The 72,089-nt window shown below is 46.9% G+C and overlaps 1 long non-coding RNA gene across 1 annotated transcript; it reads right to left on the bottom strand.

The window, feature by feature from the left end:
* Window positions 1-23,856: 23,856 nt before the first annotated feature.
* Window positions 23,857-50,212, bottom strand: LOC135973838 (uncharacterized). Its single transcript, XR_010590877.1, has 3 exons — window positions 50,079-50,212; window positions 27,523-27,638; window positions 23,857-24,241 (listed from the first exon to the last, which is right to left on the bottom strand). It is a non-coding gene; the product is annotated as an uncharacterized LOC135973838 (long non-coding RNA).
* Window positions 50,213-72,089: the final 21,877 nt, after the last annotated feature.

Below are 72,089 nucleotides of genomic sequence, written 5' to 3'. Positions count from 1 at the left end.
GCAGGCATGCCGCCGAAGGCAGCCTGCCTGCCGTGTTTGGGGCGGCAAAAAAGCTAGAGCCACTCCTGAATCCAAGGAGCAGCTTACATGCCAGAGGCTGTGTGTGAACAGCCCAGGAGTGGGGGTTCTCACAGCAGAGCAGGGTAAGGCTGGCTCCCAGAGTCAAGGATTGGCGTGACTGAGCAGATCACTGGTCCAGACAACACCAGGGGAACGTCACACCGTCTCAGCTCTCTGGGACTGCTGGCCTCGTGTGTCAGAAGGAAGGCAACTGCCAGTTCATTCACAGGTTTTGCAATCATACTCTAGTTCTCATTAACTCCCAATATGATTTCTTGCTGTATGAAATCTGCTTCATCATGCTGGGATTGGGGAAAGCTCAATGCTTGTCAAAAGCACAGGGCCCAAGCCAGCAAGGGAGAGAACGTTATTTCTAAGGAGACCGTTACACACAGAGCAGAGCGAGGCAAAATTATTGGAGACGATATGAAATGCATCGACAACCTGCCTGCGAAACACTGCAACTCTCTCAGCAACATGCAACAGTTTCTCAGGGGATGGGAGCAGTCAGATCAATGAAATATGCAGTCAGGTCAGCACATTCGTCATCTCATTCACTCAATTGCATAAATCCATTTACCAGCAAAGCATACGCTATGCCTCCATTGACAGGAGGGGAGAAGTTACTGAGCTAGTGAAGTATGTGCCTCGGGTGACTTTTTGTCTTAAATGGAAGACATTTCCATTACAGGAAACAATGCTTACCAGTGATTCTCAATTATATGGGAACAAGGAAGAACAATGCCTGATTTTAATTAGCTGCCGCAGGTCGATTCCACAGCACTGAGAAGCCAGTGCCTCCCACCCCAAAAAGGCAAACCTAATTCGTAGGAGCAGGGAGACCCCAGATGAACAATCCCATGTGCCTGTGGAGTGCATGAGTGCTGTCTGTGCATACTTGTCTGACTCGTATCCAGTTTGGCAGGTTTCGTGGGTGTCAGGAGAACTGAGGTGTACAGACCATATAAATTGACTTCAGAAATTCTTTCAAACACATCTAGTGAGTCTGGTTTCCTGTTTTGAAGGAAAAATCAGGGACACCCCACCAAATTCTGACCTAGGGTATGGATGCACTGCAGCCACGGAAGAGAAGAAGAATTGCATGAATGTATCTGAGGCCCATGGCAGGTTGTTCTGATTGATCTTTAATCCCAGAATCATCTGGTGGAAGGGATCTGCAAGAGGACATATAGTTCATAATGATTCATATAGTCATGTGTTTAGGAGCCATTAATCCACTGGGTGTCCTCTGGGGAACTGTTTGTCTTTTAATTCATTTATTTAATTTTAGGTGAATTTAGAACTCACGAAAGCAATGCAGGAAAGTGATTGATTCTGCACACAGTGGACAGGTGCTACGCAAATTCTCCTGCCTCAGCAATGCCAATGCAGTTTAATCACATCCTGCAGAATCCTCCAAATCACTATCCCGGACCTGGGCTCCTCGTACAGCTCTGCCAATGCCCCTCAGTCCGGATCTGCAGCCCTCCGCTGCTATCCCCATCTTGGGTCAAACACATAGCTCTGCTGATGCATCTCGTATCTGAAGTACAGAACCCCTTGCTCCTCCAGGGCTGGGCTCTGCCTCAGCAGAGACTGGGAACCACTGCTCTAACTGTCAAACTTGGGATGCCGCTTGTGTAGGGAAAGCTCCTGGCGGGCTGGGCCGGTTTGTTTACCTGCCGCGTCCGCAGGTCCGGACATCCGCGGCTCCCACTGGCCGTGGTTTGCTGCTCCAGGCCAATGGGAGCTGCAGGAAGCGGTGGCCAGTACGTCCCTCGGCCCGCGCCGCTTCCAGCAGCTCCCATTGGCCTGGAGCAGTGAACCGAGGCCAGTGGGAGCCGCGATCGGCCGGACCTGCGGACGCGGCAGGTAAACAAACCGGCCCGGCCCGGCCCACCAGGGGCTTTCCCTACACAAGCGGCATCCCAAGTTTGGGAAACACTGAGTTAGAGGATGAATAATTTGTGACAAATTTTGCCTATTTTTCACTACACAATTTGTCCCCAACTAGCTAGTGATTTTTTCAAATGAATTCATTATTCAGCTTAATCATGACCCCCTTTGTTCTTGTTCCATAGCTTGTTTGCAGGTAGTTTGTTGTAAGTCCTCGATTTTCAGAATTTGAGCTTTTATTACTGGACTTTTTAGATCAGGTGGGATGTCAGCGTCCCTGATTATATGAATGAAACTCTTTAGAATCAGGTTTCTGGTGCAACGATCTTTGCTTGTGAATTTGAAATTTGCATTTTTCAAACTATATGCCACATCCACTTAATTATTTCAGCGACATCCCTGACTGAAGGCCAACAACGTAAAATCATGAAGAATTGTGCCAAATGGACTAGTCGTAGATTTTTGTGAAGCAGACAGCTTTCACTCTAGACTGACATGGGACTCAACAACCTCATTTCACCTGTGAAGCAAATTTGGTCTGGACCTGACACTCCAGAAGTAAAACTGCATGAGCCCACTGCATCAGTCAGGCCCTTGGCTTGTCTCCTTGCAGCTGATGTGTCCATGTCTTCCCTTACATAACACAGATATCACTTCTGCAAAGACTTTTAGGTTAGAAACATTAATGGATGGATTTGAGGTAAACTCAGGCCCCACACATCCATCTAATATTGCTGAACTGCTGCAGGTTACTTCTTCTGAAACCTGTAATTGACTAGTCCTGTCAAAGCATATAACATCTCAGGCTTTGACTAACAACACCGCGCACTCTGAATCCGCTTTCTATCCACCGGATAGAGCAGCACATTTGTAAAATTGCTGTCGCACGTGTCTCTCTCCTATGCTAACACACGCGCGCACACAAAACACAGATTAATACTTAAACATCAGCCTACAATCTTGTTCTAACTAGTTTGGGTCAGAAAACCCTGCCATGGAAAATGCAGTGGTGCAAAGGCACAGAAATCTCTTTTTGAACGGGAAGGTATTTTTCTTGCCCACTCCCTTTGAGATAGCCCTAGGCTTAGCTGCTGTTCATTGGGGTCCTCAGCTGTTTTTCCATGATCGATCCCCAGAGAACAAAGCTTAGGAAGTTAAATGAATTTGGGAATCTCATCTTCACTTTAATTAATCTGAAACCAAGGCAGGCTAAGGATGGAATGACGGGAGGATTGGCAGAGCCTCCCCACACTGTGGACGGAAGTGGGAGCTGCAGGGAGCTTAGCCCCTTTTACTCTCTCTGGCTGCTGCTACAGCAGATAATTTGTGGTGGCTCCAGCTCAGGAGGGTTTGCTGTTTCAGTTTGGAACAGCACTGAAAGCTGGGATGCTCTGAACTTCATCTGGCCCATCCCTATCTCTTTGGCCCAGAGTCTGTTTCCCTTACGCACTCTCAGGAGCATTGCACTCCTCCAGTAGCCCCTTTGAAATCAGTGTGATGCCTGGAGGAGCAGGGTGCTTGCCAACAGGACTAAAGGTATCATACTTCGGACCCTGCAGTGTGCAAACTCAGATGGAGATTCGTTCTGGTTCAGCCTCTCAAATGGGATTTTGATGCTTTGGCTTCCCACCCAGATGTGCAGGGGCCGGAGCGAAAGAGGAACACAACAAAGCAAGCCAGTCGTTCGATCTCAGCTGGGCGGCAGGGATCAGGCTGAGTTTCTAACGAAGGTTGGTGTTTTGACCGGAATGGTCGCACCCTTCTCTAGTGAGAGTTTGGCTGAGAGAGCACAGTGCTTTGGTTCCCCGGAAGAGCATCTGAAGATTTGAACAGGGCACTAGATCTTTCTCTCTGGCCTGGCGAGCAAGCAGTCGGGTGTGAAAATACTACCTGACATGTACGTCGTGCCTTTCATCCCAAAGGGCTGCAAAGTGCTATGCGAACCTAGGGCACCTGTCAGCCACCACAGATCCTGGAGGCCTCAAATTCCTCTTGCTGACTGCACACCAGCTCAAACCCTTAGAGTGCTGCCTGCCCCCCCCCCCCCCCCCCCCCCCCCGCAAGAGAACACCACCGCCGGGCTGGCCCAACAGGAACGGGCATTTTGGGGCTCACACAATGCAGGGGTTGCCTGCTGGCTCCCCTCTAGCAGAACAAGGCATTTAGTACCAAGGAAAGGGAATGTTTCATGTGATTTTAAGGCCACATAGGACCATGAGATCAGGGAGTCTCACTTCCTGTGTAATACAGGCCGGAGAATTTCACCCAGTTATCCCTGTACTAAGCCCAGTTGCTTGTGTCTGGCTAAAGCAAACCTTCCAGAGAAGCAGCTCAACTTGATCTGAAGACATCCAGAGATAGAGAATCAACCACTTCCCTCGGTAGCTGATTCCAGTGGTTTGTCAGCCTCACTGTGTGACATAATTGTGTTTCTTAACCGTCATGCAGCCTAGAGTCACAGCCTATGGGCTCCATGGTGGCAACAGGACAGAGAGAGAAACTCCAAGGGCTGGAAAGTGTTGCTGTTCAGAAACTAGGGGCCACCCTTCGCTTGGGGGCAGGTGCAGGCAGCCTTTGCAGTGGGGTGCCTGATCCATGAGCACAAGGCGGCGTATTAGTGGTAAGACACTCCCTTAAAGGAGCTGGAGAAAGTCAAAGGGCATGACCTTAAGCCTCTTGCCTCCCTGTTAGCACAGGGGGAAAGGCATTATACAGTGTTGCCAAACCTGAGCGTTCAAATACACTGAGCCAAGCCTCTCAAAATCATGAGGTTGGCCTAGAAATCATGAGATTTGTTTAAAAAATAACTACTGTGTGTTTTTATTTGCTTTCTTTCAGCCTGGAGAGGATCATAGTTCCCCAACTTTTCTCTGCCACCACCATGGCTAGAACGTTCCTTGTTTTTAAAAGGAGAGCTGACATTCTCAGGGACTCTCATGACCTCAGGACCTGGGGTTATCAAGGAAAACACCAAATATTGCATGAGTTGCAATCCAACTGTGAGCGTTGGCAACACTGGCCCACATGGCACCCCTTTATCGGGCTCAATAGTTGCAACCTCAGGCTGTGCTTCCCACCTCAGTCCAGGGTGGTATCCCGCACAGAGAGATCTCCTCTGTAGGAGCAATAGAAAGGATGAGCCAATCAGTTTTTGGATTGGGTCAATCGAAACGGTTCATTTAAATGTCAACCTCTTAAAGTTTTTTTTTATTATATATTAACTAACGTTTCAAAATGAAAAGTCATTTTGAATTAGAAAACAAACAAACAAACAAACAAGTGCCAAAATGTGAGGTTTTGAGACTATCAAACCTTTTTTTCAAATGTGTTTCAAATCAGATGTGTCGACAACGATCCATTCCCAAGAACAGTTTAAATTTTGAGTCAGCATTTTCCAATGAGAAACATTTTGTCACCAAATTTCCCGCGCTATTTGTGTCCTTATCTAGCCAGAGGGCTATATTGTGGGATAAAAATGCACCATCCCAGAGGCAGTAGCTGGAGGTGTAAGGTCTCACTGTCTCTCAAATTTGGATTTGAGGAAAGAACTAGGTGAGATATATTTTATTGGACCAACTTCTATTGTGGAAAGGACCAGCTTTCAAGCTTCACAGAGCTCTTCTTCAGGTCTGGGGAAGGACACCAGTGTGTCTGAGCTCAATACAAGTTGGGACAGATTGTTAAGCATAAGGGGTTCAAACATACATTGCAGGGGACCACTTAAAATGAAGTGGACAATTAAGCACTAGCAGGTCATGAGGTGTGTTATAAATTATTGTACTGAGCCATAAAACCGGTGTCCATGGTTTTTAGTGTCTAGTACTGTTGTGATAGGTTGGTTTTGTCTTTTATCATTTTTCTGTGGGAGTTCATTTGAGACCATAGTGACTGTCTGGTTTCACCCATATAGTTGTTGGGTTGGGGCATTTGATGCACTGGACGAGGTACAGAACATGTTGAGATAGGCATGTGTAGGGCCCATGGATCTTGAACGGCATGTAGAGGGGTATATTGATCATCGTAGCAGGGAAGATACTTCTGCAGGTTTTGCATCTGTCGTTCTGCCAGGGTCTGGTGCTGCTTTGAATTGGAGTGTCCTCGTCTGTAGGGAGCTTGCTTCTGATGATGAAGGGGGTCAGAGTTTGGAGGTTGCCAGGCTGGAGGTTGTTTGAAGGTCAGAAGAGAGAATTTGGGAAAGATTTGTGGTCCACATTGAGTATGGGTTGTAATTGTCTGATGATGCCATTTAAAATTCAAATTAGAGGCAGTCTTAAAGGAACTTTTCAGACAGCTGCCTCATTCAGTAAAGGCCTATTTCACTATTGTTCTTTCAGGATAAAGGACGTAAGGGAGTAAACCAAGTTCTGTTTTATTGCTACCACCTGAACAGTAAAAGGCTGAACATAACCCATTGAGCTATTGTGCCATGGTTAAAATCCAGCTCCGCACAGTACTCTGCATTTCAGCCTCAGCCTTTTTCAGTAAAACATCTCACAAACAACTCAAGCCCAGTGTAGATATGCTGGAGTACAGTCGCTAAGAGAAACCATTACGTGGGGGCATCTTAGTTTAATTTAAATTAAGCAGTCACCTGCCGCATTCGTAAAAGTGCTTTAATGTTAACCTCAGAGCACAGGCCGGTTACCCGCACAAACAGAAATCAAGTTACAGATGCTTTGGTGTTAACACCTTTGGTCTTAGTCACAAAATCAGAATGCCAAACTTTACCGGCTACATAAGCACACGCTGTACCTATAAGCATTTAAACAAACATGGCCAGCAGAAGCATTTGTTCTACTAACAGATTCCAGGGTAGCTGGTGATGGAAATCAGCGGGGCTGCTACGCCCGGCTTCTCCCTTGTGCCTCAGTGACTGTGATCAGCCTTACTCTCTCTCTCCTAGTTGTTTCAGCAATCAACTCCCCTCCCTACCTTTCTCTATTTCTCGGGGTTTAAGAGGAAGCTAGGCAGGCCAGGTGGCAGGGGAAGATTCCAGGCAGAACCTCTGCAGGGAAAGCAAGCGGCCAGGAGAGCGAGTTTAGGGCTAATATTGTTTTCCTTACTCTAATAAAGGTTCTTGTTCAGCGTTAGAAGAAATCAGCTCTTCCCCATTGTCACGTGGCAGAGTCTCATTATTTTATTATTAATATTTATTATTTGTATTATCATAGGACATGGGAGCCCTAGTTCTGGACCAGGACTCCATGGTGCTAGGTGCTGTACAAAAACAGAACAAAAAGACAGTCCCTGACACATTAAAAACACCCCCCAAAGGCACTGTCAGAGCTGCAGGACTCCATCAGCCACTGGGCAGGCTAATGGTAGGGAAATAATAACCCAAGTCTGTTTGTTTTAGTCTCCGGTGAGTGATACTCACTGTAAGTATGTTAATACTTTTTGTCATTCATGGAAAACGCAAAGGAAGAGTTAAAAAAAAACCAAAACCATGGCACACAGAGAGGCAGCAGCCCTGGACCTCACACTCTGAACCGGGGCAGCAATGCTTCTGTCTCTTATTCAGCTCCCACAAGGGTCGTGAGAGCATTTGGGAAATTGCCTGGTATTATCGATTCATGAACATTTTGCGTTTTGGACCTTTTGTCCAAATTTAGGAGAAGAAATTTTTCTTGAAATCTCAAAAAAGCTCTTGCGGGATGGGAAAACTCTCTGCCCACCCCCAGCTCTAGATATCAGCACCAGTTCAAGAGGGACAGAACAAATCACTTGTGTCAGAGTATCACCTGACCACATGTAAGATGAGGACAGCATTTCATTCCCCACCCATAATTATCCAGGTGCATTCTGGGAGTTGTTCACTTAGGGTGACCAGATGTCCCGATTTTATTGGGACTGTCCCGATTTTGGGGGCTTTTTCTTATATAGGCTCCTATTACTCCCCACCCCATGTCCCGATTTTTCACACTTGCCCTCTGGTCAGCCTATTTCACTGCCATCCTCTGAAACACCAGATGCCGACATTGGCAGAAGCAAGATTCCAAAGGGTAAAGTTCACTTCTAATTGTAGATCATGTGTAAGTAGTCTTTTGGTCTATCCAAGGCCGTGATCAAGTGTCTTGATGTTTTTCGTCTTTTGGCCTCGAGATGAAAACCTTGCCTGGGTGTCTTGGACCTTGAAGTAAAAATATTATCTAAGTTATATCTGTTAGGACAGAGAAGAGACAGGATCCCGTTATAATGAAGGTAAAGGGGATTCTTTATAAGATTGCTGGGCACAGACAGGTCCTTTGGTTCTCTCTGGCTCTCTGGTTCCCAGATTTGGATTAGTATCAAACACTAACACAGGGGGGGCTCCTTAAATCCTGGTCTGGAATGGTCTGTTAACTACACTGAACTAACCCAGAAAGACCTTTGGAGGAAAAAAAATGTTACATAGAGGAAATTATGTTAATATCCAGGGTATTAGATTATTGGTTTCCCTTCAATAAAAAACACGTGGCAATAAAGAAATAAGTGAAACATACAATGAGATCATCTGGGGCAGAGCAATAGGACATCCTAGTGAGAGCAGATTTGCTCTTGGCCTTTTGCCTTTCTAATGCTAACATACTATTATTTTGCATTTCCTCCTCAGTGTCTGTTCAGTAACAGTAGAGTTGTCTGGGAGACAGAGTTATTCCCCTCCCCACACGCTGGGTCATCCCAAGCCATGTCCCTCTGACCTGTCTGAGGAGTGATAACTAGCTTGTTAGGGGAAGTAAATACCCACTGCAGTCAGGTTGGAATTTAAAGGATGTCCTTGTCTTGGTGTCTTTCAAGGTGATGCTTTCAGCTTCGTTAACGGATCACATACAGTTTTGCTTCTTTAAAGCCAGGCTCTTTAGTTCCATCAAGGGCCTTAGATTTAAAATCTTTGATAAGTAAAAAAAAAAAAAAAAATCACATCTCAGTGGCTTTGCTTTGTAGGCTCCTTTTTGTCTTGCTGTCTTTCCCCCCCAAAAGCTCTGTGGCTTAAATTCCTGCAGCGGGAAGAAATACACTGGAAATAGAAATATGATGTACGAGATGGGAGCAAGCGTGCTGGGAGCTATGGAGAAAGCTGTGCTGTCCTGCCCCAGCGTTCGGTGCATCTGCATAAATCCGCAGCTACAGCAGCTGCTGAGGCAACCAGAGTTTTGGGCTGGGTCTCTTAAGGGAGAAGAGCGGAGAGGATCACAGACTAGAGCGATGGAAGAGGGCTGGTAAGCCCCATCTGTGCTTCCTCCTGGCCAGGCAGTGAAGGATCGTTCTCTTAGGCTTTGTCCAGTTAAAATGTGAATGATCTGAGCAACTGGGACTTCCAGTGCTTCCCTTGAGGAACTAGTCCGCACCTAAGGAATCTCACTGGGAGGAATTCTTCCCATCTTTTCAGCCTAAATGTTTCCTTTCCTCAGTTTCCCTGTTGCACCTGTGAAGTGGAAGGGGGGGAGGCAATACGAGGCCTTTGGAATATTCAGGACATGCTCCTATCTGTGGGCCATTGCCTTCTAAAACAGAGCCTCTAGTCTATCTCCTTAATGTGAATCTCATCAGAGAGCTCAATGTTTGAACTCCCTTCTCACCCCTGGGATCAGAGACCCTTGCCATTCAAGGCTGAGACAGTGGCAGGCTGTGTGGGGAAAGCGGGCCCTGCTGCTCACCACGCCATTTCGTGTCTCTGGGGCTGTCAATCCAGCCCCTTTCACTGGCTCTTTTACTGTATGGGGCTGGTGTCACATTTCAGAGAATGGATGGACACAGTGACCTGCGTATGTTACAGAAGACTTAGCCTTTCTCTGGGGAACAGGGTGGGGGCGGGGGGGAGATATGTCCCAGCCTGGGTCGGATACTGATTGTTGTACTATATACCTCATCTCCAGTGGAAGCTGTGATTTGTTTCTTGGTTCTTGCTTTCCTTTGTACACAGTCATGCCTCCCTTTAAAGTCATCTTTTCCTAGGAGCTCTGGCCTCAAAGGATTCCTTTCCTTTGTGTGGGAATTGCAGATGTCACAAACACCTCTGACACGGTGCATGATTCTTGATTCAAATTCAGCTAAGCAGAGGAGAAAACAGGTCTTTAGATCTAATGCATCTCCTGGGGATAGCAGCATGGCACACACACACACACGCACGCATGCTCCCGTGATAAGACAAACCGGGCACTGGGTGTCACCAGAACTCCACCAGAATCACAGTAGAGGGAGCAGGTATCTGGCAGTAAAAACCTCCACTTCTTAAGGAAGGCAGCCCAGTTAGCAAGTAAGGATAATTGCTCGCAGTGCAAGAACTAATGGAGATCATCTATCCCTTTCTATCGCTGGAGTTATTCCAGCAGGCCAAGGAGACTCAGCTGAAGGGACGGGGGTGAGTTTTCAGTGCAGTGACAAAATAAGCATTGAGAAACAATCCCTAACAGGGGAAATGAGAACGTTTTGGCTAATTTTGGTGAAGCGAGGGGACATGGAGAAATAGCGTGAAGATGTCTCAGCTTGTCAAATTTCTCCTCCAGATCCCTCCAGCTGGCTAACAATATTGATAAAAGGGAATTGGGGAGGAGGGGGGGGCGGGGAAGGAAAAGATCTAGGTTCTTAATCTGCCACTGCCTTAAGGCTCCATATTTCCCTGAAGCCCGACAAGCCCTTCCAAGCCTGGCGCTCAACCCTTCTCAAGATTATGTAGTGTTTTGCGATCCTTGGCTGAGAAGTGCAAGCCTTGGTATTATTATTTCTGTATACTCTTTATTCACTCTTTTTCTTTCCCCTCACCCCACATATGCTTCTCCTTGCCCTGTGACTCCCCAGTTGCTCTTCTCCATGTGCCAGTGGGAAAGGAAAGTATAATTGACAAGTTCTGCACCTTCCCGGGGCTTGTCAGTTTCACTGTGGCACTCTGCTCTTGGTACAGAGCAGGAGACAATGACAAAGCTCTAGCCCATACATTGTGCCAGTCCATACCTGCCCACATGCGCCCCAGGGGTCAGGGTCAAGAGAGTACTGGGAACACTTGGAGCAAGGCACGCAAACCATGGAATGATGGATCCTGTACACAACAGAGTCTAGCTGAATTGTATGTTAATAGAGGAGCAGGAAACAGGGTCTGAATCGTCTTCTGGGTATGGAGTCTGAATGCCTCTGATTCAGGATGCTTGAGATGTTAAATATCCTAAAATGCTGTTTAAAATCACAATGAACTGTGTGTGTGTGTCACTGCTCGCTACTGGATGGAATGAGAGCTGTGTGTCATAGGCCCTGTACTGCCAACAGCCAAAGAGATTCTTCTTTAGCTTGACAGGGGCATGTGTTTTTGCAACAGGAGGAGATCTGTCCTACCCCCACTTTTGCTGTGGCGATATATGTGGCGACTAAGTGGAGCATAAGAAGACATGATGTTCCTAGTTGGCTATGGATTTGTTACAAGCCAAGGGTGTCTGCATTGCCTTCGCATTATTTCCAGCATTAAGAGCCTGTGTCGGGCAGCTACTGGCCTTACCTGACTGTGTAACTCTGTTACTATTTTAAACGTCTGTTTGTTTGTTTTAAATGCTCCAAAGCTGAATACACTGCCCTGCTGGCATGCCCAGGGAAATCGCCATTTGCACTGCCTGTGCCATCCTGCATTCTCCCTCCCATGCATTCATTTGTACAGAGCTTCACTGACCTTCTAAATATAGAGGCCTCAAATTAAATTATAACATTGCTGATAATCAGCAGACCGGGGGATTAAACTGATTGGGACCCTGCCAGACTAGATTTAGCTTTCATTAAGTTCTGTCTACAGAGCCGCCCTTCCCAAGGAGGAAAGTCCTTATTCTCTATATTACAATATAATGCAATACACATAGCAAAAGCAAAGTACTTCACCATTTAAAATTCTAATCCTTTCAAGATCCGGAAATACCTAGGGTCTAAGTACAGCACTGTCTATCCAACATCTGCTGTTAGAAGTCAAAAGCTGAAAGCAAGTCATTTACATGAGGGTTTAGAGAACTGTGAAGGAGCTACAAGACCAGGGACATAATCGGCAGCACAGAGAACGTCTGAAAGGAGCTTGTGTATCCCTGTGAAATGCAGCAAGAGGCTTATTTAATTTTGTGTGTGTGTGTGTGTGTGTGTAAATTTCCTAAACAGTTGACCTAAATGAGTTCTTACCACGATCAGATAGCCTAGGACAACAGAGTAATCCTTCTAATAGGATTATAGGCTGTGCTAAAGGAGACTTCGGGCTTTTATGCTCTGCATCGTAATATGTATGCACACACAAACGGATATCTTGCTTGGCTGGTGGCACCTGGGAAACTGGCCCTTATTCATGGACCCATAGACTTTAAGGTCAGACGGGACCATCATGATCATCTAGTCTGACCTCCTGCACATTGCAGGCCACAGAACCTTGCTCACCCACCCCTCTATTAGGCCCCTAACCTCTGGCTGAGTTGCTGAAGTCCTCTAATCTTGAAGTAAAGACTTCAAGTTACAGAGAATCCACCATTTACACTAGTTTAAACCTGCAAGTGACCCATGCCCCATGCTGAAGAGGAAGGTGAAAAATGCTCAGGGTCTCTGCCAATCTGACCTGGGGGAAAATTCCTTCCCAACCCCAAATCTGGTGATCAGTTAGACCAGGGATCAGTAACCTTTGGCACGCAGCCCATCAGGGAAAGCTGCTGGCGGGCCGGGACAGTTTGTTTACCTGCAGCGTCCGCAGGTTCGGCCGTTTGCGGCTCCTACTGGTCATGGTTCACCGTTCCAGGCCAATAGGGGCTGCGGGAAGCGGCATGGGCCAAGGGATGTGCTGGCCGCCTTCCTGCAGCCCCCATTGGCCTGGAACGGAGAACTGCGGCCAATGGGAACTGCGATCGGCCGAACCTGCAGATGCTGCAGGTAAACAAACCGGCCCAGCCTGCCAGCAGCTTTCCCAGATGGGCCGCGTGCCAAAGGTTGCCGATCCCTGAGTTAGACCCTGAGCATATTGGCAAGACCTAACAATCAGACACCTGGGAAAGAATTATCTGTAGTAACTCTGAGCCCTCCCCATCTAGTGTCCCATCACCAGCCATTGGAAATATTTGCTGCTAGCAGTCGCCGATGGTCCACAAGCCATTGTAGGCACTCTTATCATACCATCTTCTCCATAAACCTATCAAGCTCACTCTTGAAGCCAGTTAGGTTTTTTGCCCCCTGTTCTCCTTGGAAGACTGTTGCAGAACTTCACTCCTCTGATAGTTAGAAATCTTCACCTAATTTGAAGCCTAAACTTGTCGATGGCCAGTTTATAGCCATTTGTTCTTGTGTCCACACTGGTGCTTAACTTAAATACCACCTTGTGCCTGGGATAGACCACACTGATAATGCCACACTCACTGCAAGAAATAGAGCAGACTATCCCCAGAGCTGGTGGTTTACTCTATAATTAGATTCACCAAACCAGTAACAAAAAACCATGTGCAGCACCACATGGTTAACCAGAAGTCAAACACAATCCCCCTTAGGCATTCCAGCCTTTGGCTCCCATCCAGGCAACCCAATCTAATATAGTGAGAGATTATTGGAAACCTATTTCACCAGCTGTGAGATTCTTTCTAATACCAAAGGATCAGACACATATTCCCAGGTCAATATGAATCTCAGAGCTTACCCAAATATCACACTGCCAGTCAATCCTTAGTAACTAACTAAAGATTTATTAATAAAAGAAAAGAAGAGAGTTATAAATGGTTAATAGATCAAATACCTACAAATGATTGCAAAGTCCTTAGATCAGGTTTGTAGCCATGATGGAATAGACTGCTGGCTTGTAAAGTCTCTCTTGGATTGTCCTCAGTGCATAGTTCAAGATGCTCCTTTTAGTTGTAAACCCACAGTCCAGATAATCAAAGTAGGAAAGAGGCAACATGGAGATGTCTTGGGTATCTTTTTATATCCTCTGCCATGTGCATGGAAATGTACTGTCCCAAACAAAGCCCACAGCCCCTGTCTGTGGAAAGTTACTGGCCAAGATGGAGTCCAGGGTCACATGAGCATATCACATGCCCTTATATGTTTTGCAGAACCACAGAGGGTGGCTATTGGCTCCTTGCTGTCTGAGGCATCTGCCAGAAGCCCTCCTGGGTGGGATGAGTTTCTTCAATGGCCCATTGTGAGAGCAGAGTGGTCTTCATGGGCCACCGATACCTAGCTGTCTAGCCCTAACGTAAGTCCTATCTGGTAGGTGTCACCCTGGAATACAACAGAGCTTTAAGATACAAGTCCATAGCCAATATTCATAACTTCAGAGAAAAAGAGGATACATGGATTTAACAAGGATAATCATATTTGATAGATCGTAACTTTTCCATTGACACTTTACATGATACACTTTGTACAAGCTTTATGGGAATTGTATAACAGTGCTAATATCAATTATATAAATGGTCATCTTTAATCATACAGCAGCACACCCCTCCTTGCTCAATTCCTCTCCCCTCCGTCCCTGCTTTCTCCACCACAGCAATAAAGTAGCCACCGCTGTTTGTACTGGAAATAGGAGAAAACATACATCAAAGTTGGAAACAAAATTGGACAGAACTTGGGGAATTATCATCAAATGGGGGAGTTTCTAGTGAGGTTCCACAGGGATCAGAACTAGGCTGGAGGCTATGCAACATTTTCATCAGTAATCTGGAAGTAAATATAAAATCGCTGCTGATAAAATTTGCAGATGACACAAAGATGGGTGGAGTGGTCGATAAAAATGAGGACAGGGCAGAGTGATCTGGAGCACTTGGTAAGCTGGGCCTATTCCAACACAGTGCATTTCAATACAGCCAAATGCAAGGTTATACATCTAGGAATCAGGAATGTACGTCGTATGTACAGAATCTGATGCTGCTGAAAAAAAGCAAAGGCAATTTAGGTTGCATTAACAGAGGCATAACATGCAAGTCAAGGGAGGTGATAGTACCGCTCTACTCAGCGCTGGTTACTCTTCAGCTGGGGTACTGTGTCCAATACCGGTCACCAATGTATAGCAACGATGGAGAGAAACAGAAAAGGATCCAGAGGTGAGCAACAAAGATGATCAAAGGGATGGACTGCAAGCTAGCTAAGCAAAGGCTGAAGGGACTGGGTATGTTTAGTTTGGAAAAGAGAAGATTAAGAAGGGACATGATAGCGGTCTTCAGATACTTGAAATGCTGCCATAAAAAGATGGAGAAAAGTTGTTCTCTTTTGCCACAGAGGGCAGGACAAGAGGCAATGGGTATGAACTACAGCACAGCAGATTTAGAATAAATCTCAGGAAAAACTTCCTAACTGTAAGAACAGTAGGACAATGGAACCAGACGCCTAGGGAAGTGGTGGAAGCCCCTTTGCTGGAGGTTTTCAAAAGGAGGCTGGAGCCATCTGTCTTGGATGGCTTAGACACAACAAATCCTGCGTCTTGGCAGGGGGTTGGACTAGATGACGCTTGTGGTCCCTTCTAATTCTATGGATTCTATGAAGGGGGGACTGTATCTTGGAAAGGAGTAACTCCGAAAAGGATATAGGGGACAAGCAACTGAATCTGAGCTCCCAGCGAAATGCTGTAGCAAAAATGGCTGAAACAACCTCAGATTTATAAATGAGAATTGTGAATAGACTGTAGGGGAGGGAGATAGCTCAGTGGTGTGAGCATTGGCCTGCTAAACCCAGGGTTGTGAGTTCAATCCTTGAGGGGGCCATTTGGGGATTTAGTTGGGAATTGGTCCTGCTTTGAGCAGGGGGTTGGACTAGATGACCTCCCAAGGTCCCTTCCAACCCTGATATTCTATGATTCGGAAGGTGATTTTGCCTCTGCATATGGCATTGATGAGACTGATACTGGACTATTGCACACAGTTCTGGTGTCAACATGTTAACTAGGACGTTGAAAAATTGGCGAGGGTGCTGAATCAAACACAACACATTTGTAAGTTTCACGCTCTAGGTGCGTATGTAGGAAAGTTTGGTTCGGAAGCTGCCACAGGCATGGAGAAGGGGGAATTGGGAAAAGGGCACTGTTGGGAAATCCATCCTCCTCCACCAGTTGGCAAGAGCCCAAAGAACTGGCATGGGGAGCGAGAGGGGGCACATCCTGCCATCACGTGCTTCCCTATGGGGAGAATTGGGGCTGGGATCTGAACCCTGCTCTCTTGCACTTTGCCACACTGTAAAGCACCATATAGCTCCAAGAGGCCACCTTGCCATTGCTCTACCTAGATCCCCCTCTCCCCTTAATGGTGGAGTCTCTTTAGCATTCCTGGGACTTGCCCAGCAAATGAGGCATTTTCACACTTGACAGCAGCAGCAGCTGCTTGGCAATACAAACCATGCGTCTCTCCGGGGCTCAGTGCTAGATAGGAAATGAGACTTTTAAAAAATGGAATTTCATCCCCCCTAATCTCTCCTACCAGGGGCAGGATTGTGATTGCTGGGTGCCTTGCACTGCATATGCAGGTCAGGAGCATCATGTGAGACAGGCGAGATGCAGAAAGCTCCACTGGTATGTTTCAGCCCAGGCAAGATAGCATCTTTCTGTTAGCTTGCTGCTTAAAGAGTCCTTTCTCGGCCTTCAAATATTTACCACGCCAGCTGATTTCCTGTCAGTGAACTTCACAGCTCTGGTGGCTGGTGTTATTTGTTTTCTGATACAGAGGAGAGAGGGCGGAGGTACAAAGAGAGGCCGTCCAGTACTTCCACTAGGCCAAGCCAGGCCTGGAATGCACATGAGCTGCTGCTGGTTCCCCTCAGGAGATGCGTTTGTCACAGGGGGCATGGGAAGCAGAGGTCCAGCAGTGGGCTGGCGGGTGAGAGGATGGAGAGACGGGCTGAAGAGGGGAAGAGCCGGGTGCTGTGACAGATGGCAGGGAGAGGGATGAGTGGTCGCAGTAAGGAATGCAAACCTCTTCCCAGTCAGAGTGTTGTCTGCATGTAGAGATTTGTTGAGTGTTTCCTCTTCTGGCCATGCTCTGTATGGTGAGGAGGAGGCTGGGTGGGAAGAGGAGGTGGCGTATGGAATTAGCACACCCATGCTCTGGAGGAACCAGTTTATATCCCTCTGGTTCTGCTGTGCTGATGTAACCCACCACGCCCATTATCCCATCAGCTGGGGCAATTGCAGCTGTCTGGGGGAAGAGGGGACAGAGGGAGATTTAACCTGTGCTTGTTAAAAGGCAGGTACCTAGTCTATATGGGCCTGGTCAATAAACAGCAACATGTAGGATTTAGTGCTGGAGAGGCCTTGACTGAACAGAAGCCCACTAACCCCCCAAAACATTTCATTTGTGGGACTTACACCTGGATGGGTAGGAGGGCTAGTGGGTAATACACTCAGCACCCCACATTATTAGCACTAACACATTCAGAATCCATATCTGCATTTTCACCTTCCTCTCTGCCTGCCCCTGACACCAACTACGCTGAGGTATCAGTTCCAATCTGCAGCGGGCAGCCAGTCACTGGTACCAAGAGCCAAAACCATCTGGTCTAGTTCCAGACACAAGTCCCCGGGCCCTGGCTGGCAGCTCAAGGCTGCAGCAGGTCAATTTCAAGGGGGTTATAATGAAAATGCATCTTGTTCTCCATTGGCCTTTGATCTACTGCAGCTCTGAGAATTTCAGCAAAGAAGTGAATTGCTAGAATTCCAGCACTAGGGAAAAAATCTCTCCCAGTTCTTAGCTGAGCTCCACAATAGGTCGCACCTGCTGCTGGCCAAGGATTTCAGCGGCAATGCTGAGAATTTAACAGGCGTTTGTTTATCAAGGCCATATGCCATGATTCAATTGTCCAGAAAGGGTGGCTGGACACACACGCTCTCCAAGAGCAACAGTCTGCGTGTTCATCACCTAGTATTTAACAGGCATCTTCAATAGGGGACTGCCAAGGAAAAGAATTCACCAGAAGATCCAAGGAGTATAAAAGTGGCAATTACAGACCTTTCTTATCTTTGGGGCCCATTTCTGCTCTGATACCCATCAAAGGGTACGTATGTTAGGGGCCAGATTGTGCTATGAAGGCACGGCCTGGACACTGGGTGGTGTGGCATTGCTCCCCAGTGGGGGTTTCAGCAGGCATTGTCTCTCCCTGGAGCTGCAGGGGGCGAGGGAGTGTACACCGTAGGATGTGCTCCTGGCTGATGTCTCAGAGGGTGTGGTTATGGCCCCTACTGGAGTGGTCTCCCCACTTCCCATCTAGAGCACTACTGTATGACGGGGGAGGCTGTTCTCTCAGCCTCAGAGAAAGGGCTGGGATTCCTACAGAGAAAGTCCTTTCACATACAGTTTTGCATCATTCAGAGTTGCAGGTTGTTCACTTTTGGAGAACCATCATCAGCATAATCCTCTGAGAGTTTCCCTGCAAACCAAACTGAAGCTGGTCAAAATATTTCGTACTTCTCCCACCCCTGAAAATTGGCTTTATTTTCGGAACTGGAAATTCTCACTGTATTTTCACAATTTATTTTTTTAATTTTCTGGTTTTTCCCCCAAAGCAATTGGAAAAAGAAAAATGACCATTTCCAGTTATTGTTTTCTCTTTTTCCTCCACATCCCTCCTTCCATCCCACTGTGATCTTGCTCATTTTTCCCTGGCAAAAGGGAAAAATGAGGCCAGGAGAGAGAGGCAAGGGGGAAAAAGGGAGAAAAATTAAAAATGGGGGGGAAATAGAAAAAGTTCAAGTCAGGAAATATTTTAAGGTAAATGTGAATTGATAAAGTAAACAGTAATAAGTCACCAGGACCAGATGGTATCACCCAAGAGTTCTGAAGGAACTCAGATGTGAAATTGCAGAACTACTAACTGTCATCTGTAACTTATCATTTAAATCAGCTTCTGTACCAGATGACTGGAGGATAGATAATGTGACACCAATTCTTAAAAAAGGCTCCAGAGGTGATCCCAGCAATTACAGGCTAGTAAGCCTGACTTCAGTACCAGGCAACCTGGTTGAAACTATAATAAAGAACAGAATTATCAGATACATAGATGAACACGATTTGTTGAGGAAGAGTCAACATGTTTTTTTTATAAATCATGCCTCACCAAACTACTAGAATTCTTTGAAGTGGTCAACAAGCATGTGGACGAGGGGGATCCAGTGGATATATAGTGTACTTAAATTTTCAGAAAGCCTTTGATAAGGTCCCTCACCAAAGGCTGTTAAGCAAAGTAAGCTGTCATCGGATAAGAGGGAAGGTCCTCTCCTGGATCAGTAACTGATTAAAAGATAGGAAACAAAGGGTAGGAATAAATGGTCAGGTTTCAGAATGGAGAGGGGCAAATAGTGGTGTCCCCCAGGGGTCTGTACTGGGACTAGTGCTGTTCAACATATTCATAAATTATCTGGAAAAAGGGGTAAACAAGTGAGGTGGCAAAATTTGCAGATGATACAAAACTACTCAAGATAATTAAGGCCAAAGCATACTGTGAAGAATTACAAAGGGATCTTACAAAACTGGGTGACTGGGAAACAAAATGAAATTCAATGTTGATAAATGCAAAGTAATGCACATTGAAAAACATAATCCCAACTATACATATAAAATGATGGGTTCTAAATTAGCTGTTACCACTCAAGAAAGAGATCTTGGAGTCATTGTGAATAGTTCTCTGAAAACATCCACTCAATGTGCAGCGACAGTCAAAAAAGCTAACAGAATGTTGGGCATCATTAGGAAAGGGCTAGATAATAAGACAGAAAATATCATATTGTGTCTATATAAATCCATGGTACACCCACATCTTGAATATTGCGTGCAGATCTGGTCACCTCCTCTCAAAAAAGATATATTGAAATTGGAAAAGGTACAGAAAAGGGCAAAAAATGATTAAGAGCATGTAACAGCTTCCATATGAGGAGAGATTAATAAAACTGGGACTTTTCAGCTTGGAAAAGAAACAACTAAGGAAATATGATAGAGGTCTATAAAATCATGATTGGTGTGGAGAAAGTAAATAAGGAAGTGTTATTTACTCCTCATAACACAAGAACTAGGGGTCACCAAATGAAATCAATAGGTTTAAAACAAACAAAAGGGAGTATTTCTTTACAAAATGCAGAGTCAGTCAATCTGTGGAACTCTTTGCCCGAGAATGTTGTGAAGGCCAAGACTATCTAGTTCTTTTTTTGTACCCTGTTATAAATTCATGGAGGATAGGTCCATCAATGGCTATTAGCCAGGATGGGCAGGGATGCAAAACCATGCTCGGAAGTGTCCCTAGCCCCTGTTTGCCAGAAGCTGGGAATGGGCGACACAGGATGGATCGTTTGATAATTACCAGTTTTGTTCATTCTCTCTGAAACATCTGGCATTGGCCATTGTTGGAAGACAGGATACTGGGCTAGATAGACCATTGGTGTGACCCAGTATGACCATTTTTCTTTTCTTATGAATTTTTTTGAATAAATGAAACATTCTTCCTTTTCAAAACCCACAGAATTAAAATGATTTGAATTTTCAGATGTTGTTCACACATTAATTCACACAGAAGACTGGAAAAGGGCAAATATAGTGCCAATCTATAAAAAGAGAAATAAGGACAACCCAGGGAATTAGACCAGTCAGCTTAACTTCTGTACTCGGAAAGATAATGAAGCAAATAATTAAACAATCAATTTGCAAACATCTAGAAGATAATAAGGTGATAAGTAACAGTCAGCATGGATTTGTCAAGAACAAATCATGTCAAGCCAACCTGATAGCTTTCTTTGACAGGGCAACAAGCCTTGTGGATAGGGGGAAAGTGGTAGATATGGTACATCTTGACTTTAGTAAGATGACTTTTTGGTACTGTCTCATATGACTTTCTCATATACAAACTAGGGAAATACAATCTAGATGGCACTACTGTAAGGTGGGTGCACAACTGGTTGGAAAACCATTCCCAGAGAGTAGTTATCAGTTGTTCACAGTCATGCTGGAAAGGCATAATGAGTGGGGTCCTGTAGGGATCAGTTCTGGGTCCGGTTCTGTTCAATATCTTCATCAATGCTTTAGATAATGGCATAGAGAGTACACTTATACAGTTTGCGAATGGTGCCAAGCTGGGAGGGATTGCAAGTGCTTTGGAGGATAGGATTATAATTCAAAATGATCTGGAGAAACTGGATAACTTGTCTGAAGTAAATAGGATGACATTCAGTAAGGACAAATGCGAAGTACTCCACTTAGGAAGGAACGATCAGTTGCACACATACAAAATGGGAAATGACTGCGTAGGAAGGAGTACTGTTGAAAAGTGCTCGAGGTCAAAGTGGACCACAACCTAAATATGAGTCAACAGTGCAACACTGTTGCAAAAAACCCCAAACATTATTCTGGGATGTATTAGCAGGAGTGTTGTAAGAAGGGGTACGTCTTGGCGGGTAGCAATCGATTTATCCGGGATCGATATATCACGTCTCATTAAGATGTGATATACTGATCCCCGAACACGCTCCCCGTCAACTCTGGAACTCCACCAGAGCGAGCGGCAGTAGCGCAGTCGACGGGGGAGCCGTGGCCGTCGATCCCGTGCCATCTGGACCCCAGGTAATTTGATCCAAGGTACTTCGACTTCAGCTATGCTATTCGCGTAGCTGAAGTTGCATATCTTGGATCGATCTCCCCCCCCAGTGTAGACCAGCTCTAAGACACAAGAAGTAATTCTTCCACTCTACTCTGTGCTGATTAGGCTTCAACTGGAGTATTATGTCCAGTTCTGGGCACCACATTTCAGGAAAGATGTGGACAAATAGGAAAAAGTCCAGAGAAGAGCAATACAAATTATTAAAAGTCTAGAAAACATGACCGATGAGGGAAGATTGAAAAAATTGGGTTTGTTTAGTATGGAAAAGAGAAGACTGAGAGGGGACATGAGAACAGTTTTCAAGTACATAAAAGGTTGTTACAAGGAGGAGGGAGAAAATTTGTTTTTCTTAACTGCTGAGGATAGGACAAGAAGCAATGGGCTTAAATTGCAGCAAGGGAGGTTTAGGTTGGACATTAGGAAAAACTTCCTAACTCTCAGGGTGGTTAAGCACTGGAATAAATTGCCTAGGGAGGTTGTGGAATCTCCATCATTGGAGATTTTTAAGAGCAGGTTAGGCAAACACCTGTCAGGGATAGTCTAGATAATACTTAATCCTGCCATGAGTGCAAGGGACTGGACAAGGGGACCTCTCAAGGTTCCTTCCAGTCCTATGATTCTATGGCTATGTCTACACTATAGCTGTGATCGACGCTCTGAGATCGATCCGCCGGTGGTCGATTTAGCAGGTCTAGTGAAGACCCGCCAAATCGACAGCAGATCCCTCTCCAGTTGACCCCTGTACTCTACCCCCAATGAGAAGAGTAAGGTGTAGACCCTGCAGTAACTCGACTTAAGGTACGTTGACTCCAGCTAAGTTATTCGTGTAGCTGGAGTTGTGTAGCGTAGGTCCACTTACCGTGGTAGCGTAGACATAGCCTATGATTATTTTTCCATTTTTTGACAAGTGCAACAAACGACAAACCCTTTGAGGTTTGCCCATCACTAATTTCTTTGTATAGCTCCCTTCTCTAGTTCAGTGGTTCTCAAAGCTGGTCCCCCGCTTGTTTAGGGAAAGCCTCTGGCAGGCAGGGATGGTTTGTTTACCTGCCGTGTCCACAGGTTCGGCCGATCGTGGCTCCCACTGGCCGCGGTTCACTGTTCCAGGCCAATGGGGGCTGTGGGAAGCAGCGCGGGCCCAGGAATGTGCTGGCCGTCCTTCCCACAGCCCCCATCGGCCTGGAGCAGCGAACCGCAGCCAGTGGGAGCTGCGATCAGCCGAACCTGCGGATGCGGCAGGTAAACAAACTGGCCCGGCCTGCCAGGGGCTTTCCCTGAAGCGGCGGACCGGCTTTGAGAACCACTGCTCTAGTTGATTGTTACTGGTGGTAATATCAACTCCTCCACTCACTGTTGTGCCTTTTAAAAAACAAAACTTGAAGGGAGGAGGGACTGGGGGAAGAGAAATTGTATGAATATCTGAGAACTGCATGGTGTTCAATGTATCTACATCCCAGCAATGGATGATCTGGATTGCGTGCGTTTAACAACCCTTTTGCAAACCCAGCATGGGTACCCCAAATATTTATTGAGTTAGATTTTATATTGGATTGGTTTTGGACACAGGGAAATTCAGTTCCATTAGGGCATCTTCCTTCCATCATCTCCAATCATGACATCTGCCTGTGGAGCTAGGCGCCTGGGCTTGCCTGGTTCAGACATGTGCATGAAAACAAAATCTCTAACTGCCTAGGATGCAGGGACCTCAGCGAGGCATCTTAATGCCAAGGCTGGTTGGTTAAGGAACAATCAGCTCCACTCAATATTCCTGCCAGCTGTTCAAGTCCTCCCAGTAAAGTCAACAGTAAAACTCCCATTGGCCCTAACGGGAGCTGGACTGAGCCTCAGTTCTTTATCTGTAGCCCTGGCCCAAAATTCTTTCCAACCTGAAACCATCATATTTGTTATTTTGATAGCAAGCTCTACGGAGGAGGGAGAGAGTATCTTATTCATGTGCTCTGGAGCCTGTGAGAATGCATGCATTGCATTATTAATGTACATTATTCTTAATCAGTCAATTAGGTTGAATAACAATAAGATAATACACGCAGCTCCTGGATCTTTGTAACCAAAAGCTCTACAAATCTTTCCACACCAAGGGGAATCTGAGCCTGCACAGATAGATTTGGCCGACAGTGTCAGACGATAGCGGGGATGAGCAAGTCTGAATCCCATCCAGTTTTATTTGTAAACATTACATAAATACATGACTGGAGGCATGGGAATAGAAGGATCTCTGTAATCCTGCTACGCTGTAGATTTCTCCTCAGCACGTGAGCCTCTGAGACACATTTCCCATCTACATACCAAAAAAAAAAAAAAAAAAAAAAAAAAAAAAAGAGATAAACCCAGTTATTGCCCAGACGCATTATAAAAGGGGAAGTGCCACACTTCGAAGTATGTGCCAGAGCCATCTTCAGAGCCTCACTTTCACCCATGCACTCCATTGATAAAGCAGTGGCGCACTTTGCCATGCAAAGATCATGTGATTTTAAATGATGTCCAATCAGTTTGAGCCTGGTAGTGCAACAACTCTGCAGCAGCCCGAAGCCCACAGAGTGAAGAAACTGCGGAAGAGTGGGAGTGTCTCTCTCTCCCCATTTCCATAGTCCAGCTGTCCAGACATTGTGATGTTCGTAGATGATGGGGTTCTGTTTTGCTGAACACTATCATTGCTGCTGTCTGTGTATCAGATCGTAGGGTGCAGATGCTGATTGCTGCGCTGGTAGGTGAGATCCATGCCCCAGATCTGTGGGACACAATGTAAACCCCACCCCGTAGGGCAGTGCGTGAAAAATACGTATGTGTAAATTTAAGGACTTGTGGAATGCGTCTAATGCGTTTTATCAGGGATATCTGCCCCTTGTTCAAACACTGCCAGTGGCTTAGAGAGAAAGAAAAATAAAAAGTCTCTTATAAAATTATTACCCTGTAATTTAAGTCAACAGCAGTGGTACCATGATGGAAGCCAGCAGTTATGTCACATTGTTTTATCACTATAATTACATCAAGAACACAGTTACTGTCTGGGAGCGATAAGATGAAGAGAAGCAGCCCTTCTGAAATTTTGTATTCATGGCACTGAGATTTATAGACTGGTTCTGTGTTTGGACATTACGTTCAATTACTTCCCTTTAGCTCTGGAGATCTGTGTTACAAGAGAAACACTCTCATAGGGTGTCCCCCTAACTCCATCTGCTGCCACTGGGTTCACCTGGAGCCACCAAATGCAAGGTGGCTAAGGAAGATTGCTAAGAGATGCTCTGATTCCTTTCATTTCACTAGTCAGGGAAGATGGAGTCAGTCACTGGACAGCAACTTGAAGTGCTCCACGCTCATTTCATCTGCCAAGGGTGACTCTGAGGCTCTCCCAGCCCCAGGACTGAGGAAATTCAACTCTGCTTCCATGTTACATTACAAGACCACTGGGACAACCAATGGCTGACCTTTCTTTCCAGTAGCTCACAGCCATGCCAGTTGTGGCAGCTGGGAAAATGCTTACTCAGTGGAAGATCTTGCGTTCCAAACCTTACCCTTGCTTCTGATTTCCAATTGCCCTGAGAACGCATTACCCAGAGCAGAGATTGTGAATCAGCCAGCTCTGCTCTCCTATGCCTTATCTGAAGGAGCTCCTACTTGCTTTTAGCGGTGTGGCTTGCTTGCCAATTTATTTTGGCTACCAAACTGCTAATAGCATTGTTCTGTAGAGGTGCAGAGAGGCACACTCAGGTACCTTTCCCTAACTTGTGGTATCGCCCTAGCAGCTGTCTATAAAATCTTAAATCCTCCAAACACTTGTTCACTCATCTCAAAGAGTGAATCTCGCAAGGCTTGGAGGTTCCATCATCATTCACTATCCATTTCTCCCACCTTCCCCCATCGCTTTGGAATACACAGCTACTCTCTCTGTTCAGGGGATCAATGCTCCACGTGCTCCTACATCTTGCCTGATGACTCATCTGTTTCTAGACTCTTTACTGGGGATCCCCTTATTTACTGTAAACGGTCCTGAGGCACCACAGCGTCCAGCGAATGGTGCAAGAGAAACTGGAAAGCTGCAATTGCTGCTGCTCTCAGCTGCCAAAGGAGGCTGGTTTTGTTTTTTTCCTTTTTATAGTGAAAGGCAGGACATGGCAGTGACACGCACAAAAGGTCAAATGCAGAGAAACTGTCAGACCCCAGCCATCTTGCTGGGCCAAAAGCCTTTTTTCTATCCAGTAATTCATTGTCTTATGCTTATTCGACGTCCTTGTGCTTGCACCAGACTAGCACTCAGGACCCATCCTATGTATGCACGTGAGACTCTCTCTCCTCCTGCATGTTGATCTCCTAGCATCTCGTCAGTACGTTGGTGCCCTCTATTTACATCATGAAAAATGACAGTATAATTTCCACCCCCGATACGTGTCAGTTACAGATTGCAGGCACTGCTTCCTGGGTGGAGAGGAAGTTCCGCCTCCATGGGCAAATGAACACTGTGGCTCTTCTGCTGAGAACTGCAACAAGAGAGCCAATCAGCAGGGCCAATCAGAGTGGGGACCAGGAGAGCCATTTGGCCTGGGCCTCAAGCTTAAAGGGGGCCTCAAATTTAGACACTTGTTATTCTGAAGCAATATCTTCCTGTGTCACTGAATGGGATGTCCAAAACTAGATGGTCTGCACGGATTGATGGTGTTCAACCAGTTGCGCAGTGTCTGAATTCAGCGAGAAAGGCTTTAAATGAGCTTGAATCTCTCAATCTCACTGCACAGGCTCGAACTGAACTTCAGTCTGTTCAGAAGCACATGTCCAAATTTGAATGCATTCTGATGTCATCTTTGTGGATGAAGCTACTTACAATGATCCACCAAACTCATCTGGTAATTGAAGCACGCAATGCTACACTTGATGTTGAGAGGGATAACACTGAAAGTCTTATCAATGACATTCAGCAGATTCGTGAACAATGGGATGCGATCCTGACTGAGTCCAAATTAGAAGCAGAGAATATTAGCATTTCATCTGAGTTCTCCACCAATCGCAACTTACCTACTGAATCGGATGCCGAGCAGCATTATAGGGTCAATGTTTTCCCTGTCATCATTGACTATATTCAATCAGGTCTTACACATCCATTTGAGTCACTGCGACTAATTTGTACCCTTTTGGGGTTTCTTTGGCAGTTCAACAGACTGAGTAATGAAGATCTACTTTCTGCAGCTGAACAATTTCAGCAACAGTACAACAAAGAAATCTCAAAAGATCTCAGTGACGCAGTCATCTTCCTCAAACGAATATATTCCACAAACTTTACATTGGATTGCAAGCCAAAGGAATTGCTTCAAGAAATACTCGAACTTGGACTCTCTGGGGTGTTTCTTAATATCACAATTGCATTGCGTATTTTTATCAGTTTGCCCGCATCACTGGCTTCAGGTGAACGCCCCTTCAACGTGTTGAAGCAGGTAAAGAACTATCACCATTCAACTATGGGACAAGAGCATTTGAATGGGCTTGCCATGCTTAATATCAACTGTGACATTACACGAAAACAAGATTTTTAGTAGATTTGCACAGAAACTGGCTAGAAAAGCATTTGTTAAATATAAAATATTCAAATTATGTCTCACTTTTTTTTGGTGCCTTATTTTGTTTTCATATGTCGTCCTTTTTTATTTTTATTATGGCTAGGGGCCTCAAAAGCTGGAAGTGGCCCAGGCCTCTCTGGACCTCTGAGAGGGCCTGCCAATCAGTACCATGTATCTGCACTGTGGACATCTGTCAACTAGGAATTCGACTGACACCTACTCGACTCATTTCTCACAGGGGCCACAGAGCGCCCGTCAGGTAAAAATGACTTCTCATCCACAATATTTTGCATGCTCCACCACAGACCAACATGCAGGGAAATCACAGAGCAATCTGAGCTCTGTACAAGACTGAATGATGGGAAGTTTACAGTACATTTTGCTAGGCAGGCACAATTCAGATGAAGATAGTGCCACAGAATGTAACCCCATCCTGTTTACTGACATTGTTTACTATGCTTACCACAAAAGCATGGGATAAAATATCCTCTTGTCTGAAGTCAACAGCGACAGTGCAGTTAAGGATGATCCGTCATGCCACAGAGCTTTATCACGGTAATTACATCAGGAGCAAGTTTACTGTTTGAAAAAGAAGTAAGATTACAAGAAGCAATCCACCAAAACGGCAGCACCGCCATGGCTAAGAGATACACAGCAGGGAAGAGGAATACGTTATGCGAATGAAGCTGAGACTAGATTTAACACTCCAAGGACCAAATTTTCCTTGACTGCCCCTGAAGTATTTATGAGCACATCTCCTTTCAGGCGCTCATACATGCATGTTCAATAACTAATCCTGCATGCAGGGATATTCGTTTTGCACTTGCAAATGTACATACTCCCTGACGTTAAGGACATTTCTAGAGGCCCTTAGAATGCAGGGGGATTACAGAGTCCTCCAGACACTCTTCTGAGGCAAATCAAAGTCCCTCAAAACCACATGGATTGGACACTTCATTAGTCAAGAATGGACCCATGCTCATCTGCTACTTTGACATCTCTACGTAGCACAACCTTTTTTCTTCAGGCATAATAATATAGAAAATATCAAATTGTCTCTATATAAATCCATGGTACACCCCCATCTTGAATATCGTGTGCAGATATGGTTGCCCCAACACAAAAAAAGATAGATTGGAATTGGAAAAGGTACAGAAAAGGGCAACAAAAATGATTAGGGGAATGGAACAGCTTCCATATGAGGAGAGATTAATAAGACATGGACTTTTCATCTTGGAAAAGACATGACTGGGGTGGGGGATATGATAGAGGACTATAAAATAGTGACTGGTGTGGAGAAAGTAAATAAGGAAGTGTTATTTACTCCTTCACATAACACAAGAACTAGGGGTCACCCAATGAAATTAATAGGCGGCAAGTTTAAAAACAAACAAAAGCAAGTATTTCTTCACACTATGCACTGTCAACCTGTGGAACTCTTTACCAGAGAATGTTGTGAAGGCCAAGACTATAACAGGGTTCAAAAGAAGAAGTAGATAAGTTCATGGAGGATAGGTCCATCAATGGCTATTAGCCAGGATGGGCAGGGATGGCGTCCCTTGCCTCTGTTTGCCAAGATGGGCAACAGGGGATGGATCAATAGATGATTACCTGTTCTGGTCATTCCCTCTGGGGCACCTGGCATTGGCCTCTGTCGTAAGACAGGATACTGGGCTAGATGGACCTTTGGTCTGACCCAGTATGGCCATTCTTATGTTCAGGCCAAGTTTCAAGTGATCTGCCAACAGCTCAGGTGAGGATCTGTACAACCATATGGAGAATCTGAATTTGGATCCTCCCTCTCTTAGCCACATGGAGGATCTGAATTGGTGTCTTGAACCCATTCTCAGTTTCCTCAACATGGCAGGGCATGGAAGCACCACAGAGACAGTGGTGGACAACCTGTGGCCCATCAGGGTAATCCACTGGCAGGCCATCAGATAGTTTCTTTACATTTGCATGGCCGCCCGCCACTCCCAGTGGCCACGGTTCGCCATTCCCGGCCAATGGGAGCTGTGAGAAGCGGCACGGGCCACAGGGACGTGCCGGCCCCTGCTTCCCACAGCTCCCATTGGCCACAGGGAGCTGCGGGCGGCTGTGCAAATGTAAACAAACTGTCTGGCGGCATGCCAGTGGATTACCCTGATGAGCCACGTGCGGCCCACTGGCCGCAGGTTGCCCACTGCTGCTCTAGACAGAGCTTCACAAAGCCATCCTGGACTGGAGGGAGGGTCATTTCAACTCTGACTGGATACACCCCTCCCCCCCCCACACACACAAATAAGATGGTGAGAAAATAGAGGAGATGCAAGGACGCAATCTGTCCATGAGACCCCATTGTAAAGAAGCTGTCATTGCTAATGCGAGGCTAGGAGCAATATCATTGGTCAGTTTCCTTTGTGACATTAGGAAATTGGTACTCCAGGCACCACAGCCGCCTCCCCAGTGCACCACACACACTGGCTGCCAGAGATGAAGGGGGCAGAACAGTGCACACCCCAGGCATTCAAAGAGATCTGGCCATCAGAGAGCCATGGTCCATAGACAAGCTGTGACAGGGAAAGTGGAAGGGAAAAAAAATGAGCGTGGATGGCAGAAAAGACAGCCTGATACAAGCAGGCTCTGACACCAAGGATTTTGCCAGACCTCATGTCACTACCATGGCAGAGGCACACAGAGCCAAGCTGCCCTCTGCCATGCAGGCAGCAACGTCCCAGCCTGCAGAGTTTTGGGGGGGCTATAAATCACTATGTAAACCCAGAGACCAGCACTCAGCCCCAGAGCTCCACACCGGCCACCGACAGGAATCATCACCTTCCACAGATCTGCTTCTGTGATGGCCTCATAAGCCACCAAGTACTACCAGTGGGAGCAGGGCCAGACATAGCAAGTCCCCTCCTTCCAAGGAGTCAGCCTGTTCACACGAGTCACAGAAGAGCTGATGGCAATCAGGGATCACCTGTGACTGCCCCCTGCCCTGGCTGGCTGGCAAAAGAGAGAACACCTGGGAGCCCAACTAGCAGCCTGTTGGCCCCTCCTCAGACAAAGGGGAATCTACTACCCACCCTAAGCCATTCAATAGTCAGGGCAGTACTAGAGAAACCACCGCCCCATGCTAGAGTCTTTGCAAGCCACTGCCCAGCGTCCAACCAGCCTCTTCCAAGCAAAGCTAATCCACACATGGCAATAAACGGGGTCCATTGGCACCCACCGGCTGCCTGTTTCCTGGATCCCTCCCAGGCCGGTATCAGGCCAGGGCACAGCACAGGGACAGTACTTGTTGCTATGGTGGATGACGTGCTCCTCACTTGTGACAGGGGAAAATCATCCATACCCCTCCCACTGGGACTCTTTATGGCATCTCTGACCAGTGATCACCAAATGCCCTGCCTCCAAGAAACTGCCAGGATGAATGGAAACTCCCTGGAATGGTTCAGGGCCTCCCTCTCAGATCCCAGCTGGAGCTGCAGGGGTTCAGCACCTCTGAAAACCGTGTCATGTTATTTAGGTGCCTAAGGCCATGTCTACACTAGCGAGCTTACAGCGGCCCAACTGTACCAAGGCAGCTGCCCCACTGTAAGATCCGCTCCGTGTAAAGCTCTCTCCCGGCGACATAATAAAACCACCTCAGCGAGCGGCGGCAGCTACGTCGGCGGGAAAAGCTGTCCTGCCAACGCAGCGCTGTGCACACGACTGCTCGTGCCAGCGAAACGTATGTTGCTTAGGGAGGTTTTTTTCACACCCAGGAGCGACATACATTTTGCTGATGTCAGGGTGAGGGTAACCATGGCCTAAATAGAGACTTCGATGCCTTACTCTAAGCCTCCATGTTTGCAAATTGTGGCCATACATCTACTGTGTACAGACATGCATAATGCATGCAACTGAAAGCTCAGCCGGCGCCCCAGTCTGCCCAGGGAAAGTGCCCGAGCGCCAATTTATTCTCTCACATGGCGTTTTCATTTACTTGGTGTTCCAGGCAACTCTGTGAAGGTTAGGAAAAGGCCCTTCAAAGGTGCTGCAATTTGCAGCATTAGCTTTTAGTGCTCAACCAGGCTGGCGAGCAAAGGAGGAGGATCGGGGTGGGGGCTGTGATGTTTTAGGGATGATTTGAAATGCATAGGGTTGCGGGGAGATGTTGTGCGTAAAGGCCACTTTTCAATCTCCTGTTTAAAAAATCATCCCCAGAGCAGAAATATTCCGAGTGCGTGTGGGGAGCTCGCTCGCTCGCTGGCCGGCTGCATATTTGTTTTATGAAATGCACTGCACAGCGATGTAAGATTTATGATCCAAGTTGTAGAATATATTGAGAGCGTTACCAAACTGGCCACTTTTCAAAGGCATTTCGAAACAGTAAAACCTAGATGAGAGGCCACCCCTCCCCCTGCCAGGCAAGCTCCCCTCTTCCAAGACTGCCCCAAAGCATCTCCTCACATAGGGCAGATGGTTCTGCTCCACCTCTATTAGCAGACCACCCCGACTGAGCAATGAGCATTGCTGCTCCCCTGAGCAGTTGCTTAAGACAGAATTTGCTCTGTGGGCTATGAGGCAATGCAAGTTGGGTGTTAGGTCCCTGGCGTCTGGGCTAAATTCCAACCTGGGTAATTGCATTCTGGCTATTTAAATCCCTCCTACGCTGCGCAGTCACAACTGGAAACAGTCTCCTTTTCATTCTGACCGAAGCTGTTCTATGGGGTTGCTACTGTTGCAGGTCAATGTTGTCGATAGCTAGAATACAGACAAATGATAAGGTATATAAATCATGCTTCTGGGCATAAGCCAGCCACCCGACGGGGTCAGGAACAAAACTTTCCCCGATGGGCTGGTTATTCCCTAATTGTGCATTATGGCATTTCTTGTATCTTCCTCTGAAGCAGCTAGTCCTGGGCCATTATTTAAAATAAAATACTGGACTGTCTGGGCCAAATGGACAGGCAACTCTTCGGCTCTTCAGGATAGGAAACTATCATAGCAATGTTAGGGAGGCTTATTCTTTATTACAATGATTAATTTCAATGTACTCTACTTTCTACTGGTTGAAAGTCCAGAAGGAGATAAAGGGGGAGGCGAGGGGGATAGTTTCTGTTCATTATTTGTTAGTTTTTCAAGTCTGAACAGGCATTTTCAGTGCTAAGGGCCCCTCACGTCTATGGGAGTTGGACTGTTAGCTCCATACGTCCCGTGGTGATTTCTGAGGGCGAGAGAAGATTGGAAGTGATCAGCAGTGTTGCGTGACAGGTCAAGCAGAGGTTGGTTGCTGTGCAGCTCCCGCATTATTTTTATGCTGCCAATTAATACAGCCTGAGGTTTAGAACAAGACAGAAAGGCAGCTAGTGGAGAGAGAGGCCCAGAGATGAGTGAGTAGGTGCAGGAGCAACAGGGGGGGGGGGGATTTTGCCTTCCTCAGAAGCATTTGGCATTGTTCAACAGCAGAGACAGGAGGCCAGATGAGCTGTGGTTTGTTCTAGTGCAGCGAGGACAGCAGAGTGATTGGTCTGAGGAGACGGGGCCTAATCCAGAGCCCATTCTAGTTGATGGGAGTCTTTCCATTGTCTTCAGTAGTCTTTGGAACAGGCATTTGCTTTCCAGAGTCCACTAGGCCTGTGGGAGGATACAGATGGCGTTCACCTCATGCAACACCACTGCCATTGGGACTGCCCTGCTGGACCTGAACCAGAGCTCTGTGTAGCTCGAAAGCTTGTCTCTCACCAACAGAAGTTGGTCCAATAAAAGATATTATTTCACCCACCAGATCAGGGCTAAAACAGGTTGGCAGGGCCCACGTGGGGAAGACTGACATGGGACTGCCTGTGTGATTCTTTACGGAACCAGAAGCCTTCCATATCCAGGGCTTTCAATCTGTTACTTTTCACTACTGCTATCATCTCCTAAATAAATTAAAACACAGCGAACAAACAGAACCAAGAGAGCCTCTCTCCTGAGTTTGTCTCATCCGCGCAGGTGGGATAAATCATCCCTCCTAATGTAATATTGAAAGCACTCTCTCCAGCAGGACTGTCGCTATCATTCATTAGGTGCAGTTTTGCAATTCTGCTGTTATGAACTGGAGCCATTCGTCCAGCCGCGCGACACAGGTGACACTCTCGAGCATTTTGCATCACCTACGAAAAGCCATTATAGATAAAACAGCTCGATCTCTGATATGACCTGAAAGGAGCTGACAGAGTGTTATCTTCAAAACACTGCCAGACATTTTCCAAGAGGAGTTTCACTTGAACACAACTCTTGCCCAGCTCAGCCGAGTTCCCTCTAGTGCTCCTGAACCCTGCTTGCCAGCTGCTGTGCCCAACATATCATCTGGGTTGTAGAGAAGGGACTTGTGAACAGGAAAGAGGCGGAATCACAGGAAAATGCTTTCTTAGTCACCAGCCAGTTTGTTCTGGCCTCTGGCTGTGAGACCCAGGTTCAGAGACCCTATTTCCAGGGGTTTCACATGAGACGCTCGCCAGCTCACAAGGGAAATTTGTAACCCAACTCTCCACTTTTTGCAGTTACCTGGGTGTTGCCTCATGGGCAGCTCTGATGTGAGGCTCCAAGACTGCTGTGTCGAGTCACCCCGTTGTGTGTCACACATGGTGAATAGGGGTGGTCAGATTATTCACTGTGGAGAATTATCTGATTATGCTATTTGAGAGTCAGAGCTTCCAGATTTTCTCCAAATGGTTTGTGCCAGCAAATGGCAGCCTATGGGGTGCTTGGCAACTCTTGACTACTTGTTATTCATGGTGTGTGGTTGGCCACATCCAAGCCCCATTGTATTATTTCCGTTCCCTGATTAGATCACTTACAGCTTTTACACCGGAAAATGACAATTGAGGGAGAATAAATGGCAAATTACAAACTTTCTGGTTTGAATTTTCAAATAATGGATCGTTCTGTGCTAAAGTTTGTGGAACTTTTTGAATTTGAAAAAGTTTTCTCAAGTGAATTGGTGCTTAAATGCCCAGGAATGATAAACCCTCTGGCCTGTTATCTGACTCCGATAACAGCAGAGTGAACTCACCAAGTTTGTGCCTGAATATATTCACAGACCACTTTCAGAATTATTTCCAGTCAGCTGTAGCTACAATGACACCATGTTCGCTGATTACATCAAAGGAAAGAGGAAATTAGGTAAACAAACAAAAAAGTTTCAGTGTCACAATTTGATACTTTCTCTCCCCTTCTTTCCATAGGCGGAACCATTGATTTGGGACAGAACTTGGCAATGCAAGGCCTCCCTCTTCAAAGGCTGAGCTGCCAGGACTGAATACTCCAGTAGTGCTCCAGGATCATGGCCTCACGTCAGGTGACTCAACAGCCCAATCTGATCAGGCCTGGGCTGTCCGCCTGGACCATCTAGGGCTACAGTTGCATTTGGAGCTAGGGTGCGATTCCCAGCTCAAGTAGACATATGCTAGCTCAGTGTTTCTCAAACTGGGGCCGCCGCTTGTGTAGGGAAAGCCTCTGGCGGGCCGGGCTGGTTTGTTTACCTGCCCTGTCCGCAGGTTCGGCCAATCGCGGCTCCCACTGGCTGCAGTTCGCCTCTCCAGATCAATGGGAGCTGCTGGAAGTGGCGGACAGTACGTCCCTCAACCCGCGCCGCTTCCAGCAGCCCCCATTGGCCTGGAGCGGTGAACTGCAGCCAGTGGGAGCCGCGATCGGACGGACCTGCGGACAGGGCAGGTAAACAAACCAGCCCGGCCCAACAGGGGCTTTCCCTAAACAAGCGGCGGCCCCAGTTTGAGAAACACTGTGCTAGCTCAATGCTAAAAATGGTAGCGTAACCATGGTCGCAGAACGGGCTAGCTGCCACAAGTACGTACATACCCATGGAGTCCAGGTGGGTTTGTATTCAGGATGGCTACCGTGTGTCGCCGCTCACTACTGCCCATGGCTACACTGCTATTTTTTGTGTGCTCGTTCCACCAAAGCTAGCGCAATTATGTCTACACGAGCTGGAAATCACACACCCTAAGAGAAACTTCTCTGGCTGGTGAAAGCTCTTAATGACTTGCTGAGCAGGACGTGTCTCTTCCCTCACCTGACAGGGTTGAATCTCAATGATCTCCAGCTATGGTGGTTACATAGGTCCAGTCACTGGAACAGAGGCAGGGGAGAAGGCAGTGCTAGTAATTTCAATACACCCACTGATATTTTTGCCCCCACACCTACACACACACCCATGTACACTCACTCTCACACACACACATATATAATACAGCCCTCACCCCAACGCTGTTTGCATGCAGCTAGACCTTGATCAAACTGCTCATATTTGGAGGAGTCAGCCAAGATTCAGTATGGTTGCAAGCATTGGTGCATCTTTCCCAACTAGTGCGGCCAAGCACTCAGAATAATACAGCACCAGGTGGGAGTGGAAGGAATATGCCCTCTGTTTTGCTATGTGTGCCCCCTTCTGATTCACAGCTAGTGTCTTTCTAGGGATTGACCGGCTGCACAGGGCAGTGGGTAAGTGTAGGAGGTAGCAGCGACATACATTGGGGATGCTCTCTCACTCCATCCCCAAACGCAGTCACATGGCTGTTTGCCTCTATGTTGGAACGTAAAGTCTACACCAGGGGTCGGCAACATTTGGCACGCGGCTCGCCAGGGTAAGCACCCTGGCAGGCCGGGCCAGTTTATTTACCTGCTGATGCGGCAGGTTTGGCCGATCGCGGCTCCCACTGGCCGCGGTTTGCCGTCCCGGGCCAATGGGGGCGGCGGAAAGCTGCGCGGGCGAGCGATGTGCTGGCTGCGGCTTCCCGCAGCCCCCCGTGGGGGCCGCGATCGGCCGAACCTGCCGCATCAGCGGGTAAATAAACTGGCCCGGCCCGCGAGGGTGCTTACCCTGGTGAGCCGCGTGCCAAACGTTGCCGACTCCTGGTCTACACCAAAGAGAAAGAATATCAGCAAAACTCAAGCTGAATACCTGCATAAATTTCTGCCCCTCCTAGAGCCCCTAAACACAAGCCTGGGCCCTATAGTGATACCTGGGCCTACAAATTTACCCTAATTGTGTGCTCAACTGGGAGAAGGCGGAAACAAGTTGATTAAAAAGTTACAATAAACTATAACCATGGATGCTGATGGGAAAAGGTGCAAAAGAGAGACTCCAAGACTGACTTAATCCCAATAGAAAAGCCGCCTGATATAACTCATTGTGTTAAGATCATGACAGGTGAACAAGGGAAGTGTGGGATCAGAAATCAAAGGGCCAAAATTGGTGTGTTGGAAATAAAGCCTAATTGATGAACAAAATAATGAGAGGTTGGACTATTTGCCCATCAGTCCCTTTTGGGATCCTTAAAAGAAAAGAATTCCTTAACATTAATTAATAATTCCTTAACTTAACCCAGTATCCTGTCTTCTGACGGTGGCCAATGCCAAGTGCTTCAGAGGGAATGAACAGAACAGATAATCATCAAGTGATCCATCCCCTGTTGCCCATTCCCAGCTTCTGGCAGACAGAGGCTAGGGACACCATCCCTGCCCATCCTGGCTAATAGTAACTGATGGACCTATACTCCATGAAGTTATCTAGTTCTTTTTTGAACCCTGTTATAGTTTTGGCCTTCACAACATCCTCTGGCAAGGAGTTCCACAGGTTGACCATGTGTTGTGTAAAGAAATACTTCCTTTTGTTTGTTTTAAACCTGCTGCCTATTAATTTCATTGGGTGACCTCTAGTTCTGTGTGTATTTCTCTTATTTTGTCTTTTAGAAAAGGGGATCAGACTTGAACAGTGTTGTGAGAGGCTACCGGTGTGGTGCTTCTGCTTTCTCCTGTTGATATCACTCGGCTGCGTGCTTGTGTTCCCTCTGTGTGCTGTCCCAGCTCTGCGCAGATAGCTGACACAGCAGACCCGACGAGAATCCCCAATAACCACAGAGTCTACTAAAATACAAAGGCCCCTCGGCCAGGTTTATTGCGACCCTGACACAATTTCAGTTCCCCGTAGATTACTTAGTCTACCGGGCATACTGCTAGAAAGTGCCGCTCGGCAATGGACTCAGCTCAGTGGCGGGACTTTCCACTGCCCCCTCAGCCGGACAAAGACACCACCCCAGGGACACATTCTTATACACAGGTACAAACAAGTTACACATCACTCCTGATGTATTGAGGTGCAACCCCTCTACGTAGCAAGGTACAACCCCTCTATGCAGTAAGGTGCAACCCCTCTACGTAATAAGGTGCCGCCTCACACCTTGTACCTGTTGGTTCGATCAAAACAACTCTATCCATCATTTTACCCTTTTGCCCCTGTCATTGGGATGGGTCGGCCTGTTCCATGTTATCTGTGGAATGTTCCGGTATAGTGTGTCTTGGTACCATGTTTATACTATAACTATGCTAAATGAATATATATTTCTGCAACATCAGCCCTTTCCTTGCCAACTTCTGTGAGCAGGGTCTGCCTTTTGCTCACAGCTTAACTTTGCTTTCTATGCTAGCAAAGCCTTGACCATTACTTTAGTTTGGTTCAGGCCTCATACTGGGCCTTCATTAGGCCTTTACTATGTTGCCTTCACTTACTACATTCCCCCACTTTTTGTCTTTTTAAGGGGAGGATGTTTACTCATCGTCTCAGAAAAGCATAATGCATGGACTGAAGATAACCCAGTGGGCTAAACACTTATATGGTTACCTTCTTTTATTATTCATACACTTATGCCCCATCCGTCTGTTTAGTTTGCACATTCCCTCGTACGACTGGCAGACAGATTTTATTATTTAATTATTTTTTAGTCTCTTATGGTGGGCCTGGGAATGTTAGGCCCGGGACCATGACTGAGGAATGTAGTATTATGATTGAGCTTTAGAGGCACTTTCAAATAATTAATATATATGAATTATATGGATATGGCATATATATTTGTAGTGTGTATGGGCGTATATGTATAATATGTATGTGTACATATGACACCACTTTATATTTAAGCATAACTATGTTTTTTCAGTCTGGTGTTGTACTTTGGCCTTTTTACTTTGGTGACACAGATAGAAACACACTTTTATTAGGGCAATTCTAGTAATTACTTGTCTCATCATTAGTAGTAGGCTGAGTGTTTTGAAATATTGGACTAGGGATTGTGATAGTATGTTTCACAGAGCTATGTATATGAGAAGTAAAACAGAAATTTGGAGTAGTGACACTACTACTGAGGCTTTTATATAGAAATGTATTGTATTTAGTTACTACCTAGTACTGTCCATTCATGTTATAGGTTAACTTTACTGCTAGTTGTCACCCTCTGGTTAGCTTCACTGCACAGGAAATAGAAGTGGTTAACTTTTCTGTTCTATTGGTTGCACGGCTCTGCGATACACCAGTAGTTGACATAGATCCAGTTGCTTCTTATGGATGCTGTTTTTCAGATAACCTACTGAATGGACAGTAACCAATTGATCAAATATTGCTGTGTCAGGATTTAGTATTGGTACCCAGACACTGAACAAGATTGCTTTGAATAACGTGTGCCTTAGTTAGGATGCAGTGTTACTGACCCAAATTATGACTGGTACTAACAGGCAATTTGTTTACCTAATTTGTCATTACTATGTAACTTTTTGTTTGTTTACCACAGTGTTTTTTTTTTCTTGCCTTCATGTTGTTTGCTGCCATTTGTTTGTTGATTTTTACCTGTGTGTTGGTTAAACAGTTTAGCAAGGTTATGCATATTGTAAATGTTGTACAGCAATAATACAATTCAGCAATAAGACAACAGTACAACAATAATACAGTAGTACAGCAATAATACAGTTGTTTTTACATAGTAACCAAGTTGAAATTAAATGATGGCTTATCCTGGTCCAGCTAGTGGTTTTTAGCTGATTGTTAACTTAATTGTCCATATATGGTAGATAGAGGTGTATTTAACCAGTCTCTTATTTATAAAGCACTTCATTTTTCTGTTTTTGATGCTTGGGAGTTTCTTCACTGTATACTGATATCATCTGGTGTCTTTAGGGTGTGATATTTTTTGGTGTTTTTGGTCTGTGGGATGCAACTTAAACAGCTGGTTAGTTAACATAATAAAGGGTTTTTGTTTGTTTCTTTTTGGTTTTTGTTTTTAGTAACTTAAACTTAATACATAGTTTGTTTACAATGTAATAAGACCAATGTAATAGGGACCAAGCCTTTTATAACACAAGCTATACTTTTGCAATTGTTGTATAGACATTCATTTTCATTTGAAGTGCATTACTAATATTTTTATACGAAATGTAATGCTTAATGGCTAAAATAAATGCTCACAATCTTCCATGAGAAGGTGTATTGCTTTCCCTTGCTGAACAATTTGTTTCAGCAAAGGAGTTAACAGAATTTTTACCAAGCTTTTTAGAGTTAATTTGCTTGTGATACCAATTTCACTTTTGTTAACTGTTTAGAAGCACAACTTTAACAACCACTGTTTCCCATTAACATAACATAACAAAAGAAAAGCATAAAAAATTAAACTAACTATAAAATTAAACTAAAATAAATTTTAAATACAATACTTTGAGGGTATTTGAGGGTATACTTTCAGGATGCTTTGTTATGTTTGGGAGCCAAAGGTGGAAACCTGTTGAAAACATGGAAACCTGTTGAAATTGTTTGGTTAGCTTTATGCATAAATTGTTATTTTAAAACATTTTGATTATGACATTCTTATAACTATATTTAAAAGTGTAAACAAATTTACAAAGAGCCCATCCCAGCCCATCCTGGCTAACAACCATTGATGGACCTCTCCTCCATGAATTTATCTAGTTCATTTTTGACTAGGTCTGGCTGAGGAGAATGGAGTTCAAACATGCACTTAATTAAATGTATGGGGAAAAAAGCCAGCCAGAGAAATAAGCAGATGGATTTATCAGCTGGTGAGGGGTGTGGGGAAAGGCAGATGGAGGAGATGAAGATTCTGGGTGGTGGAGTGGATGTTATTGCACACAGACAGTATTCCTTTGACAAATATAGACCCAACCTATAACCTCTATTAGCTCTATACACTCAGCTGTGTTCAAGCAGATCTGCATCCATGTATTATTCTCTAGATAACCGTAGCATCTAGCAGCCCCAGCTGAAGTCAGGGCCTATTATTCTAGGGGGCGCTGTACAGACCCATAATAAGAGCGAGACCTTGCCCCAAAGAGCAATCATGTGAATGGGCAAGTCAAAGGGTGGGAGAAAAGGAAGTATTATATGGGTGGTGCATCGTAGCTGGCAGTGTTGTTTGACCAGGCTCCCGGCTCCCTATTTATTTGTATTTGTGATAACAGACAAAAACAGCACCTATGCCAAGCACTAATCACCTTTGACGATGGTTGGAAAGCCAAGTAAACAGAAGTTATAAGCCAGCAGCAGTTTCTGCTACATAAAGCAGCAAACAATCAAGCCTTGTAGGAAAGGAAAAATGACTTCCTGAAAATTATCCCTCCATCCATCTCTCTCCCTAGGCTCCCTTTAAAAGATGAACCTTGCAGCATGCCCTTGTGGGCAACAGATGATGCTAATTGGGGCTGGAGTGAGGAGTGTGTTCCTAAGCAAGCCCCTTTCATGAGGAACATCCTGCCAGCAGCGCCCTCTCGATACTAATAATACCTGTAAAAAGCAACAGAGGGTCCTGTGCCTTGCATCTGAAGAAGTGAGGTTCTTACCCACGAAAGCTTATGCTCCCAATACTTCTGTTAGTCTCAAAGGTGCCACAGGACCCTCTGTTGCTTTTTACAGATTCAGACTAACACGGCTATCCCTCTGATACTTAATACCTGGTGTTTTTTAATCACTAGGTCTTAAAACACTTTACAAAGAGGATCAGTATCATTAACCCCGCTTTACAAATGGAGAAACAGAGGCACGGAGTGGGGTTGTGGCTGGCCCAAGGTCACCCAGCAGACCAGTGGCAAAGAGGAATAGAATTCAGGTCTTCCAAATCCCAGTCCACTCTATCCACTAGGCCCTACTACCTCCCCAAGAGCATGCCAGCTGGAGTGCCGCTGCTGGTTTGCAGTGTGGCAGCACAGCACAGGGAGAGAGGCAGGTCCCAGGCTGCTAGAGGCTTTATACGTCAAAACTCACAGGCGGCTGGCACAGATCACAGAGCATCCGTGTACTTAAGTTTACAGCGAGATCCCTTGCTTACCAAGCGGGCTGCTGCCTTCTCTGCCAGCTTCAGGTTTGCAAACGGCTTGCAATGGAATCAAATCTAATCATCACAAAGGCAAGAATCACCCTGGTAAGGTCTGCGGTGAGGAAACAGGGGCGACTTACGGAGGGATGGTGAGGGATTCTCCATCACTTGGACTCTTTACCTCTGGACTAGGTGCCTTTCTCCAAGATGAAGCAAATGAAGGAGAACCGTCCTAGCCACTGCTGAGATCTGATAAAGCAGCAACAATAGGGAATGCAACCAGACTCCCAGGTTATGAATATGGGTAACATGGCAGAGCAATGCCGTCAGAGAGCGGCACAGACACCACCCTCACCATATGTTCCAGCTGCTTTCCACCACTTGCCTCTTCCATGGTGATTGGCCACTTCTCTCTCATCCATATCCTAGTATCAGCTAAGCACTGGGGGAAAAACACTGAACGGCACAGTCAAAAAAGCTGAAAACATAAAGCCAGGTGTCAGACACTACAGGGACCTCAGCCCATTGTACCTCACTAACGCCCACTAGTGGTCTCTTGCCTACATTGCACAAGAAGGAGGGCATGATGGGTCCCTGTGGAACTCCCCAGGAGAGTTGGGGAAGAGAAGGAATTGTCCAGCATTGCCCCACAGGACCCATCCAACACACAAGAATCAAGCCACTGGTGGGCAGCTCATCCCCTTTCTTCCAAGATCTGCAGATCCATCGACAGCATTGCACAACCAATGGGATGGAAGGCAGCTGATACTGTATAGCTAATAACAGTACTGCCTCTAGAATACTGCTGCTGGTACTTCTGGTGGCATCGGGACCCTTTATCAGCACTAACTCCCCCTCCCTGCTGCAGATGGTAGCATTTCGCTAACATCCTGCTTCATTGTGTTTCACAGTGTCTACTTAGTGCAACAAGATGCTTTAAGCTCAACAGGAGCAGACAATCAATGTATACGTCTGAACGATTCATAGATATTCTAGGAGAAAGCCAAAGCATGTTTGCCATGTTTTTAAAAGACAGGGACACGATTCTCCTCTCCCTCACCCCAGTGTCACTCTACCGAAGCCAGTGAATTACACTGGCATAAAGAGCCGCTGAGATCGGAATCCAGCTCCTATTGTCTGCTGTCAAATAGCTGCTCAATAATGCAAAGAAATGAAAACAATTTGGTTTGGAAGATTGATTATGGGAGTATTGTTCATACCCCCAAAGCATGACACTTCCAATCACATCTTCATTTAATCTGTCAGCAAAGAAATTACGTTCCTCTCCTGGCACTGGGCCTGCTCCTTCCAGAGCTGCCCATGGTGCTTTACTTTATTCTGTGTCAGTTCCCGCCCCATGGTGACGCTTGGCCTATCCCCACCAGGGCTGCCAGCCAGCAACCACCTGACTCCACTGGGTCTAGAACTCAATTTGAACTTGAACATTAGCGTTCTAGATGGTCTCAGATCTCAAAGCCAGTTCTTATTTCTTATAATCAACTTTTCCCCTAAGCGCAAATACACTGCGATCGTCAGAGAAGCCGAAAGACCATCTGTCACCTGAGGATTCATTATCTCCTTCAAAAGGGTTCTCTCATTCAGCTGGATTATTTCCCCATTGCGATTAGACAATTAAAAACAAAAAGTTGTGAAGTGCAGAGTTTTAAATCAATCCCAGTGGCTCTCTCCCCTCGGGGCTTTTTCACACTTATGTTTCTGGATCGGCTAGAAATAAACACTAAACTAGGCATGTTGTATAGGTATGTGTATTATATATATATAAAAATAAAAACCTTAGGCATGTGCCATCCTCCAAAATATACCAGCTAAGCTGTCACATAGGAAACAAAGGCACATTAAAGGGCAAAGAATGCAGCTATTTGTAGACAGACCTTTAAACTCCTCCTGGAAGGGATTAGGTGGGTTTGTACAGCACCTAGCACAATGGGGCCCTCGTCCCCAAGGGGGCCTTTGGGAATACTGCAGTACAAAGAAATACATTATAATTAACAGCATACTCCTTACTGTGTATCTGAGGCCTCTGTTGTGTCTGAGGAGCGCCCTTTCCCAGGATGTTAGGGAATGGGGTGGGGGGCAGGGAAGGGGAAGAGGTGTGGGAGGAACTGAAGCCGAATAATGCCACATTTCCGTAACACTTTAGGCAACAGGAGGGCAAAGCACTTCACTGACGGTACAAACTATCCCCAGGAATCCCTTGGCCCCAGAGCATAGTACAGCAACTGTGGGGGGTAAAATGCAGCTATTGCTTAGCGCACACTGCAGGACAGTTGAGAACGGGAAGTGAGGAAGGATACCATGTCCAGAAGACATGACTGGATGAGTTTCAGAAGGCAGAATGTAACCCTCCAAACTGGAATATGTCCAAGATGCCAGATTTAGTAGCTCAACACATGCAGAGGGACACAAGGCTTTTAAAGACCATGCAGGATAAGTCCATCAATGGCTATTAGCCAGGATGGTCAGGGATGTGACACTATGCTCTGAGTGTCCCTAGCCTCTGTTTGACAGAAGCTGGCAGTGGGCAACAGGGGATGGATCACTCTATGATTGCCTGTTCTGTTCATTCCCTCTGGGGCACCTGGCATTGGCCACTGTCAGAGACAGGATACTGGGCTAGATGGACCATTGGTCTGACCCAGCGTGGCTGTTCTTATGTTCTAAGACTATGAGTGGTGAGGACCGTCAAGCTGGCATCTCCCCAGAAAGAGAATGATCATATTTTGCTGTTGCATAGCACTTTCCCTCTGAGGATCTCCAAGTACCTCTCCAGCAGTTTGACACCCCTTAGCATCATGCTGAGGCACTGGTTCAGTGGGAAATGCGTGTCGACTTGTGAATCCTCATCAGCGCTGAGGTCTCCCACTCAAGCCTGGACCCACCAGAACCCTGCTTAGTGCTTTGCTTCCGAGATGTGACGCGCTCAGAGCCCAGGGTAGTCTGGCTGCAGATTCAGTGGTGAATGCACCAGAGCTAGAGGAGTGAGATGCTCTCATATTGCTCTTGCTATTAAACGGCACACATTTGCAGCAGAACGGCCCAGGTAACAGGAAGCCGGAGGCTGGATAACAGCTCGAGAACCCAGAATGGAGTCTCTCTCCCCCTCTCCACAAGAGCATTTTTGAGGGCCCTGCTGCCTCAGAGTGCAAGTAGCACAGCAATGAGTGCTGGATTCTCTCAGCAGACTGGGAACAAAGCAATAACAATCCTAGGGCTAGCTGGTGGTGTTGTTGTTACTGAGGCTCGTTCTGTGACGAGGGAGCGGAGGAGCTGGCAGACAGACGCACGCTCTGGGCTAAGTGGAGCCAAATGAAATCATCCAGCGCTGCTGTTCCTCAGAAGATAGCAATCCTTCAGGATCTCACTGAAGCCTGCTCCAAAGCGCTACCGAGGATGGAATGCTAATTCCGGCCTACCCCAGCTCTCTCCCCACTTGTGCTTTCCAGACAGCAGCGTCCCGTGCTTGTTCGCTTTTCCCCTTCCTCCCCGAATGCTCCCCCCTCCTGAGGGGGCACACACTGCCCCCCAGTTCATACCAACTGAGTTTCTAGGACTGGAAGGGACCTCGATAAGGCTAGATTCTTCCTATTCAGCCAAGGTATGAAGCCAATGTAAATTGCTTTCCTCTTTGTTTTGGAGAAAACTCTTGGCTTTCTGTCAGGCCCAGGCAACTGCCCAGGTATATTATAAGAAATACTAGATTAGCTTCTATCTAAACAGGTGGACCGTGGTCCCTCTTATGATCTGCCCCAGGCAGGTCAGCTCGGCAGCTTCATGTCCTTTTCTGGATGGGTGAATACAGAATGGCAGCTCCCCTGTTAACTGAGCTGCACATGCTAAGAGAGATGGGAGACTAGAAAGGCACCCAGTCCAGAGGTAAAGGGTCCAAGTGATGAAGAATCCCCCACCATCCCTCGGTAAGTCGGGCCTGTTTTCTCTCTGCCGACCTCACCAGGGTGACTCTGGATAAACTCCAAGGAAGATGCAAGCACAGCGTCACCAAACACGGGTTCATAACAAAGTTTCTTCTCTGCCTTCTGTTTGGGAGGATCTTGCAATCAGGGCATGTGAAAAAAAAAAATCACTGAAATGCAGCCACTTCTGGGGTGGGAAGTGGCAGCTGTTTAACAGGGGTCCAGCAAAGCTGCTTAATAGCTTCAGCCAGGAAATGGAGCCAGGACTGACACACCCAGTTGAAATGGATGAGGGGGATTTTGGGGAGGCAGAATGCAGTTACCTACATGGCACCAAACCTTTCCTTCCTCTCTCCTATAAAAGTGCCCAAGGTCCCTCAGTGACCCCCTATGCTCATGGTCACGGTTCTACATGTCCTCTAAAGCGTAAGCAGCGCCTCCAAGACCATCCAGGGGCACTGGGGCAAATAAAATCCCAACAACCCTTCCCATGGACCCCTAATTTCTTCTTCACTTCCTCTGTCCAAGCTCTGAGCCACAGTAGCCCTGCCTTTATTGACAGGTCAGACAGGCTCACAGTGCGTGGAGTGAGACTGCTGGACAACCCCAGTTGAAATCCAGCATCCCCAGTCTTGGGGAGCAATTTTGTAACTTTTTTCATTATGACAAAAAAAAAAAATCACTTACAGCATAGACATGAAAAGCAGTGGCCCCGCAGTTCCTCTTTCATGCTTCCCCAGCCCATGTGCTACAGAAAGTCAGGTGTGGATTTGATTTAATAGTGTAACAAAACAGTTCTGCTCTCCCATTTCACATCACTTCTGGGTATTCCTACCCTGCACGGTTTTGCCTATCTTATACTCGCTTTGACCTAATTCTCACTGAGGTCATGCGGGTGTGGCAGGATTGAAGCAGGGCTGTTCTACTGCTATTTCCTTTTAGGTTTGCATTGAGCTGAGGAGTAGAGAAAAGACAGGAAACATGGGAGGGGAAGACCAACCCCTTCAACCTATGTAGCGAGTGTTGCCCTCAGAATTATGGTCGTTCAGGACTGCATGATCCCGTCACTCGTGATCCTGGGGAACAGGAACAGTCATTTTCAGGCGTGGGTGGCAGAAGATAATTGTTATGGAGCTCTGTACCAAAATGCTAAGCCAAACCCTGATAGCCAGGGCTTCCCAAATAGGGAGTGAGGGCTTTTTCACCAAAAGCCGTCTGAAGAGCAAATGGGCATGATCTAAACCTACGGGAACTTCGACAGAACCACCACACTAAGTCTAGGGAATGAATTACTAGGGAAAGGGAAGGAAACCAGACCAACCCCCTGATTTGTGGAGGTGGAGGGGGCAGAAGGACATGATGAAAAAGCCAGGGGGTAGGATTAAAGTCACCTGGAAAATGAGCTACTCCTTTGTGCCATGCAGCATATCCTGGAAATATCTGTTTGGGGGTTTACTGATGTGCTTGAAGCCTGTCTTCACCCTGCTTTCCACATGGGATTTTGCCATCTCTGTGAGGGGAGAGGAGGGAACTGAGAGAAGGGGAAGCAGCAGCAGAGAAGATCCAGTTTATGGAAATCATGAACTGTCCCTTACATCCGGTGATATTAGGTCCTGGTGGGAAGTGATCAGATACCGTTGCTACGTATGTTCCTAGTATCCAGGTTCCAATATTGCTATCGTGGCAGTGAACACACTAATGCATAGTGAGAGAAAGATCACAGAGTTTTGCCCTAGCTATGGGAAGCAGCAAATTCACATCATTTGACTGCATCAATCCTTCCCCTAGTTTTGCAAACCTCTGAGGTCACCTCAAAGTCTCCTCTTCCCCTTGGAGAAATGAGGCCAGCTCCCTTCATCTTTCCTCAGAATATGAAAGTGTTTGAAGGCAGCTGAAATGGATGCAGAAGCAAGACGGGCAAAATCAGAGCTGCTTTGGAAGTGGTTTTGTTCTTTCAAGCAAATGCAAATGCTCATTTGTAGCCACCAGCCCTTTTGAAGGGAAGGAAAAGCGGCTGCCCAAGTAGCCCTGGTCTCCGAATGCATTCCCTGCTGGCTTTGCCACAGCAGCACAACTTCAGCTCTGCAGGGGAAGTTAGAAGCTGTGAAGACAGATACCAGGGCCCCCGTTACACCAATCTGAAAACTGGCAGAGGGCTGTACAGGGTCAGAACTGCATTATCTAGTTCCTTGCCCTGTGCTAGCAGCACGCATGCACACACTCCCATGGAAACGCACTCCTGGTCTATGCCGATGATTTGCCTCATGCAAAAATGACACATTTTAAGATCTAATTTATTATTGCAAAGCCCTACACCATAATGGAAGAGCCTCTCTGACTCAGCTCATAAAAGCCTGACTGCTCTCACTGATCTCCTTTCTTGCAGAAAAAGAGCCTGTCAGGTGTGAGAACAAACTGTCACTTCAGGCTTGTGAAGTAACAGACCACAAAGAATGGGTGCCCTGGGCTCAGTGCCCTGTCCTGGTCTGTCTCTAACTCCTTTGGCTAGCCTGGTGGTAGCTTAGTGCTTTATGCCCTGTACTGCAATGCTAGAGACCTGGGTTTTCAGCTGCATCTGATCTTTTAGGCCTTGATCCATTGAAGTCAATGGATTTGGGATCAGGCTCTTGGCTGCAAGGAGCTGTGAAGGAAGCATGCTTGGTTTGGAGTGGTGAAGGGAAGTCAGGACATCTTGGCTCACTCTTACAATTAGCCCCATCTGGCTGACTGGGTCAGGATGGGCTGCAAAGGGAGATCAGTCTAGCCGTAGTGTTTGCAACCCAAACCTGCACGGAGTCTCGTGTGCACGACTGTTTTTATGAGTCCGTGAGACTGATCTTCAGGCACAAGTGGCTCAGAGTGGCATGAAGCACTTTGGATGCTTCTCCAAACTCACTGAGTGCATCTTTTATGGTTGGCCTGTCACTCACTACCAGAAAGACGAGATGCATCTTCACTGTAGCCAGCAATTTAAAGAAGTGATCCAGATGCCATAATGGCCAGCACTAAGATACTCCCACACCATAGATCAGGGGTCGGCAACGTTCAGCACGCGGCTCGCCAGGGTAAGCACCCTGGCCGGCCGGGCCAGTTTTATTTACCTGCTGACGCGGCAGGTTCGGCGGATCGCGGCCCCCACTGGCCGCGGTTCGCCGTCCCGGGCCAATGGGGGCGGCGAGAAGCGGCATGGGCGAGCGATGTGCTGGCCGTGGCTTCTCGCTGCCCCCTTTGGCCTGGGACGGCGAACCGCGGCCAGTGGGGACCGCGATCCGCCGAACCTGCCGTGTCAGCAGATAAATAAAACTGGCCCGGCCCGCCAGGGTGCTTACCCTGGCGAGCCGCGTGCCGAACGTTGCTGACCCCTGCCATAGATATTAAGGGCCAGAGTTTCTATCTGGCCTGCTTCATGGCAGCTTCTGACTTTTATTTATCTTCGTTTGCATGCACAACTGATTGCACTAAGGGATGGGTGCATTCCCAGTTTCTGCCTGCATCTTGGGTAGCTGGGCACTCACTTGTTTGATTTGCGCACACAAAAATGTGAAGGTTGTGTGCAGAAGCAGGGGAGGGTGTACATCTGCTTGCCCGTGCAATCAGTTGCATGTGCAAAAATAGGCGAGCAGAACTGTAACAAGAGCATGTGACATGTATGGATGTCAAATGTGCCTGGAATATATTGGTGTTAACGTACTATTACTTCCTGACTGAAGGGCAGAGAGGGAGCTATCACTCTGGTCCTCTCTCCATGACAACCAGGAGTTTAATCATCCCCTCCTCTATTCCAGATGGTATGCTCCTAAAGGAACCACTGACATGGGGAGAGCAACATATAAATGTGAGACACCTTGACTAAAGAGTGTCAGATAAACTGAGGCTGAAATCCACATCCCCCAGGAATGAAAGCTCTGATGCTGTTTTAGATAAGAAGCTTAGATAAGAAGCTCTGATGATTTGCATGTGGATAGATTTTCCTCCCTCTCTCTCTGGCTACCTGGAACCCCTGGGGCAGATGAACAGTGAAGAAATGCCAGAATAGCTTTCCAGGAGACCCAGAAAAACTAAAGATTCCAGAGGTTAAACTTCCTGTTAGCCCAAGAAATCCAAACCAACCAGATGTCACCCCCAATTTCAAGCTGTATATGCATCTGCTCTATAAATCAGAGGCACCGTCTCTCCATATGCCTTGATAATCTGTCTTGTTCCTTCAAAATAATGTTTCTTGCTCTATTATAAGCTCTAAGGACATGAAATGCTTATATATTATCAAAGAATGTACAGAGAAGGTTGACTAAATTTAGAGTAACAATAGGGGATTTTCTTGGCTCTCTTTCTAAATAATTGTCCCACTCTAGAAACCAGATGAATGACATAGCACAAGAAAGTAAAATGATGTGGAAAGAGATAAGCAACGAAGCAGGGTATTACTTGGAAATATTAAAAAGTTGCTTAAGGACAGGGAATTCTAACAGTCAGGGTTAAAAGTGAAATGCAGTCCCTGAAATGAAGAAAATAAAAAAACTTCAGATAAGAGAGAGGTAAAAGAAATTGACGCCATCTACTGGATATCAATGGAGTAGCAGAGAAATTGACAGCTGAAACGTGACCGCCACCTGGCAAGTGTCCAATAAAAATAAAAGGGTCTTCCCTCCCCAGGGCCGGCGCTACTGTTTTTGCTGCCCCAAGCAGCGCGCCGAATTGCTGCCGTGGACGGCGGGGGCAGTCCATGTGCCGTTAGGGCGGCACGCACGTTTCCACGGCAGCAGCAATTCGGCAGCAGCTTCTGTCTTCAACCGGAAGACAGAAACCACCGAATTGCCGCTGCTGCGGGCAGCTGAACATAGAAGCTGCCGTCGAATTGCTGCCACCGCGGAAACGCACGTGCCGCCCTAACGGCACACGGACTGCCTCCGCCGTCTGCAGCAGCAATTTAGCGCACTGCTGGGGGCAGTGTATAGGAGCAGACTTACCCCTGCGGTGCCTCCTGCTGGTCGTCTCGGGAATTAGCTCTTCCAGCATCCTGGAGCACCTCCTGCAGGCCAGTGATCCGCCTGTCCTCTGGCCCCTGTGTCCCTCCCAGACCCCAGTGCCCTTGTATCTGGGGTGATGCCCCCTGGCAGTACACCCCTCAATACTAGGGTCTCCCCTCCCTGGGGAACCCCCACCCACTATCCCTACCTCACCTCAGAATAGGGCTACTGCTAGTCTCCAAGTAGCCCCCACTCCCTGGGGCAGACTACAGTATAGGCCACTCATCACAGGCAAGGTTGGGTTTGGACCTGCTGCCTTGGCCTACCCATGGGCTGCCCTCTGCAACCCCCAGTACTCCTTAGTCTTCTCCTAGGCCGTAGCCTGAGGCTTTCCAGGCTGGAGCTCCCCAGCCCCAGCCCCAGCCCTACTCTACTCTACTCTACTCTACTCTACTCTACTCTACTCTACTCTACTCTACTCTACTCTACTCTACTCTACTCTACTCTACCTCACTGCAACCAGGCCCTTCTCTCTCTCTGAAGGCAGAGAGAGACTGCTGAGCTCTTGGCTCCCAGCCTTCTTATACAGGCCAGCTGGGGCCTGATTGGGGCGTGGCCCAGCTGTGGCTACTTCCCCAATCAGCCCAGTAGCTTTTCCCTTTGCCCCAGCCCTCTGCCAGGGCTGTTTTAAACCCCTCAGGCAGGAGTGGGTAACCACCCTGCTACAGGGGGCATAAACACATGGACTGCTGCCCCTTACAAATTGCCACCCCAAGCATCTGCTTGGAATGCTGGTGCCTGGAGCCGGCCCTGTCCCCCCCGCCCCCCAAGGAACCTGACATAGGGTGAACTGAGGTCACCATGTGGGACCTCCGCGTTCTGCTCAACCCTTGCAGACAATCTCTTCCCCCCTCCAGTTACAGCACTAAGAAGATGAGTTTGAGGAACCCACAAAAGTAGTAGCAGAATCCAGAAGTGCCCCCAGGACATTTGGACCAAACACACAAACAGACTTTCCTCTTGGATAATGTTACGAGGGTAAGAAGAAGTGGTGAGAGTTCAGAGTTTGTATTTCTCTTTGAGTTCTTTAATAGAAGTAACTGAAAAGTCTCTCGTTAAGTCTGCACTCTTTCCAGTGAGACCTCAGGTAACTGCATCTTTTATTTTAACTAAACAATGCCATATGCATGTCTCTCCTTTGTAAGTCCGAGTACATTGGCCTAAAAGAACCTCAAACCATATCTTTAGGCAATTGCTTTTGGTGCTTTAAACTAGATTGGTGCCTTTCCAACCAAGCCCTGGAAAGAGCAGGAGGCCATGTTCATAAGAGCACCTTAAGACAAGTGCATCTTTAGTCCTTGGGAATTACGTGAAGTGTTATAAACGTGTTAGCGATATCGAAGAACTGACAACTGGTGATTATAAGTAAAAGTAAGAAATCTTGGTGATTTGTATTGTTCTCTGGTGTAACTGTTTGATCTCAGTGCTGTTCTGTGTCAGTTGCTTTCAGGACAATATGTTGTATTTAGTACACGCCTAGAGCATTTGATATCCAAATGTAATCTGTGGTTCTTGGTGAATTAACAAACCTGGTGATTAGTTAAGGGTAACTGAGAGTTTCCTGCTTTGAAAAGTGCCACTCAGGGTAAAAGTGAATCTGAAAAGAAAAGTGTCAGAACTAGTGAACGAGCATTCCCTGGACTCATTAAAAGGACTTGACCTCATAAAATTCCCATCACATATTGAATATTATATTTCTCTAACTGGTGAATCCAGTTTGTTAGATTTCAGCTTTAAAATCAACCTGGAACGTGGGCAAATTGATAAAACTGACAGCTGCCTTCCCCACTCACACTCAAGTATGCAGAGTAACCGGCAACCAAGGAAGGATATTTTGGGCCCGTCACATTGGAGTGCCATGCCTGCTTTCTTAATGGTCATAGGCCATGGTCCTGTGCACGTGGCAGCTCTGGGCATGGATGGTTAATTTATTATTAACTTTCAGAAGAACAGACCTAAATCTTTTCCTCTGGCATTTTCCACCCGGATTTTTAGTCTGATTCTCCTCTCACACAGTAAAAATCAGAAGTACCTCTGCCAAAGTCAATGGATTTATACCAAAGTGAAACCACAGTGAATGAGATCAGAATCAGGGTCTTTGTGTTTAATAGGGAAAGACTCGTTTAGTCATTGTTCTCAGCTTTCTGCTTTTTTTGGGTCAGTCCAAAGGCCACTGATGTCAAAGGAAAGATTCTCAATGACTCCACTAGGAGTTGGATCAGGTCCTTAGTTTAAAGGGTCCTTCTATCTAGCTGATAGCAGCCAAATCAAGTCTCTCGGACCTTATAACCTCATTGCAGGCTTTCAGCTTTTACTTCTGCCATGCGTCTTCCCCTACCTAGCAATGCTTATACTTTTATCAGAGAAAAAAGATGACAAACCAACCTCTAACAATAGCTTGACATTTCTGAGCTCGGTTGGAACCTAAGAATGCAGAAAAATAATGAGAAAAGTTTCAAAGCAACTTATTTGAACCTCAGCTCTGGTTCAGTTGGAGTCTGGGCAAAAGCTGAGATTGGTTTTCATTTTACCCAAACTGTTTCATTCATATATTTGCAGGGCCTCTTTAAAATGAGGCTCCAGGGTGACAACAATGGGTGTGGTTTTATTTGTTTTGCATGTGCCAACAGATGCACTTGCAAATAGTGCTGGAGCAGTGATCAGTTATAAAATAATCATGCGTCACAATAAGAAATGTAATGGCAATTAAAGAGCCTTTCAAATCCTGGCCTGCATTTGCATTAGGTAAACACAATTTTAAAAAGAACTGGAAAGAAACAGTTATTGTATCATATTACTACCAAAAGGACAATCCATCCAGCTCGGCAGTCCTGGGTTTTATCACCGTCCGACAGACACACAAAAGAGTGCACAAGACACTAATCAGTTAAGCACTTTGCTAAAGCACTTGTTCCGAAGGGGAACATCTGGAGTTGAGAATCAATTGTCCAGAACTAGCTGCTTGCTAATTAAAATTCTTTCAAATGGCAGTTCTATCAAGGTGTCCCTCCTGTCTTGCTGCCCATTCCCTGGTGGTTTGGATTAGTTTCCTGAGAGGCTCGCATGCTCCAGCACATTCCTGGTGGGCAGTCCTGGTGAGGGAAGAGTTGTGCAGGGAAACTAGCTCCTGGTGCAAGGATGCTCTTGACTTGTCCACCCAGGTCTTGTGCAAAGCACCAGCCCTTTGCATGTATAAAACAAAGCCCCCGAGGATACAGGGAACAGATCTGTATTGGCCCTGTGGGAGGACTGGGTGAAGGAACACCCTCATAACAGGTGTTTTCCAGCTCTCATTTCTTCGCATCAGAAGAATTCTGAGGCGGCCATATTTTTACAGGGCCTCAGGTTTGTATGCAAGCACAGTTTGCACATGCACCCATTTGCTGTCATAATCAGGCTTTCCCAAGCACCCTGCCCCGCTCGGGTGGGCAAAGGCAGGCTTTCTGAGCAGGAATGCGCATACACAAACCGTCCAGACATACCCACTGGTGGCCCTTTGACAATGGAGCTCCCGAAAGAGTCCCAAGTGATTTAACTGCTGCTACCCCTGGATTGCCTCCGGGGGATCCCTTCAGTTGGCTGCAGATGATATCCTTCCCTGAGTAGGCTGCTTCCCCGCTGCAGAGAAATGCAGAATACAGCGCTAAAGGAAACTCAACAGGCCAGCCGCTAATAAATACACAATAATAATACTTTACAAGTTTCCACAGCACCTTTCATCCAAGAGGCTGAAAGGGCTTATCAAACATTATCCACCCATCTCTTTTCCTTAATCGCCGCCACTTCCCCATTGGTGAACCTCAGTATTCCAGAATATTATTCATCCTAGGTGATCATTCCCGGTGAGTCAAATGAACTGTCTTCATTGCATTCGCCACTGAGGTCTGTGCTGAGGGAATAGTGAGGAAATCAAAATGTCCACATAGCTCTCAAGTCCTGCTATGTCTGTTTGGCTCTCAGTACATTTCCAATCTCTCTGTGCTGCTAAAAGGGAGGGAACTGATTCAATACCGGCTCATTTACCCCTCTCCCCTTCCTGAGCTGGGGAATCCTGTCAGTGCCTTCTCTGCAAACAAAGCCCAGTTCCTCAGGGTCTCTGCATTTTTTGTTCAGCTCAGTCCCATCAATCTCGTTCAGATCACACCAGAAAAACAAGCGTGTGACCCTGTCATGCACGGCTGATCTATCTATTCATTCCCAATAGACATTATCAGGAGGGATTTCACTGGGGCAGTGCTGGCCTTATGACCCTGGGGTCAAATGCCACTTGGTCCCCAACCCAAAGCCCTGCAGAGTATGGCAGAATTGGTACTGCAGTCTCAGGGTCAGTGGGGGTGCTGCAGTCAGGACTGAGGCTCCTGGGTGAGCTGTGGGAGGAGCTCCAGGCTTAGAATTCCAGGGGTGCTACAGGTCAGGCGGAAGGTCCCTTGGCACAGCTGTGCAGTGGGAGCTCAGGACAGGAATAGCAGTGGTGTCAGGGGAGTGGTTTGCAGGTGAGGCTAAGTGACATTGGCAGAAGCGTGTGTGTGTGTTGTAGGGAGAAGTTTGCATAGTACCTGTCTCAACGCAGCGCTATTGGAACGCCACCATCATGAGCATCAACATTCATCAGAGAGAGAGAACAACAGCACAACTCTGCTGCATGCCTCACGCAGGGCTGTAAACACTCTGCAAACCCTGAGTCTCGTCCCCATTCATTTGGGGACCCCCTAACCGAGACCTATAGGTCCCAAGAATTCTATCTGACCCTGAACAAGAACACCATTGCACTTCAGCAGGGACACATTACTCATAACAGATCAGGTTCCCAGCCCCACGGCAATCTCCCTTCACCCCACTCCATCTCCAAGATATTCCTGGGTTTGTGTGAATTGATTGGCTCCATCAGACATGCTCTTCCCCTGGGCGCAGGTTGTGTGATCTCACAGAAAGGCACTGCTCCGGAAGACGTGAGCATCTCAGCCGCACTGCAGGGCTTGGCGGCGGAAGTTCTGCGTGTGGTCCTGCAGGAGTTTTCAATGTGGAGCTCCCCTGAACATGCCCAGAGATTCCGCTGCACTGCCTGTGGTCAGAGCCAACACACGCAGCCTGGCGAGCTGCAACTCAGGAGAATGAGCAACCAGGTCCTTGTAAGGGCTGAGTGGTGTCCGTCTGTTGGAAATCTATCCATGCCGTGACACAACCCAGCGACAAGTAATCACAGGAGGAGCTCGTGAGAGAGTGGGCGGGGAGGATGGTGAAAGGGGAGCATTAGACCAAGGAACTGAGTGGAAACGGCACCTCGTGCTCTTCCCATTCAGATGGCACCAAAGTGGGAACGATACAGGGACGGCATCAGAGGCAGAACTGAGAGCTCCCGATTAGAAATGGCTGCAAAGCCCCTATATTTGAAGTATCGGGGGTAGCTGTGTTAGTCTGTATCCACAAAAACAACAAGGAGTCCGGTGGCACCTTAAAGACTAACTCTCCTTTTGACTCCCTATATTTGAAGGGAGTCAAAAGGATAGTTCTCTTGATGCCTCTGCTTTATTTCTGATGGCGTGGAGAGGGAAGCACGGGATGGGCAGGCGTGGCCCCTGTCTTGGGAGCCAAGAGCTGCTGGCCAATGAGGGAACCATGCCTTCCTGGCCTTGGAGGAGAGGTTTGCAGGTGATGGCATGGAGTGAGCGCTCCCCCTTCCCTTTGCTAACCCACAGCAGCTGCAGTTTGAATGCGTGTTTTCAATACGGGAAAGGCCCTTCCAGGTTTACGAGGCTGGAGCTTCCCCTCTCGCCTCACCTGACTCCCTCCCTTCCCCGGTGGGGTATTTCCAAACTCAAAGAGAAAAGAAGTTAGGCAGCCTCATGTCCCTGCGACTCAGGGGATCCGGGGAAGACTTGGCCTGGTCGTTCCATTCTTATCCTGCTGATTATTATCCCAATGCCCCGCAGCCTGTACAGAACTGCCAGGACCCCATATGGAAAGCATAAAGTGACTAAGCCGGTCTGTGGAGGACATACACCTTCAGCGTACGGCGGACGTGCTAACTGTAACGCTCGAGATAATGACCGTGATGATCATACTTCGCAGCATGCACATGCCCGGCTGCCCCGGGAGCTTTCCAGCCAAGGAGCTCAGAGCAGCCGGCTGCTGCATCATGCTTCCTGCAGGACCATCCAAATAGACAAGATGTAATGGGAAGTATTTGCGCGTGGGTTCTTAACCTGGCCTGCAACTTTGCTATCCTGAGAGTGAAGGAAAGCAGGAGGAGGTGGGAGGGCAGGTGCAATTCCTACTCGAGGTTCAACACTGACTGAGGATCAGCCCATCCCCTGTGACCGAAGGGCTCCACTCAGTGAGGTGCCAGACCCCTGGACTTCAGTGGGATCTCAGCGCCTCCCGGGAGTGCTCAGCACCTTGAAGGAATAGACCCTAAGCCCGGAGTTTCATACAACTGGAGTGGTGACTCCCTCCCACAAACAGCTGGATGAGCCAAGTCCTGAAGCCCAGCTAATCGTTTGTGGCATGTCCAGGGGATCTCGACACACTTTGCAGAGGTTAAGGAATTAAGACTCACAAACGTCTCTCAAGGACCATCCCCTCCGCATCAGGTTGGTTTATCCCTGTTGTACAAGGGGAAGCTGAGGCACGTATTAGTTAATGGCTGGATTTCTCAGAGGTGCTCAAATAAAACAGACCATCGCCCAACAAGTCCGTGCAGGAACAGAACTCACGTCTCCCAAGAAGCCTGTGCTGTAGCCACCAGTCAGGCTTGTCTTCTCCTCATCTCCCATAATGATCCCTGTCCCCTTCCTTCCTAAGCCACCTGGCAAGGAGCAGACCAGATTCAAATACCTCTGTGGCCTTTGGAAGTGCTCAGTTAAAATACAGGAAATGCCAGCAGCAGCAGGAGGAAAGCAGGGCATGAGCTGGCTCTGGGGGCCAAGAAGGTGAATCCATGAGCTGGGTGCTACTTAAACACGAACCATTTCCGTATGTGCTTGGCTGCTGAGAAGACTAGGGCCGTATGGCAGCCTGCCTGGAAACGGGATGGGCTTCGATGGTTTGAAATCACTCAGCTGCCGATAAGTGTGTAAAGCTGGGTGCCCCGAGATGACTTCCAACACAATTGCTTATTAAAACAAAACAGTAATTAAAGGGAGGACATGGAGCTGGGTGATTTCAGAGGATTGGATCATTATTCACTATGAGCCATTGAGTGGTCTCCAAGCTGGGGCGAAGGATCGGATGGGACTCAAAGGGCAAACGGCACTCTCCGCGCTAGGGAAGGGAGCGCTGCAGGGAGAGCAGTTATCATGAAATAAAGAAAGTGCCATCCACCTCTCCTGGGAATGCCACCCTGTGACAGAGGATCCAGCACTGACCGGGCAGGGGGCTATTCAGAACTAGAACCAGATTAGATTTAGGCTGGCGGGGAGAGTCCAGGTTTAAGCTCATAAGAACAGCCATACTGGGTCAGACCAAAGCTCCATGTAGCCCAGTGTCCTGTCTTCCAACAGTGGCCAATGCCAGGTGCCTCAGAGGGAATGAACAGAACAGGTAATCATCAAGTGATCCATCCACAGATTACGGTCACGTCCTTTTGGACTTAAGCATAATTATTCCATTGTGAACTGCAGGAACGTGTCCTTATTTACTGTGTCATTCTAGGCTATTTACTAACAGCTCCCCTTTTGGTTAGTTGGGTGATTGTGGAGTCCTGCTGTGTTACCTGCGTCTCTTGCGATGACCGGATCCTCCTGCAACCACTGGGGAAGCATAGGGGGAAGCATCAGCATAATTCAGTCGAATGAGAGCGCAAAGGCCATAACTTCTAAACCGTGTGCACCCATAACACGGATCTCATTGCGGTAAGGGGAAAGCATCGCGGGCGAGCTATATTGCTGCCATGTGCCCTTTGAATGCCTGCCTTTCACATCAGCTGTGTGTGTGGGAGCCACCCTGGTGTTAGTACAAGGGTCTACCTGAGGATAGGACCGTGCTGACCTGTAGATTACTGTCAATGGGTACGGTGTGCTGTCATATACTCAGCTTCCCACTCCATTCCCTTAACTGTGCTTCTTATCTGACCTGCTCCCCTCCCCACCCCCCAGAAGCTACCCGCCATGCCCAGCTCCTAGCTCTGAAAGAAGGGAACTAAAGGGGGGTTACACACACCGTTCTCTTGCTGCTCACACCTTTGTCTGGTGTGGACACAGTGAACCCTGGCAGTGCCCTGACACAGGCATGCCTGGCCGTGCACAATGGGAGGCTCAGTTACTCCATGGCTGAATTCCCTTCAAACCACTAGGGGCAACTCGTTCCAGGCCATGATTGATGTGGGGGCATGAAGCACTATGCCCGCTGCCCGGGCTGTGGATCAACAGGGAAGATCAGTTCCTAGAGCTGTTAGCCTGACATTTTTCACCAACACGAAATTCACTTTAAAACATGTTAAAGCAGGGGTCGGCAACCTTTGGCACGCGGCTCGCCAGGGTAAGCACCCTGGCTGGTCGGGCCGGTTTGTTTACCTGCCGCGTCTGCAGGTTTGGCCGATCACAGCTTCCACTGGCCGCGGTTCGCTGCTTCAGGCCAATGGGGGCTGCGGGAAGCAGTGGCCAGCACATCCCTCGGCCCGCGCAGCTTCCCGCAGCCCCTATTGGCCTGAAGCAGCGAACCGCAGCCAATGGCAGCCGCGATCGGCCGAACCTGCAGATGCGGCAGGTGCCAAAGGTTGCCGATCCCTGTGTTAAAGTTTACTATAAAATACCACCACTTCTCTGGCCACGGCCAGCTTCTAGGCTACAGAAACCAGTGAAACCTGAAATGTCTAGACATACAAGCACGTGTTCAATGCATACAGCTATTTCTAACATGGGCTCATCTACTTAGAGAAATTAGAAATTGTTATCAACAACTTGGGACATATCTAGCAGTCTTCACCTTACTGCAAACACTAATTAAGCCGTTCAACACCCCTGTGGTGATGTAGGTACTAATCCCTCCATTTTACACACAAGATGAAACACAGGGAGGTGAAATGGCTTCTTGCCCAAAGTCACTCTGTGGCTGAGGAACTGGGCTGGTAGCAAAACCTGAGTCTTGGCTTTACGAGACTTTGCTCTAATCACTAGGCAACGCTCCCTCCTTCCAGATCACTAAGTGCTTGTTCCCCAGTCCATATCCCCTTGCTTGCTGAGTCTCAATCAGATGGATGGCTTTCTCTGGGTGTCCCTGGCTTCTCTTATTCATTTGGGCCACTCCCTTACGTAGTGGATGCTACACAGTGCAGAGGTTCCTGTCCTACAGAGCTTAACTGGCACAGTCAACTTAGCCTGCAGTAGGGATAAGCTATCCTTCCAATCCTTTACTCCCTCTCATCACGGCATGCTTCTGTTAGGAAAACACCTTGCTCCAGCCTCCGGTCCCTTCTATCACAAACACCATTTGCCACAGTCACTTATCTGCATGCCAAGAATGCAGATTGCGCGGTATTGCCGTCTTGATAATGGGGCTTGCCAGAAAATATTTGCCCTCAAGACCCTTCTGAATCCAATTCTAGTTCTTTAAGAGCACACGGCATAGATTTTAAAGCCAGAAGGGACCATTATGATCATCTAGCCTGGCCTCCTACATAAGACAGGCCATGGGAATTTCACCCACAATTCCTACATTGAACTCTGGTTGAGCTAGAGTCTCTCTGTTAGAAAGATCTTGATTTAAAGACTTCTGTTGTCCCAATCAATTACCCTCGCTGTTAAAAAGTTGCACCTTATTTCCAAATGGAATTTTTCTAGCCTTAACCCCCTGCCACTGGCTCTTGTTACACCTCTGTCTGCTAGTTCAAAGAACCCTGGTGTAACAGGTATTTTATTTCTGTGTACTTACTTCTGAATCCTACTAAGTCACCTCCGGCCTTTTAAATCTAGTCATAGGCAGGCGTTACATCAGAATACATGACAGTGTGGAAGAAAACAGTCTTCACTCTCAGGTTGGCTGCAACAAGTCAGAGACAGTTTATTTCCTGACACTTGCAAGGGGAGAGTACACACGGGTGGGGGTCCCGTCCCCCCTGTCCCCCCATCCCAGGTAGGTCTTCATTAGATAAACAATTAGGGCAAGCATTTATACCTTTTGTTACAGACAATAATGATCAACAACCGCATCTTGTTTATACATATTCCTTCTGATATCTTACTTTTCTCATTCATTTCTGCTATAGTCTGCATTCCATTCTTATCTAATACAAGGTCAAAACAACCTCTCTTACAGTTCTTTCCCACTCGCCTAGCACAATCCTGCCTAGGCCCTGCCTTCAAGTCTCGCGTTATTAGAGTCCGTGTCAGCCTGACTTTGTTAGCCTGATCTTTGCTCTATTCCTAGAGCCTAAGATGTCTGTGCTTTTCCCAGCTTCCACAACAGGGACTGGGACTGTTTCATAAGATCTGCATTAGCCTCAGCAGTTCTGGGACCCAGTGCTTTCTGTGTAGCTGTAGACACTCCAACTCACATGCCTAGACGGAGAGTTAGTTCTTGCAATGGTCATCTAAATCGGTCAGCACGCAAGAGAGACGGAGTTCGTTGCTGAGCTGCCACTGGTGCGGGTGGAAATGCCAAGCAGAACAGCAGGGCTAATGCAAACACTCGCTTCGTATTCCATTAACCAGGCTTGTTGCTTCCCCCGGTCAAGTTCAAACAGATGTGAAACCTCAAAGCAAAAATTCAGTTACCTGTAGCTTCCCAGTCTGGGGTTCTAAGGCCCCCTTGGACCATATGCCTCCAACACTCCTCTACTCACCAATGATTCAATAGCCAGGAATCTGCCGGAGCATCCATGCTGGGGCACTATGGCCAAAGCCAGGCAGTGTCATAGAACGTGTACCTGCTGCCATGTGGTATGAAAGCTGAACTCACCTCTTCCCATTAGCATCCAGGCACACTGAAGGAAGAGGTGGGAAAGCTCCTATTGCTTCCAGGCATGTGCAAAGTTTGTCCATTCACGGATTCATCTTTTGCCCACTATGCACACGTATCCCACAATCCCTGGGATAGCCTATGCACGTAACTCCCTGCAGCAGGAAAGGATGGTGCTTGTGTATACACATCTATGGCGGGGTTTATTTAAAAGCCAAAAAGTACATTCAAAGAATGTCCTTGACCTGTGAAGGCTAAACAGAGCAGGGCCAAAATCAATATCTAAGGTATGGCCAGAGCCCCGAGGAAAACCAGCTCCCTCATCCCTTTTTCTTCAGCCTTCTTCCTGCAAAGCTTCCCTCCCTGCCAGCTCCAAACCCCAGCACCTTCCAGCAAGTCCCTCTTATAATGGGCTGGGAGGGAGTTGAGAGATTGATCCCCATCCCTGCAGATCCCTGCACTGGGGCAAGCAGCTGTGTTCCTTCCCTTGCCGGAAGGGGAGGTTTAACCCCTTCCCTGCCAACTTCTGCTCTAGACACTGTCTCACTCCTGTAACCTCACTTAGTGGCCACGCCTTTTATACCGTCCCCTCATTGTGTTCAGGAAGTCAACGGGGCAGAGAGAACGACAGATCGAACAGAGTGTCAATAAAAAGCCCAAGTGGATCAAAATAATATTAAGAATAATAAAACCTGCCCTATCAGTTGCCATGAGAAATATAGTCCCCCAAGGAAATTGTGTGTGGCGGCACATACGCACCTCTGTCTATACCTCCACGGCTGTCAAACCCACACTATTCACCAGACTAAAATTTGCTTTCGTAAAGAGTGATATGAGACAAGTTGGGGGGAAAAAAAAAGGAACACTCTCCATGTGGAACCATACAACTTAAAGTTTATTGTCTCTCCCCACCCCCCGTGTGGATGTTACATATTTGCAAAGCAACCATTGGAGGCCAAAGGGAAACAAACAAAGCTACAGTGAAGAAAGGAAAAGTGATGGGGAGATACTTGGGTAGCTGTTGTAATTTACGATAAGCTCATTAAACAAATAAATAAATAAAAAACCAATGCACAGCTGCTGAGAAACTTGTCCAATATGTTTCAGCAACAGTGAAAAGGCCTCTGGGGTCATCTTGACACATTATGCTACAAAGAAATTGTCCAATTACGACACCTTGTACGTGTTTATACGTGTTAAAAAAAACATAAACCCAAACCCTCAAGCACCTAAAAATCCTGGCCAGAGTGTCAGGTGGAAATGGGATGTTTTTATTTAGTTATTTATTCTATGAGATTTATAATGAAATTCCCCCCTCCACAAGATCATTATTAGGACTTTGACACAAAGGGCTTCCAAACTCCCTTCTCTTCATGTCGCTTGTAGTCTCTGCAATAAAATCTCTCTCTCTCTTTGGTACTTAGGGCCTGATCCTGTGCATCACTCTTGCAGTGTGCTGAGCATTCCCATGGTTTCAACACACTTACACCTTGTGAGAGCATATGCAGATGGGGCCTGATCCTGAGGCCACTGAAATTCAGTGGCAAAGCTCCCGTTGAATTCAGTGGGGGAAAGCTGGAGCCCAGAGAGCGCCAGGCATTGCAGTATCCAGACACAGCGGATGTAGTTGATGTCAATGTCTTCTTGTGCTATTTATTTCTTGGATGGAGAAGGCTTAGGGTGACCAGACAGCAAGTGTGAAAAATCGGGACGGGGTGGGGGGGTAATAGGAGCCTATATAAGAAAAAGACCCAAAAATCGGGACTGTCCCTATAAAATCGGGACATCTGGTCACCCTAAGAAGGCTAGACTCTGGTTCATGTGACTAGCAGTCTAATTCACTGCAGACAATGCTACAGTGGCAGCCCTTCGTATGGGGAGGAGATAGAGCTCAGAATAGATTAAAGAACAGAGGTTGAACGGGGCTGGAGAGTGGCAGCCGCTCATGGAGCCATGTTGTTTTTAAATCCCTATATCCACAATCTAAGTCAGGGATCGGCAGCCTTTGGCACACCGCCCATCAGGGAAAGCCCCTGGTGGGCTGGGCCGGTTTATTTACCTGCTGCGTCCGCAGGTTCGGCAGATCACAGCTCCCACTGGCTGCGGTTCGCCGCTCCAGGAAATGGGGGCTGCACGAAGGATAGCCAGCACATTCCTCAGCCCGCGCCGCTTCCCGCAGCCCCCATTGGCCTGGGACGGCGAACCGTGGTCAGTGGGAGCAGCGATCAGCTGAACCTGCAGACACAGCAGATAAACAAACCGGCCTGGCCCACCAGTGGCTTACCCTCACAGGCCAGGTGCCAAAGGTTGCTGATCCCTGATCTAAGTTTAATTGGCTTCCACCACAGAAGCTTGTGGGACGTCCACAAATCTGTGGCCATGTGCAAATAGACCACAGTTGTCAGCCAAACTGAAAGATGGGGTGACAGGACTCAGCATTTTGAGCCATGAGCAGCTCAGTAGATTTAATTCTATGGGGTTGTGCAAATGTTTACTTCAGGTTCAGCCTTTTTAACTCTGCATCCCAGAATTTGGGGTTCAAAACAGACCTCAAACCTCAGCCAAAATTTCCATGTTCTGCTAGATTTTCACCCAACGCCAGAAATTGTCTCGGACTCTCTTGAAACCTGGCTCAGGTTAGCACAAATCCCAGACTTGGGCAAAGTGAATATTTTGCGAACTATTCAGCAAACCTGGCCTGAATTTTGGATTTCAAGTGAGCTGTTTTTGGCCTTTTTTTCATGGGGTTTCCTGCTTTAATATCCCAGCTCCTTGAGCTAACACAGAATCTCTGTTGGCTGTACTAGCATAAGGGCTTATATCCCTGGGGAGCGTGCCAGTCACCAGAGGGAGACATTGCCCCACACAACTGAGCATATCAGACATTCCAACCTGACAAGAGCAGTGTTGACACACACACACAACCCAGCACATTATAGTGAGACCAATTCCTTTTTTGGACTTCACATGGGGAAAAGGTTGAGATAAAGATCCAACAAACAGCCCACGTGTCTTTGAGACAGCGCTTGAAAAGTCAAATAGGCAGGAGCCTTGCATTGTAATGCTAAAAATTACATTGCCCGTAACCATTTTAGCAAGAAGCATATTTCAAACACCAATAACTTATAGAACTAGTCACTCTATTAGTTTTCCTTTAGATATACATCTGCAGTGGCTGTGCATGAAGTGTATTAAGTCTGGGGCATTTACTCTTAGTTCTGGGAGCTATTATTGATTTTACCCTGATAGATATTTGGCTCCATCGTATAATGAAAAATCATTAAAACTAAAGAGAAAAGCATCTTTAATTCCTCACACCTGTGATTCAAAGTGTCCTCATTTGGATGTTGCAGCAAAATTCCAAGAACAAATTGGCCAGAGGTATAAAAGTCATTTTAAAGAGACTGAAAGGTGAAGAAACTGAAAACAGGATTTTGTAAAACTACTTTATGGTGGCTCTGAAATAGCTGTGGGCATTTATTAAAGCAAACAATGCTGCCACTCTAGCATTTTGAGGTCTAAAATGTCGGGTTTTCAGCCTTTGTCAAGCTTGTCTCTGCATTTGCAGTTGCAAATGTTATACCGAGAACTGATTGCAATTATTGTATGAATGCGTCTCAGGTAGGCGGGTGATTAAATTCAGAAAACCAGATGCAGATAGTATCATGCAGTCTGGCACGTGCAAAACTAGAGCCCTACATAGGAAAACGTGGCCCATAGTGCCTTGCGGAATAACCGAGAGTCAGTCTGGAGAGTGAGGAGAAAAGTGTTCGATCCCTTGTTCTCCCACTGACACAATGTGTCACCTTAAGTGAGTCATTTCCTTCCTCTGTGCTTCAGTCTCTCAATTGGTACAATGAGGATAATGGTACATGTGTATCTTCAGCTATAATCTGTAGGCTCGAGTCTGCCCTTAGTTACATTGCTGTAATTCTGGAGTAAATCCACTAATACTGGTTCTCCTCATTCCTTTCTGATCACTATCTACATCCCTTGGCTGAGGCAGTGGGGACCAGAAATGATGGTGGGGTGGGAGGTGAGGCCCGGGTGAGGCAGTGGGAGGCAGAGGTGATGGAGCCTGAAGCCAGGGGACAGAGCCTGAAGCTCGAACCCCAACACCCCTGGGAAGGCTGGAAGCCTGTGGCTCCAGAGGGGGGCAAGGCCCAACCCCGGGTGGCAGCTCCAGGGGAGGAACCATTACTTTGCACCCCCTCCTCCAATCACTGCTCAGGAGGCTGTGGCCACAAAAAAAGCCCCTGGTGGCCGCATTTGAGAAACACTGTGCTAAGGTCCTCCTCCGCGCCTGCTGTGGTGACCATGTCAGCCTCCCTCTTTGAAATTGGTGCAGTGGAACAAGGAGAAAGATTCAGTCTTCTTGTCCTTGCTTTTGAAGCCCTGCATAGCTCTACCCCCTCCACTTATCTCTTTTCACATTGTTCCCTACCCACCTCTGCTCCACCATCACTCTTTCTCGCTTCTTCCTTGAGACACAAGTAGGAAGTTTCCTGCCGCGCGCCGGGCCTGTTTGTTTACCTGCAGCATCCACAGGTTCGGCCGATCGCAGCTCCCTCTGGCCGCAGTTTGCCGCTCCAGGCCAATGGGGGCTGCGGGAAGCGGCACGGACCAAGAGATGTGCTGGCCACCACTTCCCACAGCCCCCATTGGCCTAGAGTGGCAAACTGCGGCCAGAGGGAGCTGTGATCGGCCGAACCTGTGGATGCTGCAGGTAAACAAACAGGCCCGGCCTGCCAGCAGCATTCCCTGATGGGCCGCGTGCCAAAGGTTGCCGATCCCTGATATAGAGTGCATGGATGTGGGCCACATAACTCAGAAAGAGCTGCATAAGTGGCCCACAATGGTAAATAGGTGGAGAATCACTGGTCTAGTGGGTAAGGCAATAGGTCAGGCCCCAAAGACATGTGGGTTCTGGCCCCAGCTTTACTGTGTGACCTGGGGCAAGTCCTGCTATTTCTGTTTCCCCTCCCAACTATTTTCTGTCTTATCTAATTGGAGGCTAAGCTCTTCAGGGCTTAATAAGACTGTGTCTTACCATGAGTTTGTTTAGTACCTACTGCATTGGGACCTCTGGATACTACTGTAAAATAACAGTGGTTAGGGGAGTTCTGCAAAACAAATAAAAAACAAGAATTGCAGAAATACCAGCTAGGCTAAAAATGATAAGGGCTATCTAGCCTTCTGCTTCAGGGCATATGCTTGTCCTCAGCCAAGGGCAGTAAGATATTTTCATCCATGGAACAGTAGGGGAGAATTGGTCAGGTATCGTATGTGGGGTAGGAGTGGGTTGACCTTCTTCTGAAACTTCTGCTATTGCTAGTCGTGTGGACAAGCTATTGGGCTGGATGGACCATTGATCTGTCCAGGCATGATATTATGCCCCTCTAAACCATTCATGGCGATGATGATAGCTGTGGTATGAGTATGGTAGCCCCTGAAGGCCCCAGTCAAGAATTGGGGGCCATTGTGCTTGGCTGCACAATGAAAAGATTGTCACTGCCCCAGAAAGCTCAGAATCTCAGGAGATTGTTCCAGGGCATCGATCCAGCCATGGCTTTTAAATTCTTGTAAAGGCCTGCATAGCACTGGGAGCCCACATCAATTCATGTGAGCATACGAAGAGTTAAGGCAAGCGGTCGTGGTGCAAGGTATAAGCTGGCTAAGCCATTGCCTAGGACCACAAGCTGCTGAAGGGGCCCTCCGAGTGCGGTATTACCCCCAAAATACCGTTCAACTTATTTAACGTGGACTTTCTAACAAGGGTATTAGTATGTATTGTGTCGGCATAATTTTTGATTTATGGAAATGATGCAATTACTTTTTTTTGGAGGGTGGGTGAGTAATGAGGGCACCCCCACCCCGCCGCCAAAATATTCCTGGATGGGGTCCACAGTACTGCCTTTAAAGGCACTTCGTTTGTTTCACAGCTAGCTTGTGCTTCTCAATTTCTGTGTTATTCACACCTCAACAAATCTTATTTCATTAGATTTTTGGAGCTGCAACGGTAATTTCGGTGATTAACTTTAAATTGGGGATAATATGCTGACAGCCATTAACATAATGTCAAAACAATTTCTTACAATTATTACTTAACCTCGGTCAAATCATTTCCACCCTCACCCCTCAAACGGACCCTTAGTAAAATCATATGGACAAACATGAGAGAACGCCGCACTCTCAATAGGAAGGTGATTAAAGATGAACACTTATCAGAAATGATCATGCAGAGTAAAAAGACATCAGGGCAAATCTGTGAATTCAAACATTTCCAGGGCTGCGTCTGGCCTTTAGAGGAATGAGATGAGTGAGTCTTCAATAGGCTTCTTGGAAAGAATTTCGTAAGTTGTCTTGCTTGGCTGGTGATTATTAGGGGCTCTGTAGCAAGTTGTTTGGTTTATTGCATATCATAGATATAGATATAGATATAATCTATCTTTCTATATATATTAAAGTTGATGAACACTTGAGACGGAAGATTTTTATTTATCCACAGAACAATTATGAGGCAGGGCAGTGGTATGGCAAGTTTCTTCCATACTCCTGCTACCCTCTGCCCTTGTGACTTACCCTGACCTGGGGGGCCCTGCTTGTAGGGCTGAGGAAAAGTTCATTCTGCATGGCCTATTCAATCTCTGGCCTGTTTGCTGAGGCTGCCAACCCAAGGGCCAAGTAAGGCTCATTGCAAGGGTGATATTTTGCGATGTTTGGGTATCTGTACACCAGGAACAGAAATGAGACTCATCAGCTCTATCCCGTTGGGCCACTGAGTTCATTTACCCGAATGGAATATAGGGGACTGGAAGGACTAACTGCCCCCTGCAATCACAAGAAACTGATCATGAGAGCTATCCACCAGTTTGCTTGGAAGCCTGTTAGCTGCCAGGAATCAAATTTTCAGTCTCATCTGATTTCGCATGGCCTGACCCAGCCCCCTTTGCAGCTGATGGAAAGACTCCTATTGACTTCAATTGGAACAGGCTCAAATCTTCATTTTGCAAACATGCCACAGAGTAGGTGTGCAATACGTTTCAGGCAGGTTGATGAGATGGCTGACGGACTACCTGATTTGCATGTGCATGGGCAGATCTTGTAGGCACTACCATTGAAATGCATGAAAGTGGGTGCTCAAAAATGAAGGTTGCATTGATATTGGCTGAAAATTCATGGATCATAACATTATAAGGCCAGAAGTGACCACTGTGATCTTCTAGTCTGACCTCCTTTACAACACAGGTCCTGGGGCTTTCCCGAATTAGCTCCTGTTTGAACTACAGCAGATACGTTAGAAAAACATCCAGTCTTGCCAGTGATGGAGAATCCACCACAGCTCTTGGTAAGGTGTTCCAATGGTTAATTACCATCACTGTTAAAAATGTACACCTTTATTCCAGACTGAATTGGTCTAGCTTCAATTTCCAGCCATTGGAATGTGTTAGACCTTTCTCTGCTAGACTGAAGAGCCTTCTGTTTTCTAATTTCTGTTTCCCAGGTAGGTACTTACAGACAGTGATCAAGCCACTTCTTATCTTAACCGTCTCTTTGTTAAGCTAAATAGATTGAGCTCCTTGTGTCCATCTCTATAAGGCAAGTTTTCCAATCCTTTAATCAATCTTGTGGGTCTTGTCTGAACACTCTCCAATTTATCAACATCCTTCTCGAACAGTGGACACCAGAACTGTTCACAGTATTTCAACAGCAATTGCATAAGTGCCAAATACAGATGTAGTATAACCTAACTCCTAGTCGAGACATTCCTATTTATACATCCAAGGATCTCATTAGCCTTTTTAGACACAGTCTCAAAAAGAGAGTTCATGTTCAGCTGATTATCCATCACGGCCCCCAAATCATTTTCAGAGTCACTGCTTCCTAGAATGGAGTACTCCATCCTGTAAGCATGTCCTGCATTCTTTGTTGGTGGATATATGACTTTACATTTGGCCATATTAAAACACATATTGCTTGCTTCCACCCAGTTTACCAAGCAATCCAGATCACTCTACCAATGACCTGTCCTCTTCATTATTTACCACTCCCCAAACTTTGTGTCATCAGCAAGCTTTAATGATGTTATGTTTTCTCCAAGGTCATTGATAAAAATATTAAATAGCTTAGGGCCAAGAATGGACCCCTGTGGGACTCCACTAGAAACACACCTGCTCATTTAGCTAGTTTTTAATCCATTTAATGTGTATCATGTTAATTTTGTATTGTTCTAGCTTTTTAATTAAAATCTCATCTGTCACCAAAGCAAGTGCCTTACATGAGCATATTACATCAACACTAACACCAAATTGTAATCTCATCAAAGAAAGATAGCATGTCTGTTTGACAGGATCTATTTTCCATAAACCCACGTGTATTATGCTCAGGAGGTCTTTGCCCTCGAAATTAGACAATTAGCAGGAAACTTACTGTAAACTAGAGACATTCAAACCCTATTAATTTGTAAACACAGCTGGTCCTGACATTGTTGTATCCTTGACAATGTTGTAAATTATGGACTGTCTGGGTCAAGTACATTTTTATGGAGGTGGATTTTAGTATACTTGGCATATGGGAGGCTCCCTCTTCTGCCATTTGGCCAAGATGCAGCCCTGAAACTTGGGGGATACATGATGATCTATACTATTATGTTCACTGCATTTACAATACTATGATACATTTTGTACAAAGTATGACTTATGAGGTATCAATTGAAACACCATAATCGGCTGAACATTATTGTCCTGGTAAAATATGTGTATCAACATTATATGTGAAGTTATAAGATTCTACTATGTATCCTTGTTATAACATGCTCCAAGTTTAAGAAAAGCAGGTCCAAACCATTTCTCAGGAACCAAGGACAGACTAACACCCAGCCAGGTGTTAAAGAGCTATCACTTTCTTAAGCAGCCAATCTTCAGCAATGGGAAAGTGTGAAGGAGAAATCTACATTTCATCACAGGAACAGTTGAACCCTCAACCCCCACAATAGACTATGTGTCGCCTACACCTAGAGTGACCAGATAGCAAGTGTGAAAATCAGGACGGGGGTGGGGGGTAATAGGCGCCTATATAGACAAAACCCCGAATATCAGGACTGTCCCTATAAAATCAGGACATCTGGTCACCCTACCTACACCCCAGCTGGGGGTAATCCTCAAAAAGGGGATGGTGATACAAGAAGGAGAAGCAGTGGTCTCCAATTCACCTCTCTCCTCCTTCATCTCTGCTCATGACATCAATGACTCTCGAAGAACTGACCTAAGGGAGGGGTCCCAGGTTGAAAGGAGCCCCAGCCTGTAAAAGTTACTACAGCGTATGGTGAGACATTCCTTTTGCTTTTAGTTTCACTGAGCTTGTTAAGTTAGGTATTAGCTGGTGTTTTACTCTTTTATTTTCTTTTTTGCAACCAATCCTGACTTTTTATGCATCATCACTTGTAATCACTTAAAATCTATCTTTCTGTAGTTAATGAACTTATCTCATTGTTTTATTGTAACCAGTGTGTTTGGATTAGAGTGTGTGGAGAAACTCCATTTGGGATAACAAGGCTGGTGCATTTATCCTTTTCCTTTGATGAAATGATGGATTTCCTGTGAGCTTGTACTGTCCAGAAGGGTACTGAGCAGTACAAGACACATTTCTGGGGGAACAAGACTGGAATGGGAAAGCTTGCAGGTGTTGCCCTATATGTAATTCATGTCAGAGTGCTCACGTATTTGGCTGGGAGTGAATTTGCATGCTGAAGGCTACGTGAGCAGGCCAAGAGTGGCCATTTTGACAGTGAAGCAGTGCGAAAGTCACCCCAAGCTGGAGAGTTAAGGGGACACTGCTGTTCAACAGTCCAGACTGAACCCTGTGGAATGTCACAGCGGGAAAGAAACAGGGTGTGGGGAGTGATAGCTCAGTGGTTGAGCATTGGCCTGCTAAACCCAGGGTTGTGAGCTCAATCCTTGAGGGGGCCGCTTAGGGATCTGGGGCCAAATCAGTACTTGGTCCTGCTAGTGAAGGCAGGGGGCTGGACTCAATGACCTTTCAAGGTCTCTTCCAGTTCTAGGAGATAGGATATCTCCATTAATTTTTTAAAAAAAATTAATTTATTTAAAATTTAACAATTTTTGATAAGCAGAAGATGGCTTGAAAATGTGAGTCAAGTTATGACAGCCCAGAGCACTGGACAAGTTTGGCAGCTGGACAGGCAAATGCTGCTCCACAGAGCAGGGCAGGGGGACCCTGAGCATGAGAGAGTGGCTGACTGGTGGGTCCCTGACTGGCAGGGTAGGATGGCGCAGAGGTACCAGAGAACAATGCAGCACTTCTTACTCTGCTTCAAATAAAAACGTCAAATTCTCATCCAGCTACCTACTTCCACTGAGGATGTGTGGATGGGGGAGGGTGGAGATTGGCCACGCCCCTCTGTCGTCTGACCAGGCCCCATTGGGGCTGTGCTTTATGGCACAGCTGGGGACATTAGCCCCGGGGTGTCTGTTTAGTGCTCAGTGGAGTGCGCCCACTGGATCAGGCTCCAGGATCCCATAGTGTCCTGCCACAGCAAGCACTGGTACTAGTGTGAACCACTGGGTAGATTTTCAGGAGCTGTGTCTGCCGCACCCATTTCCAAGTCCTGACCAGAGCAGCTGGCGTTAGCATGCATAGTCCCTGTTCTCAGTGAGCAAACCTGTCCCTCGGCTTACACACAGTGCGACATCATAGACGTCAGCTGGGCTGCCCAGGTGAGTCTGGGCGTGATTTCAACTATTGCAGGCTCTAATCAGCACGGTCCAGCCCTCATTTTCAATAAGCTCAGGAGGCCACATGTTCAAAAGTAGCCACGAATTGTGGATGCCTCCATTTCTGAGTGCCTGGCCTGAGTCACCCAGGGCCTCTTTTCCATAAAATGCCAAGCACCCAGCACTCCAATTAAACTCACCCAGCGCTGAGGGGTTTCAGGCTGGGCACCCAAAATACGAGGCTCCCAAGATCAGCAGCTTCCTTTGGCAATTTTGGCCTAAATTAATTCGTCCATTTGTTCAGAAAAAGTGTGGAAAGAGAAGA

The sequence above is a fragment of the Chrysemys picta genome, chromosome 10, assembly GCF_011386835.1.
Source record: "Chrysemys picta bellii isolate R12L10 chromosome 10, ASM1138683v2, whole genome shotgun sequence".
Taxonomy (NCBI): Eukaryota; Metazoa; Chordata; order Testudines; family Emydidae; genus Chrysemys; species Chrysemys picta.
This window is presented reverse-complemented; position numbering and strand designations above follow the sequence as displayed.